The sequence below is a fragment of the Trichosurus vulpecula genome, chromosome 8 (genome assembly GCF_011100635.1).
Source record: "Trichosurus vulpecula isolate mTriVul1 chromosome 8, mTriVul1.pri, whole genome shotgun sequence".
NCBI classification, from domain to species: Eukaryota; Metazoa; Chordata; class Mammalia; order Diprotodontia; family Phalangeridae; genus Trichosurus; species Trichosurus vulpecula.
Window position 1 is genome coordinate 77,861,594 of NC_050580.1, and position 70,980 is coordinate 77,932,573.

The window sequence follows — 70,980 nt, forward strand, 5'->3', positions numbered from 1 at the left end:
ACAAACCAGTAAGGAGAGTTGTTAGAAGACATCAAAGTTAGCTTTAGCAAATGTATATATAATCCATGAGTGAATAAACAGTGCTTTGGGGTCACAGAGAGCTAAGAGGGAGATTAGGATCTTAATGAGAAATCAGGCAAATCATGATGTCAATTACTGTCAGAAATTTTCACATGTCATCCCCTAGACTAGATGAGAACCTGGGCTTTGGGTTCTCATTTAAAAGGAGGTGGGATACATGCCTTGGTGAGCAGGCTGAAGCAACTGCTTTCTAGAATACCACTTGGGGTTTGTTTTTGGTCCCCTCCCCCTGAGGAAATTGGGGTTTAGTAAGTTGCGCAAGATCACACAGCTAGTGTCAAGTGTCTGAGGTCAAATTTGAACTCAGGTCCTCCTGGCTCTATTCATTGAGCTACTTGGCTGCTTTAACTACTTGGTGTTCTAAGCAGCTATATAGCACCTGGGCCAGTGCTGTTAATCAATGAAACACTGGTCTTACCTTTGACATGAGGATGGGGTATATTTATGAGTGTTACACAATTTTTGCATGATTCTAAGGTCACCGAGCCATTTATCTTCACTTACTGCAATATTTTTTTTCTATCCTCGTTAACTAGAAACTGTTCTAGTTGAGATTAGCACCTAATTTTGAAGTAGATCTAGTTAGCATGGTTTTGTGATTTCTCTTCTTGTCAGCAACCTTCCTTTTGGGTTGCAGTTCTCTATAGCAACCCCTTCTCAACTTGCTGTTTTGCAGGTTCAGTGCCTACTCTCACAGGTTCTAGGGTACCCTGTGGATCAGCACTCCTAAAACTGTGGTAAGGGCTCACCAGAGTCTTCCTTAAACAGTCAGACAGTAGACAACACTTAGCTCAAAACAATCGCATTTAATAAGATGGTGTAGCAAGAACAGTTACTAAAAAGCATCCTCTCCCCTCATAAACCTGCTTCAAACTCTCTCTCAGATTTACTCAGTGTATCCTCTCCTCTCAGCTGCCTGACACCCTGAGCCGGCTCTACCCTGAGGCTGAGCTCCTAGTAATGTTAATATCTTGCCTGAACCCATTCATTAATAATTTAAAAACTCCCCCCCAACATAGCCCCCCCCCATCTCAGTGATTCTGAACCTCCTGCTCTCATCATTCATCCCTCACTATCCACTCTCTTATTCCCATTCCCCTCAATCCAAATGCCCTACCAAGGTCCCACTCTAAAGCTACCTACTCTTTCCACTGCACTCTTTACAATGCTATATCATTAAGGCAGAATTCATGACTTCAAAGATAACCATGATTATGCCTGAATGGTCCAGAATTGCAGGATATAAGTAATTCTCTAAGTAGAAGGCAGAGGAGTTAAAGTATTTATTGAAACTCAAAAGTAACAGACCCACGGACCAGTGTCCCCAATTCGACATCCTGGCAAGAACCTTCCAAAAGTATGCCCATCTCACAATAGTGACCAGGAGGCCACAGAAAAACATTATGGCAGCAAGCCAAGCCATACTGGTGCTTCCCCCCCCACCCCCAATGACAGGGCCCTCCAGTAAGAAGACTACCCACTGGCCTCAAACCCCTGCTCAGCACTCTCCGGTCTCCAAAAGGGTCAGTCCTGCTTTTTTGTAGCGCCTGCTGCCATCGCCTCTGCTTCCGCCGCAATCTCTAAGCTGTGTTCCAGTTAGCTGATTGCTTCCTCTGTCCTTCAGCTCTTAACTGCTCTCACCAACTGCCTCACCAACTGCCTTACCAACTGCCTCTTAGCGCTGCTTCAATGGTTTCAGCAAGCTCCTCCCACCACAGGCTTCATGTCATCACGTGGACCAGAACTCAGGCACCTACTCAGGCACCAGTCCTAGCCACACCCCCCAGGACCCTGAGAGCCCCGCCCCCAAAGCCAACTCAAATGGGTGGGGAAGATCTTCCCATTCTCTGATTGCCTTTACAAATGCTTGCTCCATAAGTAATAAACTTGCTTTCATGGTAAATCTTTCTATTTACTACTCCTTGCATCTTTTGGTTCTCACTGAGACCTTTTCCCCTGATGACACATCATCCCTGGCCACCCTTTCTAGTGCTGGTTGTGCTTACACTGATTTCTCCAAGGTGAGGAAGTTGGGATTTTCCCTGTTTCTCATTGCTACTTTCCAGTTTGCCTTCTACCACCCTCATTGTACTGGCTATGTTCTTCTCCCTTCCCCTTTTTCACCCCTTGGTGAGCCACTTCAACTCTACACTGCCCTCTTCTCTTGAGTCCCTTGCCCCCTTGTCCTATATCGCTGATCTCACCCTGCCAAGTCTCAGTTCTAGATTACACTGACCATCCACTGCCTACATTTCCACTCATTTGCTGCTAAATGAAGATCGAGAAAAATCATTAAACCATGCTGACTGGTTCTACTTCAAAATTAGGCGCATAATCTCAAGTGGGTCCCCAGTGCAGCAAGGCCATTTTTTTACACCTCCCTAACTGATCCATCATCTCACTCACCACAGTGGCTTTTCCAAGCCTTTTCATCCCTCCTTGAATCTCTAATAGCTCCCTCTGCCCCTACCCTCTCAGCTGAGAATGCTGCCTTCTATTTCATCGAAAAAATTGAAGCCATTCACAAAGAGGTCTCTCTTCTCCTTTCTTCCTTGTCTCACATCACCCAGATGCCTCTTGCTACTGTCTCCTCCTTTACTCCTGTGTCACATAATGAGGTTTTACCCAAGGGAAACTCTTCTATATGCACAAGTGATTCTATTCCATCCCATCTTCTCAAGCAGATTGTCCCCTCTATCATTTCTGCACTTGCTAATCTTCAATCTGTCTGCTTCCCTACTGCCTACAGATATGCCCACATCTCCCTTGATCTCAAAAAACCCTCACTTGATCTACCCATCACCCTATTGCCTCATTAATCTTTTCCCTTTTGTGACTAAACTCCTTGAGAAGGTCATATACAGTTGATTTCTCCACTTCTTTTCCTCTCATCCATAGTCTGGCTTCCGACCTCATCGTTCAACGGAAAGTGCTTTCTCCAATGTAACCAATAATCTCTAAATAATCAAATCCAATGGCCTTTTCTCAATCCTCATCCTTCTTGACCTCTCTGCAAATCACCATCTTCTCAATACTCTCTTCTCTAGAAAAACCTAGAGGTTTTCATGATATTGCTCCTTGCTTCCTGACCTCCTCAATTTCCTTTGCCGATCTTTATCCAGGTCATGCTTACTATCTGTGGCTGTCCCCCAGGGCTCTATCCTGGGCCCTCTTCTCTTCTTCCTCTAGACTATTTCACTTCAGGAGAGATCCCATTGCTCCCACTGGGTTTGCTCTCCACTGCTTTTCCCTGATAAGAGTCAGGCTGACAGTTCTTCAGACACATCAGAGGTTATAAACCTGAATTCCTAGCAAAGGGAAATAAAAACACAGCAATTCTCTGAATTAGAGTTACAAAGTTTTTGTAAATCCTGTTTAATTCCCTTATGGAGTCCTGCTCTATGAAACCAATTCCAGGAGGCTGAACCAAAGAAACCTCACAGAGCTGTATGTGCCTGAGATGGCCTGAGTTATGGTTGTTGTGGTGGGGGCAGTATGCATGTATGTATTTTGAGGGGGAGCCCCAAATCCCTTACCCCATAAATGCTTCTTAGCTATGAGGCAAAAACATTGTCTTCCTCTTGACTTATGTATATGGCTGTCAACGAATCCTCCTACCTTTATGAACAAAGGAGGGTTTCTCTGATGTCTCAAACATGAGATACTTAAAGCTCTAAACAGTTCCATAAATATGTTGGACAAACTTATTATAGAAACTGCACACTGGGTCATAAGATCATAAGTTATAATTAGAAGTACTTAGTCCAGCCAAATGAAGGAGTTTAAGTGACTTGCTCACAGTCATGCAGGTACCACCTGTGTGTAGCAGAGCAGGCTCCATTTTCTGAAATTTATCCTTTGCCCATTTGGGTTGCCTATTTACGGATCCACTGAAAACAGAAGCTTTGTATTCCAGTTCAAGGAAAGTAAAAACAGTAAACTCTGGGATTCTATTACTACTGAAGGGTGAAAGTCCTAAAGTTCCTTATGCTCAACAGAGATTATCTGGTTCCTGTCACCAAGGCACTGTAGCTGTAGAACTGGAGAAGACCAAATGGCTTCTCACAAGTTTTTGCCCTTCTCAGATTCCTGAGAACAAACACCATCCATCAAGTCGGCAGAACCCTGGCATTACAGTGCTGTTTGTCCTTTGTTCTGGAAGAAGACCATGACATTGGGGAGGTGATGCTATGACTTGCAAGTGAATTGGATTTGAATGAGGGAGGGCTGTGCAAAGTTGCCAGCCTCAGTTTCTCCTCAGGAGCCATCTGGGTCCAGTGGCCAGATATAGATCTGGATGACTGGAGATGGCCCAGGAAGCAGTGGGAGACCTTGGCCTTTTTAAGTTAAGGTCTTTCCCAGGTTTCAGTTTGACTGAGAGAATGCCCATTCAGTGACTAAGGCTAGGTAAGAAATGAGGCAAAGAATGGCCTCTTTTACCTAGTCAAAAAAAAATCAATCAGGGAGAGAAAGACCCTCAGGGTTACAAAGACCCTCAGGGTTACTGGCCCAAAAAGAAATAATTGCTGTTTATATTCACTCTGAGCAGCTGGGACCCATAGTGGGCCAATCAATGAGAACCAGGGTGATTTGGTTTAAGGCCTGGTCCTTAAGAAAGAAATCTAGCTGGTAACCCCAAGATATCTTTCTAGGTTTCAGTGATGAAAATTTACATTCCTTTGGGCAGAGCCCATATAGGTAAGGGTATGATACTCTATGTGGACAGAATGAGAGGAAAGGAGGGGAGGAGAGAAGGTTTTCTTCTCTCAGATCCTAGTAGCAATGTTGAAGGCTGGGGCCCAGTATCCCACCCCCCTGGAGCCCTAAACAAACCTACTGCACTACAGCTGATTGTTCTTCTTGCTCAGTCACCTTTCTGACATTTTTCAGCACACATTCATACTGTTATTTTCCATCTGGTAGATCATTTGGGCCCAAAAAGCGACCAGGAAGAGGAGGGTGCGGTGGGTGGTATCATGTTTTCTATCACTTGAAGGTAGAATGATGTTTCCACTTTATCTGGAAAAGTTTACTGTCTTGGCTGCCCTTTCCTATCTTTTCTAGCACTTATCCCTCTCTTTATAACTTTCTCTCTGCCATAGCTTGTCCTTTCTATTTTAACCTTAATCAATGGGAATAAGCTTGAGGACCCCCACCAATGACCCTGCCCTTTCCTCAAGGTTTGCCATGGGGTATCACTAGTCTGTAAAATTGGGGGGGTTATACTAGATTAGTCAAGAGGCATTTATTAAGTACTTGCTATGTGCCAAACACTTGGGATACAAAGAAAAGCAAAAACAAGGTCAGTATTTTCCAAATCAAAAAACACTTTGTTGGGAAAAAGATCTATCTCTTGACTGGGCTCCCTTCAGCCTTCCAAAGCCTCAAACCAGGAAGGACACGAGCATTAATTAAGCATCTACTGTGTGCTTGGTGCACAAGGATCATTTGATCCTTGCAACATCCCTGCCAGGTTGTTGTTGTTCAGTCATTATCATCCCTATTTTACAGCTGAGTACACTGAGGCAGACAATGGTTAAGTGACTTGCTCAGTACTGCACAGATGAGTCTCTGAGGCTGGATTTGAACTTGGGTCTTCTTGACGTCTGCTCCAGCACTCTATTGACTGTACCATCTCGCTACCTCAAGGGGAAGGTACTAGGAGCTTAGAGAAAAAGGAGCAAGGGTTAGGAAGAGCAGAATGCAGAGAGAAGGAGGATAAGCAGAAATCACTTTTAAAATGGGTAAATTTTAAGAAGTTTCCTGGAAAAAGGATTTTTGATAGTAAAAGTTTTGTGGATTGGTACTGTTGGTCCATGGAATGACAGGGTTCTTCAGGTATTTCAAAGGGCATTGTGCCAGGCTGCCTCACAGCAAAGGAGGTTCTGGTGGGGTTTGGGAAATGCGGAAACTACGGTGCAATGAGTCGTTCAAAGAACCCTGAGCACCATGTTATTAGTGAGGCAGTAGTTGTCAAACCTGCCATTATACTGTGAGTAAAATGTAATGAAATTCACGAGTTTTTCTTCAATTTCTCCTTTCCCAACCCTTTACAAGTTTTCCTAAAATCGGAGGTCTTAGGACTGAATGGCCACCTGGAGCAGACAACCATTAAGCAGCAATAATCATTGCAATTTCCCCTTTTCTGCTTTGTGGCCTCCTGGTCTCCTTCCCTTTATTTGTTCTAGCCCAGGTTATAAATATTTCATTGTTGCTTAAGTGCAGGGAGACCAACAGATAAACCAGATTTAAAGAAATTGAGCCAAACAGACGTTAAGTGACTTGCCCAAGGTCACACAATCAGTAAATGTCTGAGGTGACATTTGAACTCAGATCTTTCTTTCTCCATGTCCAGCACTCTATCCACTGTGCCACTAGCCACCTCTATGTATATTAAAGTATCCTAAGGGTTCACAACACATTTTTGTGGTTGTTGAAAGGGGTTCAAGATACACAAAAAAGCAAGGAACCATTACTATAGGAGAAGTTCCGTAAGTGCCGAGAGTAGGGACAGCGGGCAGGACAATATTCCACCCCCTCCTCTCCCTCTGTGCTCTTTGGGGCTTCAAGGTCTCATGGGCTGTGCTGCCACACAAAACCTGTAGGTACACATTAATCCTGTTGGATGAATGGCCTAATGTGTCAATTGTTGTATCATCGTGCAAGCAATAACCCATTCAGTAAACACATTTAGCAGGGTCATTTAAAAGCACCCAGAGCTATCACTAGAAACAATTTCTTGTTTTATTTTCCAGATGTCTAATAAGGCTACAATATGGTTTAAGGAAACAGGCTTTTAATATCTCTGACTACTCTCTCTCTCTCTCACGTCCTGAACCTCTTTCCCCATCTGTAAAGTGGTAATAAACACTTGCATTCCACACCTCACAGTTTGGCCTGAAGAAAGCGATTTGTGAACTGCAGGGTTTCAAAGCTATAACAAGCTGGGGTCTCAGTCAGTTACAAAACTGGCCGACTGGTGATTTCTTCATTCAACTAGACCAGTTACTCATTGATGCTCTGTTATCCCTATAATTAAGAACAAACCTTCCTGACTTGCCCAGAGTGTTACAATGAAAGGCATCATTCTGAACAATCCTGATTCGCTACATGAAAACATAGAGGTAAATTCAACAGTATTCACTTTACGAAAAGATTCACCTAGAATGCCTTTAAATAGGAATCACATTGGTACATTTTAAATGATTCAATTTACAAAAGAACATTTTTAAAGGAATATGTATCCATCTGTCACATAAAGCAAGGTACTCCTTTATTGTATCCCGACCAAAAACTATCTCGTGGTATCTCACAGTTTGTTTGATATATAATAAAAGGTAGCATCAAGTATGTTTTAACAAAATTTACCCAAGCTATCATAATTTTGCACTGAATAAATTATAAATTGAAAATTGGACTCCCCTACTCTTTCAAAGGGTTGTCTTTAAAAGATGAGCGACTGTGATTAAGAGGCTGAGATAAGGTTCCTTTCACATCCAGATGAAACTAGCTGTAAATTAAACTACTTTTTAAAAAAGCATTTTGAAACAGGAGATGTTCGAAATAGTTTTACAGATGAAGTAACTGAAACCTACAGCTAAGTGACTTGTCCAAGGTTCTAAAACTAACGGTTAATGGCGGAAACAAAATAAGAACCCAGGCTTCTGTTTACTAGTGCAGGGCTCTTTGTGCTGTATCACAGCACTTATCCATCTGGTGCTTTGCTCTGAGATTACAACAACTCACCCCACTAACAAATGTCCCCTAAATCAGGGATGCTCCTAGGATGTGGGATCCAAATAAGGTGAAAATAATAGCTCTCATTTATATAGTGCTTTAAGGGTTGCAAAGCAACATGAACATATTTCTTCCTTAAAACAACCTTGTGAGGTAAGTGACCCCCCTACCACTCATGTAAGTTGGGGGCAGTGAGTCAGAAAATCTAGTGGATTTTTCCTACCAGTGGGAAGGAAGAAAGAATTGGGAGAAAGGGCAGATGTTTGTTAACTGAAAAAAAATTTGATTAAAAAAAAAGAAAGAAAACTTGATTCACTCCTTGACTTGGGGCAAATGAGCTTTGCCTTAATTTCCCCTTCTATAAATAGGTTTGTGGTGAAGAAAAACTTATTGTAAAGTGCTGTAGAAGTAGACATTACTATTCCCAGTCCCAGATCTGCTACAGAGCAGCTATTTAAGCTGGGGGGGGGGGGGCGGGGGGGAGGTGTCAGTCATTTCTCTTCTCTGGGCCTCAGCTTCTCATTTGTAAAATGTGGCCTCAGAGACCCTTTCAGGTCTGACGTACAATGGGCTCCTGCCATAGCTAGCAGTTACTAATACAGAAGAAATGGAAGATTCTATCAGAGAACACTGCAATGGAGGTTAGCCAGAATCAGCAGTTCTCAAAGTGTGATCCCTGGGGAGTACCAAACACCATTTTCATGGGATCACTAAGGTAAAAATTATTTTCATAATAATACTAAGATGTTGTTCATCTATTAAAATATTCCTCCCCTTTCCAAGTACCTATCTGTTTAAGGCTGATTTTTCTTCACATACTTCAACCAAAACTTATGAAAGCAGATTGAAGGCAGAGGCAGATATGAGAATCCAGCAGACATTAAAGAGATTTGCAAAAATATGTAAAAAAAGAAGCCACTCTTCTCACTAAGCCTTTTCTTCCCCATTAAAAATATTCATTATTGTATAATCTATAGATAATTGTTTACCTTCTCAAGAAGGGGTGAAGGGAGGGAGAAAGGGAAAGAATTTGGAACCCCAAAATTAAAAAGAATGTTAAAATTGTTTTTAAGTGTAATTAAGAGAAAAAAATAATTTAAAAATATGTTATGCCTTCACATGTATAATCCATCTCATATTGCTTGCCTTCTCAATGAGTTCGGGAATTTGGGAGGGAGGGAGAGAATTTGGAACTCAAAAATTTTAAAAATGATTGTTAAAAATGCTTTTTACATGTAGTTGGGAAATATTTAAAGAAATAAATAAAATATATATTAAAACAAAAAAAAAGTTATCTAGCTAGGTGGTGCAGTGGGTGAGCCTGGAGTCAGGAAGACTCATCTTCCTGAGTACAAATCTGGCCTCAGACACTTACTAACTGTGTGACCCTGGGCAAGTCATTAACCCAGTTTGCCTCAGTTTCCTCATCTGTAAAATGAGCTGGAGAAGAAAATGGCAAACCCCTCCAGTATCTTTGCCAAGAAAACCCCAAACGGGATCACAAACAGTACGACGGGACTGAACAATCATTTTTCATTTCTAATACGGTATCAATAGATATAACCCACATAAATACAAGCTGTTTGGAGTCCTCGATAATTCTGAAGAGTGCAAACGGGTCTTGAGACCCAAAAGTTTGAGCATTTCAGGTCTAAACCGTTCTCTAAGGCCTCTGACCTCCTGCTCTGCCCTGACTCAGAGAAACCGGATGTTGACGACTTCCTCCATGGTAACCAGGGACGAGCCGGAAGTGGCTCGTCGGAAGCGGAAGTGAGGCGTTTGGAGGCGCACGTGGGTTCTGCGTGTGTTGGAGGGATAACTGAGCACTGAGGGTTTTAAGAGTAGAGCCAGGGGTCGTAGCCGCCGCCAGCCCGCAGCCATGGGGCGGCCTGGGAAGTTGTCGTCTGGCGCCTCTACCAAGCTGAAGCGCTGGAAGAAGGGCCACAGCAGTGATTCCAATCCCGAAGGCCGGCGTCACCGGCAGGCCGCGCGCAGCCGCTTCTTTAGCCGGCCCTCAGGTAGCGACCCGGCCGGGCCGGGGCTGGGGGAGAAGGGGGATGGTTCTCCAGATTTGCACGGGGGTGGGCGGGGGCCTAGAGACTGGGAGCCTCAGTTAGGGCGGGGCTTGATGGGGTTCCGGGACCAGGGTCCTTAACACCTCACCCCGTGGGGGCCACGGGGTCCAAGAATAGAATTCGGGGAGTCTATGAACTTTTTTCCCCGATTATATTTTTCCCCAAATATATCTATATGTATATAAACACTTATGTATATTTATATACCTATACTGCTATATAGCTGGTTTCCGTAGTAATTGTATTTTTTATTTTGCACACTAAAAAGCTCTCCCGAGAAGCGGGCTGTGGGCTTTAGCACGCTCCAGAGGGGTCTGTGACACAAGAAGGGGAACGGAGCCCAGCTCTAAGAGACGGGCCTGAGAGTCTCTGGCCTTCGGTGCCCAAGATTAGGTGTTCTGGGAGAATGTTTGGACAAAGTGAGATTCCTGTCCTCATGAGGCTGAGAGTGGACTGTGAGATCCAGGGAGGAAGAAGAGTAGGAAAAGCAGGATGCAAAGGGGAGGAACTATAAGCAATAGTCACTTTTAAACATAAGAGATTTAAGAAGGACCTTTAAAAAAAAGTCAAGATTTTTTTTTTGGCAATTGAAGTCTTATGGTTTGGTGCTGGTGGATAGGGTTGTCACTGACTGGGGGATCCCAGGAGTCTCTGTCCCTGGGGGATTTTGGAGTCTCACTTCCAAATGAATTCAACAAGGAAAGATGGGGAGGGAGAGAGGGTATTTTCAGCTTTGGAAATAAGCAAAGGCACGACAGCAGGAAAGTGTTTGGCCAACACAGAAGTATAATGTGATACAGAGAACATGCATGAGAGGAGGCTAGAGGAGGAATGTGGCATTTGCGTAGTGTCCAGGGAGATGGTGGCATTTGGGCCAGATAGAAATGAGGAAAGTGCCTCCATTCCTGTGGGAAAATATGGAAGTTTTGGAGTCATCAGTTTGAATGAAACGTAGGGTAGGGACATGTTTAATTGACTAGTGGGGACAGAAAATGTAGACATGAAATTGACAGCATTCTGGTGCAACTGGTCAGGGCCATGGCTCTGAACTTCGTGTGTGCGCGCGCGCGTGCGGCGCGCGCTTATTGTCAGTCTGGGGAAGCCTAGTAACATTTTTAAATGAATAAAAATACAAAGGATTTAAAAGGAAATCAGTTACCTTAAACTACAGTTATCACAATAGTTTTTAAGAATGCACAAATCAATGGACTTCAGCTTAAGAGCTCCTGAATTAGGGATAGGAGAGAGAAAAGAGTCAAAAATACCTTGGAGGTAAATTTTTATCCTGGGTGATTGAAGAAATAAGTGTACCAGTCATTCATTTAGCCAGGATTAGGTGCTAGGCTTTCAACAAACAACAAAAACGGAGTAATCTCTGCCCTCAAAGAATTTACTTTCTGAGACATAGATTGATGCATAAATAAGGAGTATACAAAGTAATTTCAGGGGGGAAGAAGGGCACTAACAGCTTTAGAGGATGTTGGGCCTTCTAAGAGGTGCAAGTGAGGAAGTAATACATTCCAAGCAAGGGGGGGAAGCCTGTGAAAAGGTATGAAATGAAGTGCTGGAGATACAAAAACAAAAAGCAAGACAGTTCCTGTTCTCAAGGGGCTTAAGTTCTAATAGGGGAAGATATCATTTATAGGGAAGTGGGCCAAGGAGGGATGTTTTGATCAGGGAAGTCAACAGGGATGGTGAGTGGAGCCATAGAATAATTGTTTGAAGCATCTTTTCTATGGATCATAGAGTTGATTTCATTCCTGTTCCCAGAACAAAAGAAAGAAGTGACAGGGTAAGAGGGGATGCTGTAGAGGTAGCCTAGCCAAGGCTTGGTGACTTGGTTGCATATAGGTGGGGGAGAGAGGGGAAAAAATTGAAGGGTAATCCCTAGGTTTGGGTGACTTTAAGGATAGTGATGCCTTTTTTAACAGGGATTGTAGCAGCTGGTTTGGGGAGAAGATGAAGCTTTTAATTTTAGGTGTGTTGACTATGTAGGACATCCAGGTGGAGACTTATTAAAAGGCTGTTATACAAGCAGGATCCAGGGGAGGATGGGGATGGAAATACAGCTGGACAGAAGTGGTTATTGAAGCCGTCAGAGTTGATTGGATTACTGAAGGAAGGAGTGTAAAAAGAAATGGGGAGCATAGGCACAACTTGGGGGACTGCCTGCATTTAGTATATTTGGGAGGAAAGAAGAGCCAGTTGGGAGAGGAACAATCAAATCAAATGTCAGGAAGGATTGTTGAGCAGAGTAAGATGCTACTGAGACCTTAAGAAAGGTGAAGATTGAAGTAAGACTAGTTGGTTTTGTCAGGACAAGAGTGACTTTAGTGCTGTCTCATTAGTGGCTTGAGAGCTGTTTCAGTAGGATAATGGTGATAGAAGTCAGGTTGCAGGGGTGAAGAAGTAAGTAATAAGGAAATAGAGATAGCAAATGGAGGCGTACTTGGACAGAGTTGGGTGAAGAGGAGAAACTCAGTGACTTAGGGGGATAATAGCATGGTTGAAGGAAAAAATAATTTATTTTTAGGATAAGAGACCTGAATGACCTCTGTCCTATGAGGATTAACCCTTTGTCTCTTTTACTCAGAAAAAAGCGATCTAACTGTTGATGCCCTCAAATTGCATAATGAGCTGCAAACTGGGCCTCTGCCCTTGGCCAGGGGGGAGAAAGCTCGGTCCCTCATGGAGAATGAAGCGGGCTCAGCGCTCTCTGAGAAATCTTCAGGCACCTTCCTGAGTGGCCTTTCTGACTGCACCAACGTCACCTTCAGCAAGGTGCAGCGCTTTTGGGAGTCCAACTCGGCTGCTCACAAGGAGGTATGAGTTACGGGCCCTCTTAGGATCTTTGTTTCAGGATGGTGTGTGGACCTAGCTTGTTTGATTTCTAAAACTCAATCTCATGCCTTGATATCAACTGATTTTGTTAGGCTTTGGTTACAAATTAATTTTTCTAGCACTAATGCAGTCTTGGAGTTGCGAGCTTATCCAACCATTCTGGAGAGCAGTTTGGAGCTATGCTTAAAGGGCAACCAAACTGCATACCCTTTGATCCAGCAATACCACTTCTAGGTCTATATCCCAAGGAGATCATAAAAAAGGGAAAAGAACCGACATGTGCAAAAATATTTATAGCAGCCCTTTTTGTGGCGGCAAAATATTGGAAATTGAGGAGATGCCCATCAGTTGGGGAATGGCTGAACAAGCTGTGGTATATGAATGTAATGGAATACTATTGTGCAGTAAGAATTGATGAATAGGCAGATTTCAGAAAAACCTGGAAGGACTTGTACAAACTGATACACAGTGAAATGAGCAGAACCAAGAAAACAGTGTACATAGTATCAGCAACATTATAACATTAACTATGAATGACAGCTCTTCTCAACAACACAATGATCCAAGACAAGTACAAAGGACTTACAAAGGAAAATGCTACCCTCATCCAGATAAAGAATTGATGAACCCTGAATGCTGGTCAAAGTGTATTTTTTTTTGCTTGCTTTATTCTTTTTTGTGTTTTTTTTTCCTTTTGATATGTTTCTTCTTTCACAACTGTGACTAATATGGAAGATTATTTTACATGATAGCACATATATAACTATATCAGATTGCCTTCCATTTTTGTAAGGGGGCAGGGAGGGAAAAAAAAATTGGAACTCAAAATCTTATAAAAATGAATGCTAAAAATGTCTTGACATGTAATTGGGGAAAAAAAATAAAATATTATTAGAAAGGAAAAAGAATTGCTTTGTCTAGGAGAGAAGAGAGAAGTGTTTTTGGTGGGATGATGGTTTCTAATTCACAGATCCCTTCTCCTAGATTTGCGCAGTCTTGGCTGCTGTCACGGAAGTGATCCGTTCCCAGGGAGGGAAGGAGACCGAAACGGAGTACTTTGCTGCACTGGTGAGTTGGGGGTGAGGAACTAGAAGCTCTGTCTGTAGTTTCAACTCTAGCTGAATCCCACATACTCTGTAACAGAACAGGTCTGAAAGGTGTAGCCTAATGTAGATCTTGAGATAGAAGAACAAAGAAGGGCAGCGTTGTCCAGTGGATTTGATGGTATTTGCCAGATTATGTAAAAATTGCCATATTCTCTCCTCCCCAAACTATGGGTACCACTAGGCCCCAGAACTCTCTGCTAAATGCTACCCATGGGGCATGTGATGGCCTTCTCTTCTCCATATAAATCTACCTCACTTCATATACACACACACGTCAAAATAACCTATTCTTCCAGTCAGCCAGGCTTCTGTTCACTGTGTTCTTGATCTGTTCCTCAGATGACCACAATGGAAGCCGTGGAGTCAACAGAATCTCTTGCTGCTGTGGTTTATTTGCTGAATCTGGTTTTGAAGCGGTGAGTATAGGCGCCTTTCCTCACCTCCAGATTTCTGGAGGCCAAAGGCAGAGATGGAACGAGGAAGTCTTCTCATATCCCAGTGTTAAATTGTGGAGCCCAGGGGTGACATGAATTCTAAGCTAAGGAACCTTGGATATCAGTAGCTTGGGTGAAGATTGGGTTCCCAAAAATGAGGCTGCTGTGGCATGGGGGGAAGGTTAGTGAAGAGTGAAAAGTTAAGTGAAGAATCGGGCCTGGAGGTGATCATCAAAATTATCTGATTAGACAGTAAAGCAGAAATAATTCTCTGGAATAAAACAGATGCACCAGGCAGCCAATTAAATATATACACAAGATTAGTGGTTTGATAAACATATAGGAAATGACAGAATGAAAATGAAAAGTAGCTAACAAATGTTCTGGGGAAAATAATTGGCATTTAGATGGGAAGTTGATTACTATTTGCCCCAGTGATTTCCAGCTGGAAACAAACAGAAAATGAATTGAAATTGAATACAGTAATTACTTTAGTTGTGGGGGAGGGGATGGATTTTTTGTTATTTCAGCAAATTGAAAGACATAGGAGCCAGACTGATGTATTTGACAACATTAAATTTATGTACAACAAAAAAAAGTTAAAGAAAAATGTTGAGGAAAATATATGCAAGAAAATATGACAGATTTAAAACCTGACACCTAAAATTTAAGGAAGTGGAAAAGGCATTGCAGTAACTCCCAGTACAACTTGATTAAATAGCCAAAGGATATGAATAGACAGTTTTTAAAAGAGGAAATAAATTGTTATTAATGGCTCAAAAGAATGCTCATCTTCACTAGTAATCAAAGAAGATACCAATCCAATCCAAACAACTCTGAGTTACCACCTTGCACCTCACCAGATTGGCAGATATCGTTAAAACTGACAAAGCTCAGTGTTGGTGGCATCGTGGGAAAAAACAAGCCCAGTCATTTACTGTTGGTGGAATTGAAAGTGGAAGTGCCCAGAATCTTTTTGTAGAGAATTATGTTAGTACACAGTGAAAGTTACAAAAGTACCCCATACCCTTTGACTTTTAATAAATCCAGTCTGGGGAACATACATCAAAAGTTATCAGAAGCCAAAAAAAGAAAGAAAGCTTTGTTTAGCAGTATTCCTAGTAGCTTTATATGTAATTACAAAAACTAGAGATCAGTGAAATGGCAAACAATTGGGGAGTGGTTGAATAAATTGGGGTATGCAAATGTAATGAACTGCTATAATGCAATTAAGACCCACATACATGAGGAATACAAAGAAATGGGAGAAAAATTTGAGTGTTGCCAAAACATGCTAAAACATAGTCCACACTGATTCTAAGTGTATAAGAAGAAAAGTTGATGAAAATAGATAGGCCAAGATCTAGTGGGCATTTAAGGGAGTGACTGAAAAATTGATATACTTTATTCAGTCAAATTAATTTATATAAATGTAGGTAGTTGCCAATAAAATTTAGTTGATTTTGTTGGTATTAAGTATATTTTTATAAGGATTACAAATAGAATGGACATTGGAGTCATGGAGGGATCAGCTAAGGTTTGTTTGCTGTTCTGTGCTCTCTTCTCCATAGGGTTCCCAGCCCTGTGCTCATTAAGAAGTTTTCCGATACCTCCAAAGCCTTTATGGACGTTCTGTCAGCTCAGGCCCACTCTGGTTCCACAGCAGCGCTCCGATGGGTGATTTTTCCAGCTACCGTTTATTCTCTGGAGGGGCTTTCCTTTTGAGGAGATAGCAGAGGGAGGCTGTACAATGTGGAAGTGGAGGTGGGGTGTGGAGCTTAGAAGAGGGTTTGGATTCTTTGTTTCTCTGAGACTGAAAACTTTGAGATTCTTTTCCTTTTCAGGCCCCATCCAGAGCCCTGGAGCGGGTCTTTCTTTGTGGATTGGGGAGTTCTTCTGTGTGACTCTGGGCAGGTGATGCTTATGTTGTTTGTCTTTACAAGGTCCTCTCCTGCCTGGCCACCCTCCTACGAAAACAAGACCTAACTGCCTGGAGCTACCCTGTCACTCTACAGGTTTTTCATGGGCTGCTGAGCTTTGTCGTTCATGCCAAACCCAAGGTGAGTCTCTGGGCTGGAATGAGGCGATATGGAAATTGTCTCATTGCGCACTGGTCTGAGAAGGATGGGACTGGTGCTTGAGCCTGGGTGTTGGGGAGTGAATCTGGCTGGAATTGGAGCTGGTAGAGGATTCCCCCTGCATCCTGAAAACCTCCCTCAGGGGTCATGTTTAATTGAGCTAGTCTTTTTTCTTTTTTTAAAGTAAGAATGGGAGATAGTTTAATATGTTATGACGTGGAACCCAAATCCATGGCAAACAGGTTCCATTGCATTGCCCAGGCAGTCTCCAGGGATGCACAGAGGACTAGTCCCACTTGAAACCTGAGAAGGTGTTTGGTGGGGACATTGTAGATGTCTGCAGGGTGTTTCCAAGGATTCATGGACAGTGTCTCTGCTGAAAGGATGCCAGATCTCAGAGCACCTTCCCTGGGTCCTTTTTGTACTTAGAGTAACAGCATGCACTGTGAAGATCTTTTTCTAAGTTTGTAAATGATATTTTTGACTCTCCCCATGGGTTGTCAGCTCCTTGAAGACAGGGACCATGCATTCTTTAGCCTTCCCCATAGAGCACAGTGGAGGGCACCTAAAGAAACTTTCAGATCCTCGTTGGCTGAATGCTGCCCCTTTAGGGTGCCAGCTGGACACTAACCTGGCTTCTACCCTGTTCCTGTTTCCCAGGTCCGGAAGGCAGCCCAGCATGGGGTGTGCTCTGTCATCAAGGGCAGCGAGTTCCTCTTTGGAGATAAGCCTCCCACGCATCACCCAGCTGCCCTCTCCACGGCCAAGTTCTGTATCCAGGAGATTGAGAAGTCTGGAGGTAGTGCCGCCAAATCTAGGAAAGCCCATATGACCTCCAGGGGGCCTGAGGCCGGGGGCAACAAAGCAGTGCCCTCCCTTGTAGCTTGACTCATCTGCCTGCTTGGGTTCAGGGAACCAAGGGAGAGTGACCCAAGCAAAGAGGGGGTTGGGGAGAGAGGTCCCTCATGCTCCTATTTCTCTTCCAGGCTCCAAGGAGGCCACCACAACCCTGCATGTGCTCACTCTGCTCACTGAGCTGCTGCCATGTTTCCCGGTGGGCATGGTGAAGAGTTGCAGTGAGACATTGCTGAGGGTCATGACTCTCAGCCATGTGGTAAGACGAGAACTGTCAGCCAGGGTGGGCCAGGTCAGGGGCAGAAGAACCGGGAAGGTGGAGTTTGCTCAGGAGCCTCTGGTTCTGATCTTTGGCTTCTTGTCCAAAATCTCTTCACCATGAACAGTGAAGGGCCTTGAAAGTTGTGCTAGTGAAGGTTTAACTGAAGGAATTCTATAGCAGTGGGATGGGATGGCCATATTCAAGTGTTTGAATTGTGGAAAGGAATTAGACTTCCTTTTGGCCCCAGAGACAGGGGCTCAGAGTAATGGGTGCAGGTAGCAGGGGGCCAAAGTTAGGCTTCATGTAACAGGTCATTCAGAGGTAGAATGAACCACCTTCTTGGAGGTGGCCAGCCAAAGGCTCCATGGCCACTGCGGGATGCAGAGGGTTGGTTCTTGTCCAGCATCTCTGGGGTCCGTTCAGGTCTGAGATTTGGGGATTCTGCTTCACAGTCAGAATTGAGGAAACACTGCTGTTCACAGTGGTGTGCAAACTCAACGACCCTGAGGCCTCCCCTCACTTCTGATTATAGAATTCAAGCTGATTTCTCTCATCTCTTAATCTGAGACCCGAGATTATTGGAAGTCAGGCATGTGATGGCAAAATTCCATAAATGTCCCTGTAACCCAACTGCCTGATTTTATAGTGATTTCCTATATCTCTGAAGAAAACATCCCGGAGTGGGGCATTGGTCCCATTGATGTGCCCAGATTCTGTGTTCTTGGCCTGAACGTGAAGGCCTGCTACTTGGGGATGAGGTCCCAGATCAGTGCCTGGCCTCTGCTTGCCTGTCTACCCCTCACTTTTCCTGTATTGCCTGTTTCTCAATAGTCCCTGACTATTGGAGACTGAGTCCGTATGTCCTCCCCAGTTGGTGACTGCCTGTGCCATGCAAGCTTTTCATGGTCTCTTCCATGCCAAACCCAGTCCTGGCACCCTTTCAGCGGAACTCAATGCCCAGATTATCACGGTGAGGCTTGGAGAAGGTGGTTTTGGTCTTGAGGAGTGGGCTGGGTGAGGAGGGTGAAGGGAGCGCTGTCACTCCAAAAGGATTATGCAAAGAAAGAGGGCTTGCAGTTAGCATCATTGAGAGGAATGGCCTGCTCTAGGGGCTGGAGGGGCTGCCAGCCCTGAAGAATGAAAGGCACACTTGGCTGGCCTGACACCCAGGCAAAGGCTGGCAGACAAGGCTGCATGGACCATCCCCTGCCCTCTTTGAGGAGGGGAAGGGGGCATGGCCTCCTAGACCAAGAAGGTACAGGGTATTCTTGAAACAGTCAGGGCCAGCCTTGTGATATAAGGGAAGCTCTGGTGTTGTCAGAAGACCAGAGAGAGCCTTTTGGGGAGAAGCGTGGGCAGCATGTTTTACTAAGGGAACAGAGTATCCAGCCTCCACATGAAATGAGAAAATGCCTGTGATCCTCCTGAATGTGAATCTGCGGTCACTGCCTCATAGAATTTATTATGGCTTATTAAGTAGGAGGTGGCATAAATTTCATTCAAGAACAGAATAATAGCCAGAAGAACCCAAAAGAACTTCTAAGAGGTTATGGCAGTCTGAAATTCTGACCATACCAAGAGTTAAGAGCCAAAGAGTTCCTACTTAGAGGAGTTCCCTCAGGATATCTGGTCACATATGCATAAAAACTTTCTTTAAATAAAGTTTCTTTTTGCCACCCTAAACAGGCCCTAAACAAACCCAGACGTAAAATTTAAAGTTACGCTTTTTAATGGAAAAACTTTTTAGTGGATAACATAAATAAATGCGATCTATTATTCAGACCTGTGTTTGGTTTCCTGAGACTAACATTTGTGCAACCTAATTATGAAACCCTCTGTGCCCACTGGACAGTTAGTACTTGACCAGACCTAGAAGTACAGGTCTAGAATAGGCCCAGGTTGTCTTCAGCAGGCCCTTGGGTCTGCTTTGGTTCACACCCACACTTGAGGGTGGCTTGAGGGAGGAGGATTAGTTTGGTGTGGCCGTTCACCTACTGGTATTGAATTTGGGTTCATAGGCTTATTGCCCTGGTTTTACCCTCATCTTGCTGTCTCTAGGCCCTGTATGACTACATTCCCAGCGAGAATGACCTACAGCCCCTGCTTGTCTGGCTTATGGTCATGGAGAAGGCCCATGCTAACCTGGTCAGGTAGGTATGGGGGCCTCTATCCAGGTGTGCTTCCTCTGGAGGAGCTTGGGGGTGGGGATACAGAAAAGATGGGTGAACTAAGCCTTTTCCTGAAATGAAAACTAAGTCACAGCAGTTGAAGAACAAGAGGTGCCTTCCCCACTCAATCTCTCGAGGAGATGGAGAGTCAGCTTAGGGTAGGGCAGTGGGAAAAGCACCAGACAGTGTTGTGCACCTGCCACCCCAGAAGCGTGGGCTCTTTGACAAAGAAGTCACGCGTTCTCCCTGGACATCACTCTTTCCTCATCTTTGTGAAAGGAAAGGTCCTTTCCAGGTATCAAGTGCCGTGATTCTGCCTTTAATTCTCCATGACTACGCTTAAGGAACAGTGCTGGAAATGGAGAATTTTTTAAAAGTGTCCACAGAAAGGGGAGAAGAAGGAAAGGGGATTAGATTAGAAAGCTTCTTGAGGTTTTCCCAGCACTCTGATTCTTTTTTTGCTTGCTGAGGAACTGCTGGCCTCAGTCTCATAGCCCTTGGGGCCCAGAAACACTGAAACTTTGTGTCTTTTCAGGATGCAGCGGGACCTTGGTATGGGGCATTTACCTCGATTTTTTGGGGCTGCGATGAACTGTCTTCTTTCACCCCATGGACAGGTAGCAGCAGCTGCCACCCAGAGCCTCAAGGTACTCTTACTTGGGGCTGCTGACCAGGGAGGGGGTCTGTAGAGCTCTCTCCTCACATTGGTGCAGTTCATGGCTGTATGTGGGTGATGACAGCTGGTTGGTGAGGGGCATTGGATACCGTCTTGTCACTCACCCAGGAATCATACCTGACCTTTCTGCCTAAGTTGGGCTCCTTGGAAACATCAGCATGGGTGGTTTGCCCCTCAGAAAAGGTGGGCATGTTGCAGGGGTGGGGAGTGTTGGTGACCGATGCCTGCTGATTGACTCCTTGACCCCCCCTCCTCTAGCTGCTGCTCACAGAGTGTATTGCTCCCCATATGGCTGATGTTGGCTCAGTGTCCTCTTCTGCCTCTGGGCCTCCACTGTATATTGCCAGGATGTTCAGGTAAGAACACAGGATAGAATGGAGTCATCTGAGGGTGTGGGGGGTGCTAGAAAGAAGCTTGGCTATGAACCTTCAGGGCTACTGTGTTTAGGAGACCCGGGAAGGTGTTTGCGCCCCATCTAGCCGTAGATCTGTCCCTTTACCACATCTCCCTCCCTTTCCCCAGCATTAGAGAAAATATACGTAGGATTGCACATGTGGCCGCGCCAGCCATCCTTCCTCTTTCTTCGCTGGCCCGGCCAGAAATCGGCAGAAGAGAGGGAGGAAACGTTGGGAAACTTGGTGTGTTTCATTTCAAGGCCTAGGATCCTCAGAATCTCTTCTGCCTGTCGTCCGTTCATTTAGTTGGCTTATCCAAGATTGATTTACATTAAGGGTTTTCCTGAATGTTCTCCTTTCTTTTGACTTGCTCTGTCAGATGGTCTGACCTAAGTCTGGTTTCTCTAGGAAGGATGCCACACTTGCTAAGACAGTCTGTCAGGAAAGCCATTGATCCTGAGATCTTCTAGAAATCAGAACATAGCCTCTTATATTTTTTAAATTCTGAACTTAACCTTAAGTAAAGTGGGCATTTCCATATACAGAGTAGAACACCAGGTGGTGGGCCAGGATGGAGGCTGCGGCTTTCCTCTCATATGGTGTCTCCTGCTCCATTTCTTGGGCACTGTGACCCCAGCCAGACCAGCAGCGTCCATGGTACCTACTGATCATTTGCCTGATGTATTTGGATCTTACCTCACAAGTTGCTTACTCCTTGGCAGAGCTGTGGAAGAAGGCCTGACGTACAAGTTTCATGCGGTGTGGGACTTGGTGTTGCAACTGCTACGAGGCTTCTTTGAGGCCTGTGGAAAACAGGCTCACCTCATAATGAGGAAAGTGAGTAGGCCGGATGCATGCTAGGAGGGCTGTCTTGGGCGTGCTGTGTTTTAGTTTTGTGTAGAGTTGGGCAGCTTGGCTCATCTGTCTTTATGATGAGGACAAACTGGGAGAAGAGACATAAAGGAGGTCTGCTTGGTTGTTTCCGCTTTGGGTTCTTGACGTGATGGCTTTGTTGTGTGGCAGAAAACAGAAGAGATCCCAAGGAAGTCCCTTGGGTAATGGAGATTCCCTAGCAAGCTTGGCTGGGGACTTTGACTGCCACCAGGCTACCTGATAGGGATCAGAGTTTAGGGAAACTGTAGAAAAACCATGTAAGAGTGATAGGAACCGGGCCCCTGAGGGCTGTTTACAGGGGGCAGCTTCTCTGGGGAATTGGGGTAGGTTTTTTTAGGTGTGTAGTATTGTTCTAGGCCAGGGGTGGGGAACCTGTAGCCTCAAGGTGCCACATGTGGCCCTCTGGGTCCTCAAGTGCAGTCCTTTGACTGTATCCAAACTTCACAGAGCAAATACCCTTAATAAAAGTAAAAGTTGGATTCAGTGAAAAGCCACACCCAAGGATCTAGAAGGCCATATGTGGCCTTGAGGTTGCAGGTTCCCCACCCCTGGTCTAGGCCATTCCAGTTACCAGGGGGCAACCTCCCTGTGAAACACCATTTGGCAGCTGGTGGGCAGCAGAGTCCCTGGCAGAAGCCTGTTACGTAGGCGGCCAGCATCTGGCCGAGAGCAGGAGCCTCATGGTATTGTCCCTCTTGTTGGCTGCTGGAGCAGGCTTCTCTTGGTAAGGGAAGACTAATCTCTTCCCTGTATTCTACCTCTTTCTCAAGTGCCTTCAGTCCCTGTGCGACTTGCGCCTGTCTCCACACTTCCCTCACAAGCTGGCTCTGGACCAGGCTGTGGGGGCCGCAGTGACCAGCATGGGCCCCGAGGTTGTCCTTCAAGCTGTGCCTTTGGAGATTGATGGCTTTGAGTAAGTGTGGCCTTGGCAGTGAGGGAGGTTAACAAAGTAGGGCCCCCAGCCAGGGAAGATTCTCGTCTCTGCCTGAAGGAGTCCCATGGTCCTTTCCCTTTGTTCCCCCACTCATTTCAGAGAGGTGTTAACTAACCCTGACGTTGGCCATGACAGTCTCATGTCGAGGCCTGTGTACCTGTTCCATTTTCTGCCAGCTGTCTGCCAGTCTTGGTTTCATATCGTTGGGGAATGGTGTCTTTCTCTCCAGGGAGAGTCTGGATTTTCCTCGGAGCTGGCTGCTGCCTGTCATTCGTGATCATGTCCGTAATACACGGCTGGGTTTCTTCACAAGCTATTTCTTGCCCCTGGCCGCTACACTGAAGAACAGAGGTAATGGACCTCTCCCTGAGAGGCAGGTTTGGTTATCTGGTGGGGTTGGAAGGGTCAGCAAGGATCACACAGTCTTGTTCTCCTGCTCTAGCTACAGAACTGGCCCAGGAGGGCAGGACCATGGAGTCCAAAATCTATGACACTCTTCAGTGGCAGGTGAGGTGCACATGGTCCTCCATGGCTGGGGCTGTGGGCCTGGGAAGCAAGAGGAGCCACTCCTGAGAGCAACACTGTTTCCCTTCCTGCCCTCCCCAGGTATGGACCCTGCTGCCTGGATTCTGTACCAAGCCCACTGACGTGGCTGCCTCCTTCAAAGGGATCGCGAGGACTCTGGGCACAGCCATCAGCGAGCGTCCAGATCTGCGGCTCACAGTGTGCCAGGCACTGCGCACACTCATCACCAAGGGTTGTGAGGCAGGTATGGTTTCTGCCTCTCCAAAGCCAGCGAGTCAAGCTGATCCATCCTCTCCAGAAAGCCTTTCTTCCCAGTGACTCCCTTCTGCCCTTCTCCCCCAAAGAAAGGGTGCTTGCTCTTCTTTTCAGGAAGAGGTAAAGGGACTGGCCATTAGGCTGAGCATGGCTTGCTGGCCATGTGTGTGTTTTCAATTAGTCGGTTAGTTGGCATTTGAGAAATCAGTGAAATGCTGAGAAGTGCCACATGCCATCCCTGCTTTCCAGGAGCATTTCCAGGGGCTCCTGGCCTTCCAGCCCGCCTGGGGTGTTTGCTCTGTTTCTGCAGTGTCACCATCTGAAGGAGAGGACTCGGGGTTACTTGGGAGGGACCTTAGGCCTCCAATCCAACAGGCCTCTGAGGTTCATGATGCCCCATGTATTTCCTCTTTGTGCTTGGGGGTTTCTCTGGAGCAGAAGCGGACCGTGCTGAAGTGAGACGCTTTGCCAAGAACTTTCTGCCGATACTATTTAATGTGTATGGACAGCCCCTGGCGGATGGGGAAAGCACCGCTCCCCGGCGAGCTGTGCTGGACACCATTAAAACTTACCTCGCTGTCACAGAGCCAGAGGTGAGTGTGGGCTGAAGGACCTTGGAGGCCTCAGTGGGCAAACTGGAGGAAAGAAAAGGGGGAAGTGCTTGAGGGTGGGGGCTCACAGTGGGGAGTGAAGGCAGTTCAGAAATTAGGAGCTGTACTCACCCCTTTGGGCCCCTGCTAGGGCTTGAGGTTCCACGTGGGCAGAGAAGGCTAGTGGCCTTGCTGGGCTAGGCTCTGAGTGGTTTTGGGATGTAGGTTGCAGGTAGATTATTTCAGGGCTCAAAGCTAGGCTGGGGGCTGTGAGATGGGGCATGGGGACCCTGGCTTCTTGGTAGTTCATTTCTCCATGGATCTGCAGCTGGTGAACGGGTTCCTGGAGAAAGCCAGTGAGAAAGTGCTTGATCCTGCCAGCTTGGACTTTACCAGGTAAATGGGCGTCCTCTTATAGGTAGGTACCTCCTTCCTCAGGACCTCCAGGAGATGGAAGCCAGAGGAGGCTCACTTCTGTGGAGCCATCCTAAGGCCGTGAAGCAGGGGCCACTTGGGTGGGGAGCCATGGTGTATCAACACTGCGAAGTGACCACAGGTCGTGTTCCTTCCCTCCCTCTGCCATCATACCAGCTAGCCCCAAATTCAACTCTGCACCCTGATTCTGTCTTTCCCTGCCTGAACAGACACTCTATCCTGGACTTGATTGTGGCCATGGCGCCCCATGCTGATGAAGCCTCTATCAGCAAGCTGTACCGTACGATCTGCCCCTATCTGGAGGTGAGCTTTTTCAGGGTCCTGTTTTATGGAAGACGTCAGGGCCAGGAGCCCCCCCAGACCATGCTTGAGTCTTGGGACATAAGGGGTTCCGTGGGAAGGAAGGGAGCACCAAAATTAGATTGTGTCGTGGAGACCACATGAAGACTGACCTTTTCATTAAATTTTAATTACTATATTTTGACACAATAGACACGCGCAACACCTGAATTCCCCTCAAAAGTCTATTTCTTGAGAGCAGTAGTGATAAACTGCCAAGTACTACGATTGTACCTGATAGTACCGTGTCACTTAACAGTCACCGATTGTAGGACTTGAGTGGTACAGTGCTGATGTTCTCCACTCAATGTGACCTACATTTTTTTGTCTTGTGTTATCTTTTTCCCCTGATATTGCAGTCATTTCTCATGTTTTTTTGGTTCTGCTTCCTTTATTCTGCATTACTCCATACTGATCTTCTGTTGTCTCTGAATTTATTGTGTCTGACATTCCTTATGACCTAGTGATTTATAGTTCAGCAATTGGGGAGTATCTGAACAAACTGGTAAATGTTCCCTATTCCTGACCTGCTCATCTGTTCTGCTTAGAGTAAGGAGCATACCATGCAGAAAAAGGCCTACAGGGTGCTGGAGGAAGTGTGTGCTAGCCCGGAGGGTCCTGGAGAATGCTTTGTTCAGAACCACCTGGGAGACCTGAAGAAAACCCTCCTGGATTCCCTTCGGAGCACTGCCTCCCCAGCCAAGAGGGTGAGAAGCCTTAGGGACCTTGGCAGAGATGGGAAGGGACAGGGCTCCATTAGGGATAGGGCAGAGGGCCACTCCTTACAAGGAATCCAGCTTGGGGGTGGTTCCTGGTGAGACTCCCAGCCATTGTATGGGAACTGGGGGCAAAGTAAGATGCCCTCCTCAATTGCCTTCCTCTCCTCCAGCCCCGTTTGAAGTGCCTGATTCATATCATAAAGAAGCTGACAGCAGAACATGAGGAGTTTATCACCGCCTTGGTTCCCGAGGTAGGGCAGTTAAGAATTGTGAGGAGGGGTGACCCTGGAGCATGGACCAGCAGGAGGCCAGGCCCACTCTGGTGGCTCCCATAGGGCCCAACTGCCTGGTCATTTCAAGCAGGGAAGCCCAAAGACCTGTGGTGGCTGTGGGCTGACCTGGTGGGGTCTGCTGCAGGTGATTCTGTGCACCAAGGAGGTGTCAGTGGGAGCTCGGAAGAATGCCTTTGTGCTGCTGGTGGAGATGGGACGTGCTTTCCTTCGATTTGACTCTAACCAAGAAGGTGAGCAAGGCCCTGTTCAGTCTAGATAGGGTCTGGGCTTATTGGCTCAGCTGGGAGCGGGTCTTAAAAGCATCTTTGTTTTCCCTTGGATGTCATTTTGGAAATTCACCTGAGCTCTTGGTGTTCCTGGAAGACAAAGGATGGGAGGCTTCCTCTTCACTCTGGTCTCACAGAGTCTAGGGGCCAGAACCAGTTGCCTTCTGGCCTGAGGCCACTTTCTTGGCCAGAATTCTTTCACACATTGCCTTTTGCTCTATGGTGAGACATGGGCAGGAAGGAGGAAGGTCTGTGGCCTCACATGGCAGGTGATTGCACTCTGGTTTCTGTTGTTGTAGCTGCTTTGCAGAGGTACATGGTCCTGATCTATCCTGGCCTCACGGGATCTGTCACCATGATCAGCTGCAGTGTCCTGGCCCTCACCCACCTCCTCTTTGAGTTTAAAGGTAAGGGCTATTCTTTCTGCAGAGTGCTGCTGAAGGATAGAGCATGTAGAAGCAAGGAAAGGGGAGGGGTGGGTAGAATGTGATTTACTTCTCAATGACCTCTTGAGCGTAACAATACCAACTTCTCTCCCCTCCACCTAATTCAGAATGAGTTGGGCTTCGGACTCTTGTGTCTCCCAAGTGGTTCACATCTTCACCTCTCCATTCTCCCCATGGCAGAGGAAGGGGTGGGTGGGGTGGGGATTAGAGCCCCTGGAGAGGGGGAAGGATCACTGACGTGATGGGGGCCTTTGCTGCAGGTCTGATGGGAACAGACACCATAGAGCAGTTACTGAAAAATGTGTGCCTGCTGCTGGCCTCCCGTACCCGCGATGTGGTCAAGTCTGCCCTGGGCTTCATAAAGGTGGTGCTGCTGGTTATGGACATGACCCATCTGGCCAGGCACCTGCAGCTCATGGTAAGTGCCAGCCCAGGCATCATGGTGGTCCAGCTTGGGCGAGCCATAAACCAAGCCTTGGAGTCCTGGCCTCCTTGTAAGCTCCCAAGGGACCGCTCAGGCCCGTCTCCTGTTCTCCCTGGCACCAGGAAGTTGCTCTGGGTGTCTGTCACCTACTGGTGCTGGAGAAGGTTCTGAAGAATCACCCTCTGTTTGGTCCCCGGACAGCCCTGCCTTCCTCAGGCATCTTGTGCCCCCTTCCACCACTGCCTGCCTTCGTCATAGGATGGAGAATGCTGGGTTCAGAACAGATTGAGCCTTTCATCTTATAGATGGGCGTGGCTGGCCCACAGGGCTAGTTAAGTGACTTATGATCGCAGGGTCTAGAACTAGTTCTCCCCATCCTTGGCTCAGCACTCTTTCTGTACAGTCTTTCATTTATCTACTTCTCCACCAGACCGTTGTCAAGTCAGTTCACCACGGCCCTACTAGGTGGACACCGTGTGCCCAGAATTGTGCGAGGTGCCATCCACAAGGGCTGCTGAAGCATAAAATGGGCCCTGCCCCCAGACGGGGTGATCTGTACAGCAGTGTGATACAGAACATAAAACACGGTGGGCACTCCAAGGAGGACTAGATGGCTGTGGGCTAGAGCAGTCAGGGCAGGCTTCATGGAGGAGGTGGGCCTTGTGCTTGGCTAGAGAGAATGGATAGAGAACTTGGAGGTGTCTTGGGGTCCCGTACAAGCCCACTGAGGCAGCAGGTTGTCCTCGGTAGTGCCTGTTAATGGTGGGCTTTTAACAGCTGGTTAAAGAGCACCTTTAGTAGGGCCGCTGGGTGAGGGTTCGAGAATCGGGAACGTGGGTGGCTCAGAACCGTCCGTTTGTGGGCTTGGCTGCTTTGGTCAGAGGCAGCCTCTTGGCTTGCTGCCTGCCCTGAGTGTAACCTTATGTTCCCACTGTAACAGATGGAAGCTATCGGGAACCTGACCGATGACATGCGCCGCCATTTCCGAATGAAGCTCAGGAACCTGTTTACTAAATTTATCCGCAAGTTTGGGTCAGTAAGGATGGATGGGTTGGAAGAAGGGACCAAAGAGGGGCTTTTGGGGAAGTAAGATGAACATGGAAGCCCTTTGTCACTTTGGAGCTGAGCCTTGCTGCCCACGTCTCATGAGGCGAGGGAGCAGATGTGGTTCTGTGTCCAGGCTGTTAACCTCGTGGGCTCCTGGTGCGGATGCTGACTGGCATGCCTTCCTTTGTACCCTTAGATTTGAGCTGGTGAAGGGGTTGCTCCCTGAGGACTACCACAAAGTCTTGGTGAACATCCGCAAAGCGGAGGCCCGGTCCAAGAAGCAGCGGGCCTTGCAGCAGGCATCTGTGGAAGAGGAAGACGACTCTCCTCAGGTCAGAGGAGATAGGTAAGCCATCACCCAGACCCAGCCCTCCTGCCTAGGACAGTGTCTCCAGCTCTAGGTAGGGGATGGGGCACATCCTTCCTTCCCTCTCTGTCTAGCATTGAAGAGATCCTGGCTGACTCGGAGGACGAGGAGGAGGATGAGAAGCCAGCCAAGGGCAAGGATCAGAAGCTGGCACGGCAGAGGAGCAGGGCGTGGTTGAAAGAGGGAGGTGGGGATGAACCCCTCAACTTCCTGGATCCCAACGTGTCCAAGCGAGTCCTAGGTAAGGAGAAGAGGGTCTGCCTGCCTGCCATGGGGGTCAGAGGGTGGCCCCGTCGCTTCCCGGGTCTGGGCAGATGCTGCCAGGGGGACCAGGGCCTCTCCTTCCTGATAGCTAACCTGGTAGAGCCCCCTCTGTGGAGGTGGAGCACCTGGGGGGCAGATGAAGGTGTGAGTGGGTTAGTGATGTCAGGGAAGAGACTCATGTCTGCAGTTTGTGCTCCTCACGCTTCCCCTCCCATACATGCTCTTTTAGCCACACAGCCTGGTGTGAACCCGAAGAAGAAGGATCATAACTTCAAACTCAGTGCAGATGGGCGCCTGATCATCCTTGAGGAGGAAGAGCAGGAGGAGGAAGACATTATGAAAGGTGTGTGGAGGTTCGATCAGAATGCCCGAAGGTGGCTGCAGAGCCTGTCCCCCTAAGCAGGGTCCCTGCTCTCTCTCTCCCTTCTCCTTGCCTTGGAGTAGGAGGGAGAAGAGAGGGGAGGAAGAAGAGCCGGGGGGTTGTGCAGCCCCCAGGCACTGAGACACTACTTGTTCTTTGGCCCCAGGTGCAGATGAGGAGCCGACTGACCTTGGGCAAGAAGTGCGCATCCTGAACGTAAGTGTAACTCTCATTGCAATGGAGGCACCTCAGGTTTCTTGCCTAAGCTCGGGCACAGGGTCTGGTCTGAAGCCTGGACTTGATGCAGTGAGAAGTTGTCTGTAGCAGGGTCAGCCAGCACCACCTGGAAGCTTCTTCAGCCCCAAATGTTGGGGGTGGGGAGGCGCACTTAGCATTTTATGACTGTCAGGTCTTTGAAGGCTGCTATGCCAGGAGGGTGGAGTTGTGCCAGGATTTAGAGCCCAGGCCCCCTGACTCCCAATCCAGTGCACATTCCACTGAACCCTCTGCTGCTTCCATTTCCTAGCATTGGGATCGGGCAACTTGGTGGGAGGAGGAATGGGTGAACTATGGCCTGGTGTGTTTTCAGAGAGGGTAGAGCTTGGCCCTCTGACCCTTCTGGAACAAGAGGCAGAGAGCACAGCTCTCTTCAAGAAGCCCCCCCCACCTCCCCACCCCGCCCCGTGCTCCTCCTCTCTGAGGGGACCTCCTCTTTTCTTGTGTAGATCTTGTATGTTATGGGGTTGTTTATATGCTGTGCCCCCCAGGAGGCTGTGGGTTCCTTGAGGGCAGGATTGTGCTTCTCCTTTCTTGTGTCTCCAGTGCTTAGCGCAGGGCCTGGCACATCAGGAATATGGAGAACTGCTTGTTGATGCAGAGACAGACCCTTGTGGTGGGTGCCTGTTCTATTTGTCTTCCTCTCTCTTCACAGAAAAAAGCCCGGAAACTCAGGCTTCGGCAGGACCGTGATGAGGAAGAATCGGAACCCCCAGCCCAGTACAAAGGTGAGGAAACCTGGGCCCCTCGGGTGAGATAACAGGTCCCTCGACCTTTGTTGGTGGAGTGAGAGAAGTGAGGCAGGGATTTGGGGGATGGAGAAAGGATACAGAGAGTGAGGAAAAGGTGCCTTTCCACACATAAGTCCCACTGAGGCTGACTGCGGCATTCTCAGCCCACCCTTAGGAAGATTTGGACCTGTTTTTCCACTTCCTGTTAATGGCACAGGCTACCTGGAGTGAAAGCTGCCATCCTCGGCACAAACCTTTGGGCAGCTGAGCATCCCCTTCCCATCATGCCCGCTCTAGAGGTGGAGGCCCAGCGTGCGAGATCGCCGTGAGGAGCTCGCAGCCCAGTCCCTGTTGAAGCCCTCGTTCCTTGGGGACCGCTACTGGAATGTTGAGAGTGCCTACTGTTCAGATCTTGCTTCCTCATCACCTTAAGTTAGAATTTCAGGGGTGCTTTATTCTTGTTTCTTAATGACCTCATGATGTAGCAGAAACAGGGCTTGAAAATAGCCATTTGGAAATAATTACTGAGTCAGGAAGCAGGCCTCGGACCCTGTGCCGCCACTGACCCTGCATGAGTCAGCCTTCTCTGGGCCTTGGTTTCCCCGTTTGTAAAGCAAGCAGCTTGGCCTGGTGACCTCTAGGCTCCTGTGTGGCTTGGGAGTTGGGTGATTCTGGGAGCCCACGTAGCTTCTGCCAGCGCCAGAATGAGACCCGAGCCTCTCTAAAGGGAGTGGTAGAAAGTGACTGAGCTGCTGAACCTGTGGTAGGACCTTGGGCAAATCATTGCGAGCAGCTGAGGCCCTAAGAGGGGCTGGGGCTTGTAAGAGTCAGAGCTGGCCCTCAGTCCCAGGCCCTGTGACTGGAGGGAACAAGCGTTTATCAGGCACCTCCTGTGTGACAGGCACTGCGTGGAGCGCTTTATACGTGCTACCTTTATTTGTTCCTCGCAACAGCCTGGGAGGGCAGCGCCGTTGTTATTATCTTACAGATGGGGAGACTGTCAGAAGGGTGAAGTGACTTGCCCGGGCTCACACAGCTGCTGAGTGTCTGAGGCCAGATTTGATCTCGGGTCCTTCTGACCCCAGGCCCAATGCCTTGTCCTTTTGTGCGGCCGCTGCCTCTCATTTTAAGCGCAGGGTTGTTTGCCTCTGACTCACCAGCTGTGTCTGCCCTGCAGGGTAGTTAGGATCAGAGAGCTTTGGATCCCAAGGCTTCGTACAGACGGGAGGTGCTGGAGTTACTCAGAACGTTGAGAGGGCAGAGAATCTGTCTGATGGATGGGCCCTGGCAGCTGTTTGGGTTTGGGGTTTTTGTTGTATTCAGAAGAGCCAGGTTGTGAAAATGGTGGTTCCGGGTCAGCACAGCACGTTGCACCCTGGCAGTCTCGTCGTTTGTCCTTGGCTCTTAGGGGCAGAGTGGCTGCTGCTACCTGTGCTGCGCTCTTAGCAGGCTGCTTCTCCTGAATCCAGCTTCTGGGGAGACTTTGAACTCAGAGATACTCTTGTTCTCTTTTTAGCCGGAGGTTCCGGAATCCACCGGCCACTAGCTAAGAAGCCTGGGGCACATTACAAGGCCAAGGTAAGAGCTGCCGATGCATGATGACCAGGGAAAGTCCACTGGTGTCAGATTCAGGGTGAGGGGGGTGGGAGAAGGGAGGACTGGAATGCTTTTTTTCGAAATGATTTTCATCTTCATGCACCATTGATCTCATCACCTCACCTGGACAGTGGTCACTGCCAAAGTACACGGGTGGAGAAGGGGGATACCCTTCAGGTCTGGGTTCCTGAAGGTGTTTTGCTTACCTGGGGAGTAAGAGGGAAGGGAGGGTGGGAGGCAAAGGGCTCTTGAGTCCTGACACAACAGAAGGGAGAGGACCTGGGTGTCAGGCTCAGAGCTGGAAGCCCTGGGCTTATTTTGGGCAGAAGGGGAAGTGGGCCCTATGCTTTCTAAGTGCTGGAGTGGGGCAGGAGGTCTGGACAAGGCTGACTCTGGCCTCCAATGTCTATTTTTCTTCGGCTGAGCAGAAAGGAAGAGGTGATGTGAAAAAGAAAGGTCGCCTTGACCCCTATGCCTACATCCCCCTGAACAAAGCCAAGCTCAATCACAGGTATGGCCCAGCAGCCAGACTGGCCGGGTAGGTGAGGAGGGTGGGAGCGGAGCATGACTGGAGTCCCTGGGTGGAGTCCCAGCCCTTGCCTCTGAAGACCTTGATAATTGGAGGAAGAAGACAGGGAATAAATAGGTTATTTCAGTAGTGAGTGAGGAACTTATTTATGTGTCCTTGGCTTTGCAGGAAAAAGGCAAAGATGCAAGGACAGTTTAAGGGTCTGGTGAAAGCTGCCCAGCGTGGGGCCCAGGCTGGGCACAAGAATCGAAAGAAGCAGCATCGAGCCTGAAGGCCCTGGGTCCTTGGGGGTCACTGTCCCACCCTTGTTTTCAGTCTCTGCCCGCCGTGGAGTGCCTGTGACTTTGAAAGTGCCCTAGAACCAGGAAAATGATTTGAGAGTGACCTGACAGGAGACTACTGAGGCCTGAGGAAGGCCTGGGACCTGCTAGGGTGCCACCCTTGAAGGAATCCTCCTTGCTGTTGGTAACCAGGAGAGTGGTCTCAGGGTTCTCTAATCAGAGCCCTTCAGTGACTTTCTAGGGCCAAGGGCCCTAGATTCCAGGTGATGATGCCAGGGAATCCATTAGGTGGGTTCCGTGGTGGAAGCTGCCTGAATTCTTGGGGACAGTGTTTTTCTGATCAGACTGCCGCTGTTCAAAGGCCTCAGTGTTGGGGCGGTGTGCGTGTATGTGTGGACGTCTGCTTTGCTGGTCACTCATTGACCAGGAGACTGTACTACCCCGCACTGATGTGCATTAAACTTGGGCTTGCTGAATACCCTCAATAAGAATTGCTTTATTTTTTGTTAGTATTTATTTTGACCCAGCAGATACAGCCCAACAAACAGTGCTTTCATTCTCGAAGGACAATTAAAGCCATCTAAAAGGGATTGCAAGAGGAAGGAAGAAAAATTCCATTTAAGATAAGGTACATGAAGCATGTGGGAGTTAAGCCACCTAGACAAAGACAAATCTTAAATACAACCGCAAAGCAGTTTTGGCCCCCCAAAATGTAGATAACTGGAGAGAGCATGTCAGACTTGCACGTACTGTAGCAGTCTTCCCAGGTGGATTATTTATAGAATTAGATAAAATAATTTTAAAATTCATTTGGAAGATTAAAAGGCCAAGAATACCAAAAGAATAAAAAGGGGAGGGGAGGGGAGGGGGGGGTTGGCCTTAGCAAATCTGATACTCTGCTATAAAGTATTTTCCAGAACAGCCTGGTGCTGGACAAAATAGAGAAAAATGTATCAGCAGAGTAGATGAGCACCTCATAGAAGAAGTCATAGTATCCTTACCAGGGTCTTGAGGACAGTGAACTCTGTAACAGCAGATAACATTCACATAAGGCTTCATAGGTGCTAGGCACTGTGCCAAGCACTTGGCCGATATCTCATCTGGTCCTTGCAACAACCCTGGGAGGTAGGTGTTACTTTCATACCTTTTTACAGATGACAAAACTTAGGCAAACAGAGGCTAGGTGACTTGTCCAGGGTCACACAGGGAGTAAGTGTCTGAGGCCAAATTTGAACTCAATTCTTTCTGACTCCAGGCCTGGGTGCTAGATCTATGGTTCCACCCAGCTCCCCCAACAAGGTCACAACCTGCAGGGGAAGGCCCTCTATTCACCAACATCATCTGGGAAGACTGGAACCATGGAGTCTGGTGGAAAATGGTTTTAGATCAAAATCAGAATGCCACAATGAATTCTAAATGGGTAGATGATGTCATTTTTTTTGAACTGCACTTAAGTAAAATTAGAAAACAAGTTATGTCACAGTTTGAGGTTAAAGAAAAATTCATGACATGACATGAGCTGTATGATCATACAGCACAAAAGGGGTGATCGCAATTCTATGAGATTTTTAAACTTTTGCACAAAAATCAGTGCAATTAGAAATATAGATGTGAATTGGAGGAAAATCTTGGCATTAACTATCTGATAAACATGACTTTCACCGCCTAGTCAGAGAACATATGTGAATCTCTTAAGCGGCATTCCCTGGTAGACAAAGGGCATCAGTAATTAACCAGAAAGTACCTGGAAAAACCCAAGAGAAATGTTCAATAAAACAAGCCAAAGGAGGAGGGAAAACTTGATGGAAGGACTCTGGGGAGGGAGGGGAGGCCTAGTGAATTCATTGCCGGTTCTGGAAGATAGTTTGGAATTCTGGAAGAAAGTTCTAAAATTGTCAGCGGCCTTTGAACAAGATTCCCACAGGGACTGTATCACGATGAAGTATCGACAGCGGTAAAATACTGGCACAAAATTGTTCGTAGTGATATTCATGATTTTTAAAGTAGATTTTTGATAGTGTCTTTGCATTCTTTAGACTTTTGCCCTATGCCCCACCCCCCTTCAAGAGCCATCCTTTATAGCAAAGGACTCTTTGAAAAAGAAGAAAAAATTTATCAAATTGAATTTTTTTGAAAACCCTCATGCTGTGTGTGATGTTTTAAGTTCCTCTACAAAGGAGGGGAGGGGCCAAATTTTTTTTTTATTAAAGTTTTGCTGCATTTGTTTCCAATTTTTGTGATTTATTTCCATTTACATTGTTGTGATCATTGTGTTTATTATTTTCCTGACTTTTTCACTTTTCATCAGTTCACATACATCTTCTATGCTTCTCTTTTCATCATGATATTTGTTATTTTCTTATAGCACAGTAGTATTCTATTCACGTACCACAGTTTGTTTAGCCATCCTACAGCTGATGGGCATCTACTTTGTTTCCAATTCTTTACGACCACAAAAAGGATTACTATAAACAAGTTAGAGGTTATGGGACCTTTTCATCAGTGACATTCTATGTGCTTCATAGGGAATCTCCAGGTCAAAGGATATGGACATTGTAATGACTTAATTTGCAAAATTCTTGCTTTCTAGAATAAGGTTGTCCTAATTTACAGTTCCACCAATAATACATCAGTGTGCTTGTCTTCTCACAACCTCTCTAACACTGACTATCTTTGCCAGCTGGCTGGGTGTGTGAGGTGAAACTTGAAGGTTTTTTCATTTGTTTCCTTATTGGTGATTTGGAGCATTCTTTCCTGTGGCTGTTAATAGTTTGTAATTCTTTGATAACTGCTTGCATCCTTTGACCATTTATCTATGATATTATATATTTCTGTTGTCCGTATGTCTTGAATATCAAATCCTAATCAAAGTTAACACAAATTTTTTTTTTCCATTTGACTGCTTCCTTTTTGACCCTAGCTGCATTAATTTTATTTGTGCAGCTTTTTGCAATAACAAAGAATGGGAAACAAAGTGAGTGCCCGTGGATTGGAGAACGGCTAAACAGTTTGTGGCATATGAATGTAACAGAATCACAATATTGCTGTGCTGTAAGCAGTGATTCGTGTTGAATATAGAGGGTCATGGTAAATGCAAACTGACACAGAGTGCATGAAGTGAGCAGAACCAAAAAAACCAAGTAGATATGACTACAACAAGGTAGATGAAACAAAATCAAAACTGAATGTTGCAAAATTAAAAAGAACGAGCGTGGTTTTAAAGAAGAGCTGTAAGAAGGTAGCCCTGCCCCTTTGCAGAGGCAAGAGAGTTCTACAAGTGTTGGACACGGCAGATATTTTTGACCTTTTTTGATGTATCCATCACTTATGCTGCTTTTTCCTTTTTTTTTTTTGTATTTTAAAAACACTGCTGTGGGAGGGGAGAGGGATCCTGAAGGAAATTATGGTTATTAAAAGTTTTATTTATGCAGAACCTTTTCAGTTTCATGTACTAAATTATCTGTTTTATCTTTTGTAATTGTCTCTGTCCCTTTTTTGGCTAAGAATTCCTCCCCTAGCTGTAGCTGTTAAAGGTAATAGAATCATCGTCTCTTCTAAATTTTTTACGGTATGGTCTTTAATATTCAGGTCATATACATTTTGAATTTGTGAAATATGGTGTAAAATGTTAGTTGAAGCCTGATTTCTGCCAGACTGTTTGCCATTTTTCCCAGTACTTACCACATGGGGAGTTTCCTAAGTAATTTATGCTTTCAGCTTTATTGGACACTGGATTATTGAGGAGGGACATGAAAGAGGCCACAAAACAGACCACATACGATGAATGGTTAATGTTATTACCATGCTTTCTAAGAACACGTCCCTCTTCGTTTTCAATCAGACTTCTTTTCTGGGAATATACTTTACAAGGGAGCTTTATGGGAAGTCTTTGTTGTGCCAAGACAAAAAGGGGGGGAAATGATGGAGGCTGATGGGCCACGTTTCACATTTGTGGTTAACTGTTTGTTAACAGGAAGGAAGGAAGGAAGGATATGTGTTTCAGCTTTTAACAACTCACAGCCAACCTTGTCCTTTGCATTTGACCTGCGTTTTGCTGTTTAAAGTTGTCTCCAGTTACATTATTATAGTTGGCATGTATGTTGGTCATTTGGCCCTGGTCTCTTTACTCTGGCAGCACCTTCTTGTCACATGTGCAGACCCTGTTTAGCAGCCAGGGCAGCTGCAACACAGCCCTTTATTCCTTTTCTATCAAGCATGGTGCTTTTGTTGAGTGCATCTGTGAATGCAAAGCCACCCTCCTCAACTAGGTAGCATGGCTTAACCTTTTGGGAGCTAGCTGAATCTTCCCAGGGCAAAAAAAGGGGCTGGAGCCACAGGTCCCAAACCTGAAACAGCGGCTAAGCAGTATGGCAGTGCGGATAGTACCTAAGATCTTCCTTGACTGTGCCAGGCTGCCCTTTCCTTCCCATAATACAGGTACATTTGTTGACATGGCTCCAGATTTAGTCACCTTCATTTTCCTCTCCTCCAAAATAGCCCTACTCATACACCTGTGGCATTTCATACCCCTTCTCAATAAGCTCCGGTAGCTTGCTCTTACCTCTAGGATAAAATTCAAACTCTGGCTAGATTTACTTTTCCAGACTTATTAGATACTACTGTCCCTTACCCAATCTATACTCTAGCCCAGTGGCCTACTGGTTGTTCCCCATACACAACGCTCCATCTTCTTTACCTCTGCCTTTCCACAGGCTGCCCCATATGCCTGGAATGCAGTCTCTCCTCCCCCTATCTCACCAAATCCCCAAGGTCCATTCACTTGCCATTTTCACTTCTACTCTGTGTATCTTGTATTTACTTTTCTCTTTATATCTTTAATTCCTGGCGCCAGGGGAGGAGCTTAATGTTTATTCAATTAATCAGTACAGAATAAGATCGGGCAGGCGATGAGGGTGGGATGTATAGATTTGAGAATCATCTACTTAGAAATAAGGACAGCTAGGTGGCACTGTGGAGAGAGCACAGGGCTTGGAATCAGATTAGAACTCACGAAAATGAGTTCTAATCTGGCCTCAGATACTTACTACTTACTACCTGTGTGACCCTGGGCAAGTCACTTAACTCTACTTCAGTTTCCTCATCTATAAAATGAGAAGAAGATGGCAAACTACTCTGGTATCTCTGCCAAGAAAACCCCAGATCGGTTGTGAAGAGTTGGACATGACTGAAACAGCTGAACAGCAGCAGCATACATAGAGATAATCAGTTGATTATCTTATCACCAAGGAAAACAACCATACAGATGGTACAGAACACGGATCGTGGAAAGGAGTCGTCGAACAAGAGAACCGTTCAATCAATATTTTTTTAATTTAAATATATTTATTTTTGGTTTTAAGCATTCACTTCCATAACCTTTTGAGTTTTACATTTTCTCTGCCTCCCTCCCCTCTTCCCTCCCCAAGATAGCTTAATTAACATTTATGAAGCACCCACTCTCCACCAGGCGCTGTGCTAAGTGCTGGGCTACAAAAAGAGGCAGAAGACAGTCCCTGCCCTCCATAATTTAATATAGGAGACAACATGCAAACAAATATATACAGAGCAAGCTGTACACAAGATAAATAGGAAATAATTAACAGAGGGAAGGGACTAGAATTAAGAGGGGTTGGGGAAGGCTTCTTATAAAAGATGGGATTTTAGTTGGGACTTGAAGCCAGGGAGGTCAGTCATCAAGAGTTGAAGGAGAGCATTCCAGGCATGGGGGACAGCCAGAGAAAATGCTTGGAACTGAGATACGGAGTATCTTGTCTGTGGAATAGCCAGGAGGCCAGTGTCACTGGATCAAAGAATAGATGTTGGGGAGTAAGGTGTAAGAAGACTGGAAAGGTAGGAGAAGGTTAGGTTATAAAGGGCTTTGAATGCCAAACAGAGCATTTTGTATTTGATCCTGGAGGCAGTAGGGAACTATTAGAGTTTATTGAAGGGGAGAGGTACCATAGTCAGACCTGTGCTTTAGGAAAGTCACTGTAGTAGCTGGATGGACAATGGATTGGAGCAGGGAGAGACTTGATGCAGGCAGACCCACCAGCAGCTATTACAACAGTCTGGGCATGAGGTGATGGAAGTGTCAAGAGGAGAGAAGGGGGTGTATTCAAGAGACGGGAAGGTGAAATTGGCAGGCCTTGGCATCAACTTGGAAATTGGGGAGGGGGGGTCAGTGAGAGAGCCACCGGGAGGAGACGGGGTGGTCCATGGCATCAAAAGCTACAGAGAGGTCAAGAGGGATGAGGATTGAGAAAAGGTCACTAAACTTAGCAATTTAGACATCCATGGTGACCTTGGAGAAACAACCATTTCAAGCTGAATATTGGGGCCAGAAGCTAGAGTCTGAGGGCTGGAGAAAAGAGTAGAAAGTGAGAATATAGTATCAACAAAGGTCTTAGATAACTACCATTTTGACAGTTATCTGGTCATCACTGACACTGGTATCCGTGATAAAGACCATATTGCCAAGACCCTTACAAGGGGGGCTTCTGCAGGTGAGGGTTGAGGGCAGCAGATGCAGCCTAGACTATCCTCGAAAGGTAGGATCACAGACCCTTAGCTAACTAGGTTAGCTAGCTAGGGTTCATCATGGTGTAGCAAGACACTAGATTGGCTCAAAGCATCTGGGTTCAAATCCTGACTGCTACCTCTGAGCACATCACCCTGGGTCTCAGTTTCCTCATATGTAAAATGAGAGAATCGAGCTACATGTTCTCTAAGGTCCTTTCCCAGCTCAAAAATCCTACCATCCAAAACCCAAACCAAGACAAAAAAACAAAAACGGTTAATGTTTATTTGAAGATCCAGCCTAGCATTACACAGTGCCTCAGCTTTACACCTTTGCATGTATTGAGGAGCATAGAATGTGCTACGCCTGCTGAAAAAGCCCAGCACAGCATATGGTGAGTAGTTCTGACTCTAAGTTGGAAGTAAATCTGGCTGCAAAACATTTTCCAAAGGATCCAAACAGGCTTCAGATTCGTCCTCTCCATTCAAATATTGAATTTGCCAAATACCTTGTTTTATGTGATAGTGATGATGTGTGGCAACTTCAATGGCACCGCACCTAACCAGAGGCCCCAAGGTGGCACAGTATGTGGAATGTTGGAGTTGGAGCAGGAAGACGTGATCACGACTGAATTCTGCCTCTGACATTCACAGCGGAGTGACCCACTTAACCTCTCCGCTTCATCTTTATAGACAGGGATAACAACAGTCCCTCACTCAGAGGGTTGCTTGTTGTGTGGACCAGTGAGATAATCGAATGTGAGGTACTTTGCAAACCCTAATGTACTGCATAAATGCTAGCTGGTTTTAACTCAACCAGGGCACTCCCCCATCTCCTCCTGCCCTTCCTGTGTCTGGTATATCTGTGCCTGCTAAAATCTGTTTCCTTTGATGATGGTTCAGGGGCTCTCTCCTCCCTGATGTCTTCCCCACTCCGAGGCTTCGATGATTGTCTTCTACTTTCTCCATCTTCAAAGGTAGGAAGAGGAAAACAATAATCCCAACAGTGGATGCTTTGATAATGCTTTAAGGATTGGGAAGGGATGTCTGTACATTATCCTGTTTGTGGACTGGAGAAGTGCTTACCTGCTCTCAAAACAGCAATGACCACAGAGCTGGAAGGGACTTTAGAGGTCATCACATCCAACCAGATGAGGAAACTGAGGCTCAGAATGATTAAATGACTTGCCCAGGGTCATATAGCTTATCTGAGGCAGGATTTGAACTCAGGTCTTACATATATCCTCTCCTTCATCCAAAAATCAGATTTACTTAGTACTTGTTTTATGTAAATTGTGGGTGATCGTTTAGAAGGCATGGCATTCCCCATGGATGTGTTCCCCAAAGTTAGGGTTTGGTTCCTTGCTGCTTGTCTCAAAAAGCATTTTTTTACTTACACATTTCCTTTAAATTTAATATCTTACTATTTTCTAATTATGTATAAAAACAATTTTAACATTCTTTTTTTCAAATTTTGTGTTCCAAATTCTCTCCCTCCTTCCCCTCCCTGCTCTCCATTGAGAAGGCAAGCAATTTGATCTAGGTTAGACGACACATTTCCCTTACACAGATTGCAAAGGGAAGTCAAACAAAGGCTTCTGAAAAAATCCATGCTTGAAACTCACATTTACTATTGTGAGAGTCCCTAACTGTATGGTTTTGACTGAACTTACCTTGCCCCTTAAACCTGCTCCTCCTCCCAACTTCCCTATTCTGTGGACGATGCGATTGCTCCTAGTCTGGCCCCCACATCCATCACACCTGGAGGAACAATCCCTGAAGGGAAAGGGCCAGCCTTCTACACCAACTCCAACCACTGACCAACTGCCACTAATGGGCAGGAAGCCCAAGAGCCACAAAAATGCTGATGGCCCCCAAATTCTTTCAGCCAGCCCCTTGGTTATCAGCAATTACTGTGGAGAAGAGGCTACTCACCCCCACAACTGCCAACCAACTACCTCCCCCGTCCCCCGCCAGTCAGGCTTAAAAGCAACAGGGTACCCTGAGGAGACAGGCCAAAATCCTTGGCCCTGTCAAATGGCTCAACATCAAACACTGGTATCATTTTATGAGTGGGAATGACATTAAAGAAGAAGCTTCACTACCTGTTTTGTTGTTGTGCCCTAAGGACCATGAAACTTTTCCATCTGACTTGCAACTGAAACCTTCCATATTGAGTTGTTTGCCCCTTTAGAATATAGGCTTCTTGACAGCAGAGAATTTTTCTAATTTTCAATTCTAGTATTTTGTACAGTGCTTTTCACATACTAACTGTTTAGAAAATGCTTTATCTGTTCATGTGCTAGACAATCAAACTATTTTACTGCCTCCACCACTTTCCCTCAGACCCCAGAGGAAGTAGCCTAGGACCCTGAACCCCACCCAGCCCAGCCCTGGCAGCCATTCTTTGTGGAGCTTCTATGGAGATGTGACCTGGTAACCGCTAAAGCCACACCCTCCCCCCTCCCCACTTCTTAACATCCAGAGTTACTGAAGACCCAGAAAAGAAAGTTCTCCGCATCAAAGTCCTTGGCACGGTCAAATGACTCAATATCAGAAACAGATGGGATTTATTTTTCAGTGGAAACGACATTAAAAAAGATGCCTTCCTATCTGTTTTGCTGCTATGCCCTAAGAACCATGGGACTCCCATAGGATACAAGTGAAACCTCCCCTATGGGTTATCACCTCCCTTGGAATGAAGTTAGTTCCTTGAGAGCAGATACCATCCCTTTTTTTCTGTCTGTAGCCTTAGCATTTAGGATAGTGCTTTGCATATATTAAGTGCTTAATTAACACTCATTCATCTATTCAATCCTGGTACTTTCCCCCCAGTTACCCAGATTCAAACCTTAGCTGTCTCTTCCCCACATCTAACTGGTTGCCAAGCGCTGTTTATTCTACCTCTTGCATCCATCCCCTCCTTCCCACCATCAATATACTACTACAGTACAGTTCTTGTCCTTCTCTTCTTACATGGACTACTAAAAAAGCTTCCCCTCACCCAATCAGTAACATTTATTTATCCTAAGTATAAACTCAGAACCATTTCCCAATTTACTATCCTCCTCAGTGAACAAAGAAAAATTGTAACAAAATTTGTACCCCTTTTAACAAAGAAAAACTTGAATAAAACCCAGCTGATACGGTGACCACATCTGACAGTAATGCACCATCCTACACCCAGATCCATCTTACAACATATACTATAAAAATTTCAAATGAACGTGATCTAATAGCCTTTTTAACTGTCTTGCTTCTTTCTGGTCCACTGCATCTCCAATCTGACCTTCACACGGTTACCCAACTAATGTTTTTCATGAACTCCTCTGAAAATGGCAGCTCTATACTCAAAAACCTGTCTTGGTTTTCCATGCAAACTATCTACCTTGGGATTTGAACCCCTCAGCCTGCCTCTAACCAGCATTTCCTGACCTTTACTTTCCAACTCAACCAGGGCCCTCCCCCATTTCATCCTGCCCCTCCTTCATCTAGTACAGGGGTAGGGAACCTCCGGCCTTGAGGCCACTTGTTGCCTTCTAGATCCTTAAGGGCAGTCTTTTGACTGAATCCACATTTTACAGAACAAAAGGCCAGTGAAGGTTCAAGTGAGGTTTTGGAGGCTGCTTTTTGTCATTTTCTTGTTGGTTTTCTTCTGGAGAAGAATACACACACACACACACACATATACGTACATATATTAAAAACCACTGAGTCCTATCTTCTTTTACAGATGAAGAAAATGAGACCCAGATTGGTTAAGATGTTGTCACAGGCTTCCTGGACAGCACCAAGAGTGGGGGTTGTGGAGTGCGGTTGGAGTAATACCTCCTTCCCATAGGCTAGGCTAATTTCTCCCTGAAAAGGCATGAAAGTTGTCCATGAGATTTAATTGGCTCAGAGAAAGAAGGCCTCAACTGTTGACATAGTTTCCTAGGATATAAATGTATTTGTTACCTTAAGTGCTTATATGGGAGTGGAGATCCCTTTTATCCATGTCTGTGAAAACATAGATATTAATTATCTTTGGAGGTTTAAGAGGCAGGGCAGTGTAGTAAATTGAGCATAGGACTCAGAGTCAGAAAAACCTGGATTTGAATCCTATTTGAGATGCTAGGAAAGCCATATAACCCGGGGGAAGGAGAAACAAGGAGGGAAGAAGTATTTATTAAGTGCCTACTATGTGCCAGGCACTGTGCTAAGTGCTTTAGAAATATCTTATTTGATCATTTTACAGTTGAGGAATTTTTTGTTTTTTGTTTTTCAGTTGTTTCCGATTCTTTTGTGACCCCAGTTGGAGTTCTCTTGGAAAAGATACTGGAGGGGTTTGCCATTTCCTTCTGCAGCTCATTTTACAGATGAGGAAACTGTGGCAAATAGGGTGAAGTGACTTGCCCAGGGTCACATGGCTAGTAAGTGTCTGAGGCCAGATTTGAACTCAGGAAGATGAGTCTTCTGACTCTAGGGCAGGTGCGCTATGCACTATGGTGCCACCTAGCTGCCTTCTATACATTTTGGGTGAATCTGTTGCTTCACTGGCCTCATTTGTGCAGGCTGCAGGTATTGACAAGGACCTCAAAAATGGGATCTCTCTGGCCTCTGGTGACCCAGGAAAGCAGCAACAGTAGTACAACAGACACCATCGGGTATTTTCTCACAGGCGTCAAGATTGTCAAATCCCACTGTAATTGTCCATCCTTTGTTTTAGAAGACGACCAATGACATCATGGGGTGATGCCCTAACTTGTATTGGATTTAAATGAGTCAGAGTTGAGCAAAGTCATCAGCCTCGCTCTCTCTTTGAGTCATAGAGGTCCAGTGGCAGGACAAAAGTCAAGATGGCTGGTAATGTACTGGAACACAACAGATGACCTTGGTGTCTTCAATGTCTGCCCAACCTCTCAGCCCTTCACAGTGCCTGCTTCAGCCACCTCCATGACCACTGGAACAATTGTTCTCGTCCTCCGGTCTGCCAGGGAAAATCTTCACATGCTTGGGGTAGACGCCACCCCCAACTCACTGACAGGTTTGAGGCCCGTTGGTTACCCTCAACCTGGTTTAGTCTGTCTGCCAAGATGGTTTTACAGAGGTGTGGCCGTTGAGTGTGCTACACCTTCTTGGAGCCACAGGTGAGAGGTGGGTGAGAGGTGGATACCAAAGGGGGATGAGCAGCCCTGAAAAGGGTTCAGCAATCCCTCCCACCAGAGGTGCTGGTCCTGAACACCGCATACACCCCCGCTGTAAATCAGAACTTTGTCCAATGCATTTGAAGAATCACACATCTGTCCCGGGGAATGAGCATCCTTCCTGAGGTGATTTGTGCCATTTGAGACAACTGTTCATGAAGTCCAATTCATTCTGTTTTAAGAGCTGTTCTTATAATTGACAGCGGGTTATTTGATTTGGTTCAAATGCTTAAACAAGAATTTGTTACACACCTGCTATTTGCTAGATTCCATCTGAGGTGCTGGAGTTGGAAAGACAAAAATGAAACAGTCCCTGCCCTCATGGAGTTTACATTGTATTGAAAGGAAAGCACTTCGTAAACCTTAAGACATTTTATCTACGAGTTACTGTCCTATGGTAGAGAGCATAGGGATATTAGATATTAGAGGGAGAAAAGAGCTTAGAGACCTAGTCCTCCTTTTATTGACAAGTGAAGAGATGATTCCCTAAAAGACCCTTCCCTCATAAGTAAGTGGCTCCTCCCTTGCCCTCAACCCCATTCAGCTGCTGAGAGTTTGGACCCTGATATCAATGGGGATCAGTGCCTGCTCATTGCCTTGTCCCTACCATAGATTCCTGTAGAAGGGAATCTTTATGAGTCTGGGGCGACTGTCTCTTAGCACAGTGTCCTGTACAGTGTTCACACAGGTAACATGGACAAGCTGGCCCTCAGTTCCCCCTTCTGTATAGTGAATGGGCTTCACTAGATGGTCACTGAGATTCCTTCCAGCTCTGGATTTTCAATCTTATGAAACCGAGGTCGAGACAGGCCAAGTGATTTGTCTAAGGTCCCACAGCTAGGAAGGGGCAGAGCTACAATTTGAATCCAGGTCTGACTCTAAGGTATACTTTCTACTACATTCTACTGCCTCTCATTCAAAAACATCCATTTCTTTCCTTTTCAAATATTTTTCTATTGTTTCCTGAGTTACTTATAATTCAGGGTTTTCATCTCTTTGAAGGATAATGCTAAGTCTGCCACAAATATGCAAAATACAAATATGCTTGATTGGTCTCCAATGATAGGAGAATAGCATGTGCAAAATAGCATGATCTAGGGCTAATGTCTTTTTTCTTTTTGTGATTCACCATGAGACTGCTTGTACTCCAGAAAGTGTGGGAGAATGTAAACTGGGTCACCATTTCCTGGAGTGGATTTGGATGCAGCCATCTGATTGATAATCAGAGCATGGCAAAGAGGTCTTGATGCCCCGGCTGGGGAGGGAGTTTCATTAGTCATAGCTAGAATAACCTGTAGTCTTGGTGGTGTGTCAGTGGGTCCTGCCTGATTTTGAATTCCTTTCTGCCAAACAATGTGTTGTTAGAGCTCTTTGGGCTACAACTAAACCTAAGCAAAATGACTTGATACCAAATGATCTTGGTTCTAGACCTCACAAAATTGATGAGGTTCGGAGACATCATAGGTGCATAACAAATGTTTATAGAATTAAATCTAGTTTGCCTCCTCCTTATTTGACACATGAAATGCAACCAATAGCACCAAGTATTTGTAGACTGTTTTGCAAATGGGTTTCCACTATAGCTTCAAAGTACAGAACAGTTAGTTGTATATCAACTTGAGAGTTGATTGATAGAGTTGGTATGTGTCTCCCTCACTTGAGTTCGAAGTGACCTCAGGGGTCATCTGGTTCTGAATAAGAAATCCCTCTACAATATGGGATCATAGATTCAGGGTTGGGAAGGACCTTAGAAGACCAATGATCATCTAGTCTTTGTTTGGGAAGGTATGACCTCCTGAAGCAGCCCATTCCTTCTGGCCATTGCTCTTAATTCCTTACACCTGTTTTTTTCTATTCCTTCTACCCATCGTTCCTAGTTGTGCCCTCTGGAGTGGGGCAGAACCAATCTATTCTCTTTTTTATGTTAACAGCCCTTTAAATCCTTGAAAGTGGCTATCACATCCCTTTGGTAAGGCTTCTTTTCTCTTGGCGCAATACCTTGGCTTTACTCCCAAAGCCCTAGGAGTTGTCAGGCTACTGAACTAGATTCTTTTTCTTTGTAATCTGTGGGTGGAGGATGAAGTTGTCTCTGATTTCACATTTTGGAGAGAGGGAGAAAGGGAATAGAGAAGGCAGGGCTAATTACTAGTTATTACTCGCCACCTTAGAAATTTGTTTTTCACTAACTTTTTTTTAAAATTTAGAGTAACCACTTTTGACCTTTTTTTTTAAGGAAGACTGGCCAATTATGCTGTAGTAGATGAGGTGAAATTAAATGGAACACTACATCTGTATCAGATGTGGTGTTAGGGTTGGGCCTGACAAGGTGGGATGCTGGGATAAAACAAGGCACTTATAAGTTTCTGAACAGTTAACAAAGGGGGTTTACTTTGCTCTAATACAACAAAGATACAGTGGCACTCAGATTCTATACACCTGGCCCCCTTGTCTCCATTTAGTAATGTGTCTAGTCATCTGGGCAGGCTATAGGGATGTAGCATGGTCTTTAGATACATGAAGTCAAGGGGTTTCCACTGCACATGGATAGGACTTTTTATGTCTGTAAGTAACTTTTTACGTCCTTAGGTTACCAAAGCTTTGTAAAGGGAGGCAGTGCTTAATCAGGTGTCAGGAACAAATTTGCTACCTTTTAGGAAAAACTAATAGCTCGCATGGAGAAACTGGGAGACTTGGTCCTATCACATGTGAGGAGCAGTAAGCCCAGTACTGATGTAAGTCATTATAGTTGTTTTTTAAATAATGTTTTATTTTTTCCCAATTACACGTAAAACAATTATTAACATTCATATTAAAAAATTTTATATTCCACATTCTCTCCCTCCTCTCCCTTCTCCCTGAGATGGTAAGCATTTGATATGTTATGGATGAAGTCACTATAATGTTAAAGCTATAGAGTCCAGCCCCTTCATTTACCAAATGACCCATGTTTTAAACAGCTTGAGTTTTCTCTGGTTTGCCTTTTCTTTTCCTTCATTATTCCCATTCTGAATGCCAAAAGTACATGGAGTTCATGGCCTGTGTGGACCCAAGCAATTAACAGAAAAGGAACTGCCAAGAAGTCATTCAAGGTTGAGCTGTGTCTGGACATATGAAAATGATGATTGGTTGCTTTATAAGAAACAGGAAAGAGAATAGTACAAACACACAAGAAGAATGCAGCTGAAGACCTAGTGAAAACAAATCTGAGATACTGGCAGGGTTATTGCATTGTGCTATGATTAAAGACCTGGATCACAAGGGCAGCATAGGGTAATATTGTAGACGTGAGAGAGAACCTCTGATCACCATTAGAATCCAAGGACTTTTTTGAGGATGGGCTAGGTGAAAATTCACGCTTTTCCTATGGGAATCAGGTGATTCATTTGGTGATATGTTTCCTTTCTTCTATTATAACTCCCATATGGGCTAAGTGTGCCAGTTCTCTTTGTGAAAATGAGGCTAAGAGCCAAGATTTTAACAGGAGCAAGCTGTAGTCACTCAGAAATTAAGATTTCAGGCTTTTCTAGGAGCGGCTGAGCTCAGTCACTTGGAAATCTTAATGTTTTAATTTTTATCCCATTTGATAACGATACCCTAAACTGTAATGTGATTGTATAGTCTTTTGGGGGTCAACGAATGTGGGAAAGATCATCTTAATGAGAGAAATTGAGTCAAAATAATTATAAGAATCTCCATTGTCCACATCCCCACCTCAAGTCTAAATAAGATGGGATAGAGCCTGAGCTGATTCCTAAAACACTAAAAGATAGCTGCGAACTGAGAGGAACTCAAACCACTATTTTCCCAATGGCATACAGGTCCTAAAGGCATCTGAAGTGGTTTGGCGTTAGAGTGTCGCCTGATGACTTACACAGTAGAGAACACACTGTGAACAGCTATTCTACCCCTGTCTCTGGGTGGCACACAAGCATTACCTATCTAACTCCTGCCTTTTAATCTCTAGTCTTTAGGTCAGCAGCTCTTGAGGAGGGGAGAAATTCCCACATACCTTACACCTGAAGGAAACTGAGAGCCAAAAATGTGTTGTTCACTTGTTTTTCAGGTGTGTCTGACTCTGTGACCCCACTTGGATTTTTCTTGGCAAAGATACTGGAGTGGTTTTGACACTTCCTTCTCCAGCTCATTTTACAGATGAGAAAAGTGAGGCAAAAAGGATTAAGTGACTAGCCCAGGGTCACACAGCTAGTAAGTGTCTGAAGCTAGATGTCTTCCTAGTCAGGAAGATGAGTCTTCCTGACTCTAGGCCTGGCGTTCTATCCACTATGCCACTTCATTGCCCATTTTTTGTCCATATTCTCCCATAAATCCTCCATCACGAGTTCACCCAGCATGCTGGAATCCTTCCTTTCTTTGTATAGGGACTAGTATAGTACTATGCCACCCACTTCCACTCTCAGTATGTGATAAGGCCACTTCCTTTTCTAATTATCTATTTCCTGGATGATAAATTTTATTTTTCTTGCCAATTGTCCTTGGTAATTGGCTCCAGCTTCCTCATTACCATGCGTTTCTCCATTGCCCCTTGTAACGTTTATTCTTCATATATTGTGAGGTTCCATAAATTGTAGTCATACTTTGTGCTGGAAGTACAATGGTGAGAAAGGATGGGGTTTTGTTTCAGGAGGCAGCTTATGATCATTTAAAGTGATACACAATTTCCTAAATGCAACTCATCTGGCTCTCTTCCCCCCAATTCAATTCTGGGCCCAGCTCAATGTCCTTCTGTGGCACCTCTCTAACTTAAATGAACTCAATGACCAGCTTGATGGGTGGTCCGTGCAACTGCAGTGTTATCCCCTGGCAGGAGATGATGGTGTTGGCTTGTTATGCAGCAGTGGCCTCCCACAGACTCAGATTCACTGGGTCCCAAGCCCAACAAATGAAGGTAATTTTCACCTAAGCAATTCTCTTTGTGAGTAGACCAGTGGAAATAAGAGTTCATTTATACAGTATAGTGCTCCATATTTTATCAAACCATCCTGTTATCAGCACTGGATTTGAAAGACAAGCCTCAGAACCAGTATCAACCGATTGATCAACACTTATTAAAAACCTACTATGTGCCAGGCAGGAGTAGCTAGGTGGCACAGTGGATAGAACACCAGACCCGGAGTCAAGAAGACTCATCTTCCTGAGTTCAAATATGACTTCAGACAGTTACTAGCTGTGTGACCCTGTGCAAGTCACTTAACCTTGTTTGCCTCAGTCTCCTCACCTGTAAAAAATGAGCTGGAGGAGGAAACGGCAAACTGCTCCAGTGTCTTTGCAAAGAAAACCCCAAATGGGATCAGGAAGTCACCCTACTGAAATGACTTAGCAAAAAAAAAAAAAAGTGCCAGGCACTGTGCTAAGTGCTAGAGATACAAAAAGAGGCAAAGGAGAGTCCCTGCCCTCGAGGAGCTTACAGTCTAACGGGGGAGACAACATGCAAACAGAGAAATACAAAACAAGCTATATATAGGAAAAATAGGGAATAATTAACAGAGGGAAGGCACTGGAATTAAAATGGGTTGGGGAAAGCTTCTTGTAAAGGGAGCCAGAGAGGTCAGTAGTTGGAATGGAAAAGGGAAAGCCTTCCAGGCATGGAGGACAGCCAGAGAAAATGCCCAAAGCCAAGAGGTGGAGAGTTTTGTTCATGGACCAGAGAGAGAGTCACTGGATTGAAGAGCCACAGTGTCAAAGAGTAAGGTATAAGAATCCTGGAAAGGTAGTTGGGGGCTGGGTATGAAGGATTTTGAATGCCAAACAGAGCATTTTGTATTTGATGCTGGAGGCGATAGGGGGCGCTGGAGTTCACTGAGTAGGGGGATAACAAACTTTAGGAAAATCACTTTAGTGGCTGAATGGAGGATGGACTGAAGTAGGGAGACACTTGAGGCAGGCTGACTGGCTCCTCCCCAACCACAGCAGGCAACAATCCAGGTGTGAAGTGATGAGGACCTGCATTATAGTTGTGGGTGTCTGAGGACAGGGACTGTATTCAAGAGATGATGCAAAGGTGACATTGACAGCTTTTAGCAACAGATTGGATGGGAGGAGGGCAAGAAATAGCAAGAGGAGTCCAGGATGAGTCCTGGGTTGTGAGGTTGTGAGCCTGAAGGACTGGGAGGATGGATCTGCCTTCTACAGCAATCGGGAAGGAAAGAATGGGGGAAGGTTTAGGGGGATAAAAAACAAGTTTTATTTTGGACATATTGAGTTTAAAATATCTACTGGAGATCTAGTTTGAGATGTCTGAAAGTTTGAGAGATGAGATTAGAGAGTTTGGGGCAGGACAGGTAAGTGTGAGACTCATCAGCATAGAGATGGTCATTAAATCCATGGGCACTGATGAGATCACCACCAGGTGAAGTAATACAGAGGGAGAAGAGGAGAGGGCCTAGGACAGAACCCTGAGGGCACCTATGTTTAGAGGGTGTGACACAGAAGAGGACCTGGTAAAGGAGACAGAGAAGGATCAGTCAGAGAGGTAGGAGGAGAACCAGCAGAGCATGGGGTCCCAAAAGCCTAGAGAAAAAGTATTAAGGAGGAGAGAGTCATCAACAGTGTCAAAGGAGGCAGGGAGGTCAGGGAGAATGAGGACCGAGAAAAAGTTATTAGATTAGGCAACTGAGAGATCATCCCCACTTCCGAAAGGGCATTTTGGGTATAATGATAAGGCCAGAAGTCAGCCTGGAAGGAGTTAAGCAGAAAGTGAGGGGAGAGAGAGTGGAGGCACCTACTGTAGATGGCCTTTTGCAGGCCTTAAGCTACCAGTGAAGATAGCAGGACCCAAGACTAAGCGAGGATTTTTTGAGGATGGACATGCGGGCAGTAGGGAAGGAGCCGGTAGGCAGGGGAAGGCTGAAAACAAGAGAAAGAGGGGGAATGATAGAGAGGGCATCGTGTTGGAGGAGATGGGATGGAATGGGATCACTCGAACAGGTAGACCCTGGCAGCTTAATGGATGTTTCTCAGGTTGAGTGGTCAAGGAAAGGAAGAATTAATAGAGATTTTTCTCATCCGTAAAATGGGGATGATGAATCTGACTTAGTTCCTCAAAGTATTGTTGTGAAGACAAAATGATCGATGCATACTATTTTCTTTCTTTTTTGGGGAGGAGGGGGAAAATTTAGAACTCAAAATCTTATAAGAGTGACTGTTGAAAACTAAAAATAAATAAGTAAATAAAAAGGCAAAAGAAAAATGAAGTAAAAAATTGGAGCAGCAAGGTGGCACTGGGCCTGGAGTCAGAAGGACTAGAGTTCAAATGAGACTTCAGACACTAGCTGTGTGACCCTGGGCAAAAGTCACTTAACCTCTGCCTGCATAAAATTGGAGAAGGAAATGGCAAACTACTCCAATATATTTGCCAAGCAAACCTCTTGCCAAACACTCTTTAGGAAAATCACTTTAGTGGCTGGATGGAGGATGGACTGAAGTGGGGAGACACTTGAGGCAGGCAGACCCACTTCCCCCCACCCTCCCTCCCAGCAGGCACTTGTAATAAACCAGGTGGGAAGTGATGAGGGCCTGCATTATTGTTGGGTCTGAGGAGAGGGGACGTATTCAAGAGATGCTGCAAAGGTGACATGGACAGATTTTAGCAACAGATTGGATGGTGAGAGGGTGAGAGCGGGAGGACAATATAAACTGCTGAAAAGACATGACATTGGAAGGACCTGATGAGCTATGGTCCACTGGGTCACAAAGACTTGGACACAACTGAACAACAAATGCCAGTAATTTGGGCAAATGCCACCAGGTGCATGCTAGGGTGGAGCAGGCCCAACAGTTAGGAATGCATTTCTGTAATTCTACTCAGATGCAAGGCAGAAAGTTGCCTGGGAGAGGCGACCTCAGTCTCTAGGGAGCCTCCCTATAATTGAGAATAGGCTGTGCTGACAGATATACCACAGGCAAAATGATTCATGAGCTCTGAGATGGAACCCATCTATGGGACTGCCTAGGCCAAGTGCCCCCCATCCCCATCCCACTCACTCCATCAAACATGGGGGAAAGCATCTGAGAGAGGTGAAGTGACTCAATTCAATTCAACCTTTCTTAAGTGCCTTCTAGATACAAGGAGCCAGAGGTACAAAGTCAATGAACTTGAACTCAAGGTCTACTGGGAGAATACAATATGTACCCAAGTAAGTAAATAAAAAGTACAGAGAAAATGCTTTATATTTTTCATTTTTTTCAATTAATAAGAATGTATTTTCTCTCTCCCCTCCCTTCCCCCATAAAAAAAGGAAAGAAAAACAAAGCCCTTAAAACAAATATATTTAGTCAAGCAGTGGACAGAACCCCGGGCCTGGAGTCAGGAGGACTCATCTTCCTAAGTTCAAATCTGGCCTCAGACACTTAAAAGCTATGTGACTCTGGGTGAGTCACTCACTTAACCCTGTTTGCCTCAGTTTCCTCATCTGTAAAATGAACTGGAGAAGGAAATGGCAAACCACTCCAGCACCTTAGCCAAGAAAACCCCAAATAAAGTGACAATGAGTTGGACACGACTGACATGACTCAATAACAACATAATAATAAGCAAAATAAATTCTCCACATTGGCCATGTCCAAAAACAAATATCTCATTTTGCATCTTGAATTCATCACCTCTCTGTCAGGAAGTAGGTATCCTGCATCATCATTGGTCCTCTGGGATCCTGGCTGGTCATTACATTGACTAGAGTTCTTAAGTTTTTCGAATCTGTTTGTCTTGACAGTACTGTTTTTATATAAATTGTTCTGGTTTTACAAGAAATGTCATATTATCATGTTCATATGAGTCTTCCCAGGTTTTTCCTAAACTGTCCCTTTTGTCATTCCTTATGGCATGGTAGCATTCCATTATAATCATATGCCATAATTATATAAAATAATTGAGAGAGAGATCATATCTAATGGTGGAAAGAATTAGAAGAGTTGTGTTTCAATCAATATTCACAACCCAGTCACAGTGTCCATTACTTTTATTAATAAGTATTTATTAAGCGCCCACTGTGTGCTAGGGGGTTGGAGATAAAGAAACACAAAAGTCCTTGACCTTGAAGAGCTTACATTTTATCAGGGGAAACACCACATATGCATACATATATAAACACAAAATTTGTACAAGATAAACACAACATAATTTTGGTGGGAGCACTAGCAGCTGGGTGTGGGGAGTGGTGGGGAAGGAGTAGGAAATGCTCCACGTAGAAGGTAGCACTTGACCTGAGCACTGAATGGGAGCTGGGAATTCTACTAATCATAAGTGAGGAGAGAACCCTGCACAAAGACAGGAGATGCAATGTTGTATATGGAGAACTGCAAACAGGCCAGTTTGGCTGGAGCATGGAGGGCATGCAAGGGAGAGATATAACCTCATCAGCTCTCACAGGTTTAATAATCATCTCAACGGAGGTGACTCCCAGATCTATATACTAAGCCCTAGTCTCTTTCCGGAGCTCTAGACCCATATCACTAGCTACTTCTTGGATATTTCAACTGGATGTTCTATAGACATTTCCTAATCAACATGTACAAAACAGAACTAATGATCTCTACCCTCCAACCCATCCCTCTTCCAGACTTCTCTATTACTATCAAGGACGACCTCATCCTTAAAGTCACCCAGGTTCGAAGCCTTGATGTTATCCTTAACTCCTCACCCTTATGTTTCCAATCAGTTACTTAAGTCTTGCTTCAATTTCCCTATCTCTCACAGTGGTCCTCTTCTCTCCATTCACCCAGCCACCATCCTAGATCAGGACTTACAACCTTTTTCCTGGTCTACTGGAATAGCCTCCTAATTGGTCTTCCTGCCCCAAGTCTCTCCTTACTCCTCTGAACAGCTGGCAAAGTGATATTCCTAAAATGCAGGTCTGACCATATCACCCCTTACTGGAAAAATTCCAATGGCTCCCTTGAAAATCAGATACAAGACTTTCTGTCTTTTATAGTTTTAGGTAACTAGGACCCTTTCCTATCTCTTAAACTTTTGACACATTACTCCCCTCCAAGCACTCTATGGTTCCTCCATACTGGTCTCCTGAATTTCTTCCCTCTTTTCTCTCTCAAGGGCTTACACTGGCTGTCTCCTATGCTTGAAATACTCTCCTTCCTCACTCACCTCAGGCTCTTGGAATGCCTGGTCTCATACAAGATTCACCGAAAACACCACCTCATTCAGGAGACCTTCCTTGCTACCCCTCTCTTCCAACTTTATCCTGTATCTGTTTCAAGTGTCCCATATATACCTATGTGTCAATCCATGTGTTGTCTCTCTTAGAATACATACTCCTCAGGGGAAGAACTGATCTCACCTTTATCTTTGTAATCCTAGTTCTTAACACAATTCCTGGCACACAGTAAGCTTAATAGGTGCTTGTGATAGATTGATTAAATACCAAAGAGGAATTTATATTTCATTCCAAAGGCAATAGGAAGCCACTGAAGCTTTTTGAGCAGGAAAAGTGAATGTACAGACTTGTGCTTTAGCGATATGACTTTAGCAAACGTGTTTGGAGGACAGATTGGAGGGAAGAGAGAGTGGAGGCAGTGAAACTGATTTGGAGGCTATTACAATACAGTTGAAGTGATAAGGATCTGAATGAAGAATGGTAGCCATGGGAATAGAGAGGAGAGAACAGATGCTGAGATGAATGGTGAAGGCAGAATCAGGTGACTGATTGGAAATGATGGGTAAGGGCTAGGGTGAGGAAGATGGCAGAGTAAAGCATGACTCTCATGTTACAAATCTCAGTGACTAGATAGATGGTGGTGCTCTCAACAAAATAGGGATGTTAGTTTTTCTTTGTCATAAGGGAAGAGTCAAAGGCACAAAGCGGGAAAAGGGAGAAGGGTATTTAAGGGGTAAACAATTGATGTGAAAACAAAAGACAACAACTCAATTTTTAAAAAAGATATGTTTTACACTTTTTTTTCACACAAATAAAGTCGGATCCAAATAACCGGAAAAATATAAGTTGCTCATGGGTAGGCCAAGCTAATATAATGAAAATGACAATTTTACCTAAATTAAATTACTTATTCAGTGCCATTCCAATCAAACTACCAAAAAATCATTTTATAGAGCTAGAAAAAATAATAAAAAAATTCATCTGGAAGAACAAAAGGTCCAGAATATCAAAGGAATTAATGAAAAGAAATGCAAGGGAAGGTGGCCTTGCTATACCAGATCTTAAATTGTATTATAAAGGAGCAATCATCAAAACTACTTGGTGCTGGCTAAGAAATAGAGAGTGGTGGATCAGTGGAATAGGTTAGGTACGTGAGACACAATAGTCAATGACTATAGTAATCTACTATTTGATATATCTAAAGATTCTAGCTTCTGGGATAAGAACTCAGTATTTAACAAAAACTGCTAGGAAAACAGGAAAATAGTATGGCAGAAACTAGGCATAGACCAACATCTTGCATCCTATACCAAGATAAAGTCAAAATGGGTACATGATTTAGACATAAAGGCTGATACTATAAGCAAACTAGGAAAGCAAGGAATAGTTTACCTGAAATATACAGAAAAATAAATCAAATTTAGAAGAATACAAGTCATTCTTCAATTTGATAAATGGTCAAAGGATATGAACAGGCAGTTTTCGGAGGAAGAATTTAAAGCTATCTATAGTCATATGAAAAAAAGCTCTAAATTACTATTGATTGGAGAAATGCAAATCAAAACAACTCTGAGGTACCACATCATACCCACCAGACTGGCTATCATGACAAGACAGGAAAATGATAAATGTTGGAGAAGATGTGGGGAAATTGGAACACTAATGAATTGTTGGTGGAGTTGTGAACTGACCCAACCATTCTGGAAAGCAATTTGGAACTATGCCCAAAGGGCTATAAAATTGTGAATACCCTTTGATCCAGCAATACCACTTCTAGGTCTGTATCCCAAAGAGATCACACAAATGAGAAAAGGACCCACATGTACAAAAATATTTATAGCAAAAATATTTTTATAGTGACAAAGAATTGGAAATTGAGGGGATGTCCATCAATTGGGGAATGGCTGAACAAGATATGGTACGTGAATGTAATGGAATACTATTGTGCTACAGGAAATGATGAGCAGGCGGACTTCAGAAAAACCTGGAAAGACTTATATGAACTGATGATTAGTGAAATGAGTAGAACCAGAAGAACACTGTACACTGTAACAGCCACACTGTGCAACAGCTGACTTCGATAGACTTAGTCTTCTCAGCAATGCAAGGACCTAAGACAATTCCAAGAGACTCATGATGGAAAATGCTGTCCACATCCAGGCAAAGAACTTTGGAGTCTAAATGCAGATGGAAGTATATTATTTGTCCTCCTTTCCTTTTGTCATTTTGTTTTGTTCTTCTTTCTTGTGGTTCCTCCCATTAGTTCTAATTCTTCTTTACGTCATGACTAATGTGAAAATATTTTTAATATGAATGTATAAGTAGAGTCTATATCAGACTGCATGCTGTCTTGGGAAGGGGGGACGAGGTGGAGAAAATTTAAAACTCAAAATCTTATGGCAGTGAATGTTGAAAACTAAAAATAAATAAATAAATGCTTTTAAAAAAGATATGTTTTAATTTCTGGCACTGACGGTCAGTTAATCAATCAACTCACATTTATTAAGCACCTACTATGGGCCGGGTGCTGCCGGGGATACAAAGAAAGGCAAAAACCAAATAATCCCTGATCTCATCGGGCTAACAGTCTAGACGGAGAGACAACATGCAAACAACTCTGTACAAACAAGATAGGACAGGATAAACTAGAGGTCATCTCAAAGGGAAGGGGCTAAGATTAAGGAGGACTGGGAAAGGTCTGTTGTAGAAGGAGGGACTTTAGATGACAGTGGAAGGAACCAAGGGAAGCTAGGTGGCAGAGATGATGAAGGAGAGTCCCAGGCATGGGGGACAGCCAGTGAAAAACATATGCAGTTAAGAAATGAGTGTTAAAGGGCAAAGGACCTTCTTGTACACCAATATTTACAGCGGCTCTTTTTTGGTGACAATGAATGGAAATTGAGGGGATGCCCATCAATCAGGGAATGGCTGAATAAGTTGGATATACGAATGTAATGGAAAGTTATTATGCTATAAGAAATGATGAGCAGGACAATTTCAGGAAAAACATTGAAAGACTTATATGAACTGATGCTGAGTGAAGTGAGCAGAACCAAGAGAACACTGTACACAGTAACAACAACATTGTATGATGATCAACTATGAATGACTTAGCTATACTCAGTGATACAATAATCCAAGATAATTCCAAAGGATTCATGAGGGAAAATCTATTTACATTGGGAGAAAGAACTGATGGAGCCTGAATACAGATCGAAGCATACTACTTTCACTTTATTTTTTCTTTTGGTCTGTTTCTTCTTTTCCAACATGACTAATATGGAAATATGTTTCACATGATTGTACATATATAACCCAATCAAATTGCTTACTGTCTTAGGGAGGGGAGAGGTGAGGGAGGAAGAAAATTTAGCACTCAACATTTTTTAAAAAATGTTATAAATTGTCTTTACATGTAATTGGAAAAAATAAAATGTTATTTACAAAAAAAAAAAAAAGAGACGAAGTGTTGTGTAGGGGAACCAGCAGGACGCCAGTGTCGCTACATCACAGAGTATGTAGAGGACAGTAACGTATAAGAAGAGCGGAAAGGCAGGAAGGTGCCAGGTCATGAACAGCTTGAAAAGGCAGAGGATTTCATATTTGATCCTGGAGGTAATAGCAAACCAATGGAGTTTATTGGTGGGGAAAGGAGGGTGAGGTCATATGGTTAGCCTGTGCTTTAGGAATATCAATTCGACAGGTGAGTGAAGGATAGACTGAATTGGGAAGAGGCAGGAGACAACAGCAACAACCAGCAGGTTGTTTCAATAGTCCAGGCATGAGGTGATAAGGATCTGCACCATGGTGGTTGCAGTGTCAGAGGAAGGAGGGGGGAATAAACTAAAGATATATGAAGATGCAAATGATAGGAATTAACCACTGGTACAATATGGTGGATGAGAGAGAGGAGTTGAGGATGACAGTTTGTTAGCCTTGGTGACTGGGAGTACTGGGGATATCCTCAATAGTATAATGAAAGTTAGGAAGAGACAAAGGTGTAGGGGAATAGAAAATGAATTCGGTTTGGAACATGTTGAGTTTAAATTGTCTATGGGAATCCAGTTCAAGATCTCAAAAAGGCAGCTGGAGAGGTGAGCCTGGAGGTTGGGAGAGTGGTCAGAGCTGGACAAATAGATATGAGAGTCATCTGGATAGAGATGATCATTGAAACCATGAGGGCTAATGAGATTAGTAATGAGATTAGTATGGAGGAAAAAAGGAAATGGGCCGACTGTGATCCTTCTACCCGGGGTGGGGAACCTTTGGCCTTGAGGCCACATATGGCCCTCTAGATCCTCAAGTTCTGCCCTTTGATTGAGTCCAAACTCAGTCCAAACAAAAGGATTTATTCTGTGAAGTTTGGACTTACTCAAAGGGCCACACTTGAGGATTTAGACGGCCACAAGTGGCCTCGAGGCACTATAATGTACTGGGAGATTTATAGCAAACCTATCATTAGTGTAGGAGAAGGTTCCCCATCCCTGTGTCCATGCCCTTTCTCCCCACTATAGAATCTATTCCATCTGTGTCACTCCGTGCCCCTGGGCAAGTCTATTCATCTGAACCTCAGTTTCTTCATCGGTAAAATGGAGAGAATATTTGCACTACAAAATAACCACAGGGTTGTGAAGAGTTTTGTAAACCATAATACATTGTACAGAAATAAGCTATTACAATTAGGGTGTTGGACTAGAGGGCCTCTGAGGTCTCTTCTATGAAACTGGGTGTGTTAGCGGATAGAGCGCCAGACCTGGTGTCAGGCAGTCCTGATTTCAAATCCAGTTGCAGACACCAGCTGTGTGGCTCTGGGCAAGTCATTTAACCCTGTTTACCTCAGTTTCCTCATCTGTCAAATGAGCTGGAGAAAGAAATGGCAGTATCTCTGCCAAGAAAACCCCAAATGGGGTCACAAGAGTCAGACAGGATTGAAAAGACTGAACAACGATTGGAGGTCCCTTCCAATTCTAGAGCTATGACTCTTTGACCCTATTGTTTATTACTAAGACCAAACTTCACAAGGTTAAAATGTATCATACTTACACAGTAACAGCCACATTGTGTGATGACTGACTTTGGTAGACTTGGCTCTTCTCAGCAATGCAAGGACCTAAAACAACTCCAACAGCCTCATGATGGAAAATGCCATCCACATCCAGAGAAAGAAATATGGAGTCTGAATGCAGATCGAAGAATACTATTTGCTCTCTTTTTTTGTTTTGTTTTGTTTTTCCTTTCTCGTGGTTCCTCCCATTCGTTCTAATTCTTCTATACAACATGACTAATGTGAAAATATGTTTAATAAGAATGTATATGTAGAGCCTATATCAGATCGCATGCCATCTTGGGGAGCGGGGAGAGGAGGGAGGTGGAGAAAATTAAAAACTTATGACAGTGAATGGTGAAAACTAAAAATAAATTAATTTATATTTAAAAGAGAAAAAAATGGTGTCATACTGAAAAGACCAGTCTTAAAGAGAGAGTGAACAAGAGAAACCTATGTTTACAATGGGTCTGTGACCTCACTTTGTTTAGTGCTTGAAGCTGAGCAATGAAACTGATGGATGATAATGGGACAGTAATGACAAAAGTAGCCATTTGGCCAGACCTGCTTTATTGATGGAATCGTTCGCTTTATGTATTTACCACAACCTACCTTTCCTGACATGATACATTATTCCTCTCTGTGCATACCATGGTCCAGCCAAAATGACTTCCTTATTGTTCATACACAACATTTTCATTGCCCATCCATTGCCTATCTACATAGCTTTGCCCTGGATGGGATCCATCCCTAGAATAGCCTCTGCCTCTTCACTTCTGGCTCTCAATCTCCAGTTTTCTTTGAACCTCAGCGTGAGTACCACCACAGGAAGCCTTTGAAAACTTTTAACCCCACCCTACTCCCAAATCACCTTGTATCTATTTTGGGGGAGTGTGTATACACACACAAATGTTATGTTCACAGTCCATTATAAGATGCCTGTGCACAAGACCATTTCACTTCTGTCTTGGGATCCCCATGGATTAGCATAGTGCCTGATCTTAATAAGCACTTAATAGATAATATCAGTACAGCCTTAGCACTGTGATTGTCACATAGTAGGTACTTAACAAATCCTTATCCCCACCTCCTCCCTTAGTTACTGTTTGATTGTTTAATCAACCATCACTTGCTTGAGTGATTTGACTTACCTAAGAATTTCAACCCAAGTGCCTTTGAAAGGGTTTTAAAAGAATGACACCTTAAAAGGCTATATTCTTCTGGTACCAAGACTATGATCAGGATCACGGTGACAGAAAGTCAAAAACAACCTATAGGGATGCAGCCTTTAGAGATAATAGCTATACCATCAACATTAATGTTCAAAGTCAATGAAGCATAAAACTACTTTTCCCTACTTATAGTCTGGAATCATCCAGAATGGGGGAAAAATTCTACAGTTTTCACTCTGCCAGAATCTCTAAGACTTCCCTTAATTTCCATTCTCTTTGAAATCCTCTAATAAATTCAACCAGAACAAAAAAAGCAGAATTACCCATTTAGTGGAATGGCTTCTAAGTCTTTATGGGAAATGGGGCACTATAATGCACTGCGAGATTTATAGCCAACTTGTCATTGGAATAGGAGAATCAGTCACTCAAACCAGAAGTACCAGTAATGAATGATGACACACCTCGGAGTTTGGGAACCTCTGTTGGAGTGCCCTAAGCAAGGTTTTCCAGCTGCCATCCTAAACACAGAAAACCAAAATAATGCCTTTCCATGGGCAAAACATGAGAGGACACAGTCATAACACGTTGAATAACTATTTCCTCAGGTGAGTCACTGCAAGCAAACCTGGGCTATGCATAAACCTTTGGAAGGGCCATACATTCCCTGACGTCAATGTAATATCTTGGGACCATCATGGAACTTTAGTGACCTAGTTAAATCTAGTTTTTTTACAGATGAGGAAACCAAGGCTCAAAGAGCATAGATGACTTGCTCAGGATCACATAGGTAACCCGCAGTAACGAGCTGGCACGTAGTAAACATTTAATAAAGGCTTATTGGCTGACTGACTGACTGGTTTACAATCCAGCGACCTGGTCCCTGCCCAATTCTTCCACTTCCACTTCCACCCGTAGCCCAGCCCCAGCTACTGTCGCTCTCCCTGTTCCCCAAGTCCAACTTGTCTCCCACCATTTGTACCCCCAATGCCCTATTCAGGAAACCTCACCCTTTCTTGATCTGGGATTGCGTTAGCTCTGCGGGGCTCATTTTCCTCAGCTGTAAAATAATTGGGCTAGATGACCTCTAGGTCTTTCCCCCTCTGAATCTCCGATACTGTAACAGTCAGAGGGAATGTTTCTAATAATCACCAGATTCCGTTTTCTTTACTTTCACCTTCCCCTAACCAATCAATCAGCAAATATTTATTAACGGCATATTAGGTGGCAAAGTGAAGGACATAGTCAGGAGAGAGCTGACGACCTTGACATGTACTGGCTCCGTGCCCCTGCCCAAATGCACCTCCGCATTCCAGAAAATTCTCATTGCTCTGTAGGGGCCAACCTACCTCGGTAAAGGCAGTTTCTTCACTGAGATATTTCTTATACCAATGAAATCACAGGTCCAAACTCCATTCCCGCGAGCTAGCAGTTAGGGATATACCAAGTCAAAAGTGAAGGTGGCTGTCCTTAAGCAGCTTACACTCTATAGTAGGAGACAACATGTGCACATGTAAGTATATAAAAAAAGATGTAAACACCCACTTGTCTTAAAGCCACACTCTCTTCTCCTTCTCTCTCTGCTCTGTTGGCCTGCTTTTTCTCCTGCCCAGTCTCTTCCAGGCTGAATATTAGGTATTTCCACCCTTCTCCATTAGTAAACCCATTCACCCCAAACCCAGGGAGAGCACGACCCACCCCATGTCTAGGGCTCCTGGGGGAGGGGCAGGGAGAGTCCAATAAGAGCAAACACGTGGGGGTGGAATGAAAGTGGCGGGTCTGGAGCTGCTCAGGCTGGCGCACGCGAAGTCTCCATGGCTCAGGGCCAGGCAGTTGGAATAAACGGGCAGCGCCGCATCCGCGCCCTGCGGAGCTCCCGCAGGGTGCCCTCCCGGGATCCTTCCAGGCCGCCGAACTCGACCATCCCCGCGCCCCCCGCTCCGCGGCAGTGGTAGCGCCCGAACGCCCCGCGTCACCCATTGTTTACAAATCGAACTGAACCGGCTGAGCTCCAGTTCCCGGAGCTGCGGTGGCGGCGGCGGCTTTAGCGCGCTCGGTGGCCCCGCACGCAGCCGGCTCGGTCCGAGACCGCAGCGCCTGCTCTTCGGGAGCTGTCTCCGGGGCCCGGCCGGGAGCGAGGAGCGGCCCCGGCGGCAGCGGAGTTCCGGAGTCCGGGCTGCGGACCGAGGCCATGCCGTGCCGGAGGGAGGAGGACGAGGACGACGAGGCGGCGGCGGCTGGAGAGGAGGAGGAGGAGGACGCGGAGGGGGAGGGGGAGGAAGAAGAGAGCTTCCTCCTGCTGCAGCAGTCGGTGACTGTCGGGGGCTCGGGGGACGTGGACCACCTGGTGGCCCAGATCGGAGAGGCGCTGCAGCTGGACGCGGCGCACGGGAGCCGGCCCGCCCCCCGGGGGCCCCTGGCGCGCAAGCAGCCGCCGCCGGCGCTGCGGCCCCCGGTCCTGCCGCTGCTGCTGCCGCCGGCACCCCTGCAGCCCTCGGGACCGCTGCAGTGCACGGGGAGTGGAGCCCGCGCTGCCCTGTCCTGGGCGAGCGACGTGGGCGCCTCCTCGCAGCCTCTGCCGCGGGCGCCGTCGGGTCCCTGCGTGCCAGGAGGGGCCCCGGCCCGGAGCAGCGCCTGTGCCCCGCACGTCTGCAAGCGGAGCTTCCCGCAGCCGCTGCCCGGCCCATGCCGGCGCGCCTGGCTTCGGGGCGCCGCCGCCTCCCGGCGCCTGCAGCAGCAGCAGCACCAGCACCACCAGTACCGGTACCGAGGACAGCCGGGACTCCGTGCTGGAGACGACGACCCCCACCAGCTTCTGCAGCAGCTTGTCCTCTCGGGGAACCTCATCAAAGAGGCCGTGCGACGACTTCGGAGAGCTGTGGCGGTGGTTGCTGGCGCCGTGGCCCCGACTGCCCCCGGTGCGGGCCCCTCCTTCGTCTTTGCCTCCGGGGGTGGGAGCGACTGGGGCGGGAGGGACTCTATCTCCCTGCAGCCCTCGACGACCAGCCTACTCTAACCCGGAGGAGACTTGGGACACAGACCCACTGACGGCATCCCGGTCTCCAGCAGTTATTGAGCCCGCAGGCCAAGGGGCAAGAAGAGGGGCGGCCGAGACCCTGGGACCTGCCGCCCAAGAGACTGACATGAACGAACTTGGGGGTCTCGGGTAATGGGGTGGGAAGGCAGAGAAAAGGAGCCGCCTCCTGCTTAATTGGAGGCAAACAAGGAACCCACAGCTTTAGAGACTGGGGAGGGGAAAGAAAAGGGTTTTAGAAAGCAAAGTTGATAGGGTGGGTCTGGGTAGTTTACCTTGGATATTACTTTCGGCCTTAGGGGCCTGAGGACAAATACCCCAATCATTTCGGGATAAACTAATATGGCAGCTACTACTTTCATTGACTGGGCCTAATTTTTCCCTCTGAGGTCCAGTAGTTGGACTGAAAGTATGGGGATCCGATGGGTTCAAAAGAGGGGTTTTTTATATAACACTTGAAAACTGTTATGTGCGTACATTTCTTTTTTATTTTGGGAAATGCTTAAGGAAAATGGTGCTACAATTGCATTGGGAAGAAATATTGGGTGGAGAATAAATTCAGGGCTGGATGGGTTGAGTGGGAGCCATCCCATTCTCTGTTGTGAATGGGCAGTTGTCTTTTCCTGGGGAGGGAATGAGAGAGGAGACGAAAGGGTGGAATTTACTAGGTGGGGTGGGAAATATTTGACGTTAAATGCTCCTTGCAGTCTGAAGAGGCTTTTGAGAATCTGTCCTTCCAGTCTGTTTCCTTCAAGGTCACTGTTTCCCACAAGCTATGTTGTGACTCCAGGAGAGTAACTGTATCCTGGCTCGTTCTGCTTGTACTCCAAGCGGAGCCCTGTGTTTTGCAACTGCTGGGTGTCTCCTGAGGACATGCACGCTGTGCCTACTAGTGGGGAGGGGATGGTGGATTCGTGCTCTCAGCGCATACTCCTTTTTAGAGCTCCTCCTGCCGTTAGCTACAGCTCTTGGCCAGGGATCAAAATTTCCTAGAAACTGTTAGGAAAAAAGCGCTCACTTATGTTTCCTTTTCTTCCACTCTGACCCTCCTAGTATCTCTGTCTAGTTTTTCTAGCTCTCCTTTGAGCTTCCTCTGTCTGGATGTTTGTATGTGACAGAAAATGAGGGCGGGAGGATTTAGAGGAAGGACACGCAGACTTCTAATGGCCCTCTGGAGCCTCTTGCAATTATAGCAGCGATTCCCTTGATAGAGGTGGCTTATTTCCTTTTCTCTCTCCATAGCTGCTTTTCTTTGTGAGTGAATGAAACCAGTCAAAAAATGTGACCCTCTGAATGGAGGAGCTACAGGGTTCACCATTGTGAAACATAATGAGGTGTTAGAAACACACCGTCCCTGTGATTTAAGGTAGCCCAAGAACAGTTTTAAGACATTGATTGCTTGACTCATTCAGATATGTTGTTGAAATACTGGTGGTCCTGATTTATAGGATTTATCTTTTATTGACATGACTGAATAAACCTGTTTTTTTTGTTTGTTTTTATATTGTATTGTTTCTGGGTGGGGAAGTAAACATCTGATACCCTTAACAATGAAAAGATTTGAAATGCATCCCACAGGGTGCCTGTTTTAAAAGCTCATGGAAGGATGTGCTTACTAAGCAACCGTTGTTTTGGGTTAAAATGGGAAATAACTGTGAGTATACAAGATGAAAAGAAAATGATACAGCATCAAATAAAAGATACAACCTGACCAGTTCTCAGTCAACTAGTATTTATTAGTCACCTACTATGAGCCAGGCACTGTGCTAAGTGCCGGAGATACAAAGGAAGGCCGGGCCTTATATTCACAGTTCAGTCTAATAATGGAGACACTATGCAAACAGCTGCGTACACGTGATATATACAGGATAAGTCGGGGTAATCTCAGGGGAAAGGGAAGCGTTAAGGGAGGGCCAGGAAAGGCTCTATGCAGAATGTGGGACTTTAGCTGAGATCTGAAAGAAACCAGGTGGCAGAGATGAGGGAAAACATTCTGGTGTGGGGGACAGCTGTGCACTGAAGAGAAGTGAGGGAATGAACAAGGATGCCAGTGTCACTGGATGACAGGGTATGAGGAGGCTAGGAAGGTATAAGAAGACTGGAAAGGTAGGAAGGTACCAAGTTAGGAAGAGCTTTAAAAGTCAGAGGATTTTATATTTGATCCTTTAGGTAATAGGGAACCACTGGAATTTATTGATTGGTGGGGGCTGAGGTAATATGGCCAGATCTGTGCTTTAGGAATATTTTGTCAGCTGAGTGGAGGATGGATTGGAATGGGGAGATTATTGAAGCAGGGAGACCAAGCAACAGGCTGTTGCAGTAGTCTAAGAATGAAGTAATGAGGGCCTGCCTCAGAGTGGGTTACAGTGTCAGGAGAGAAAGGCGGGGTGGGGGAAGGAAGGTTATATGTTAGTAAGGAGGAGGGAAGAGTGGGGGGAAAAGATACTGACTTTAGTTTTGGACATGTTGAATGTAAGCTGGCTGTGGTACATCTAGACTGAGATGTTGGGTGGGGGACCTCTGGCCCTTTGAATCCAGGCTTCACAGAACAAATGCCCTTAATTAAAGGGCTGCACTTGAGGACCTAGAGGGCCACATGTGCCCTCAAGGCTGCAGGTTAGATAGTTAACTGGAGAATGAAGGTTGGGAGAATAGATCTGAAAGTCATCGGCAGAGAGATAATTGAAACCATGGGAGTTGATGAGTTCATCAAGTGAAATAACATAGAAGAAGGCTCAGGACAGAGCCGTGGGGGACACCCCCACTTAGCAGGCATGACCAAGACCAAGATCTAGCAAAGGAAACACATGGAGCAGCAGACAGGAGGAAAACCAGAAGAGAGCAGAGTCCCAAAAACCTGTATCCAGAAGAGGGTGATTGATAGTGTCAGAGGCTATAAAGAGGTCAAGGTTTGTTGTTTGTCCTTCATTTTCAAAGAGGATCATAACATCAGGAACGTGATGCCATGACTTGCAAATGAATTGGATTTAAGTGAGGGAGGGCTGTGCAAAGTCTTCAGTCTCACTCTCTCCTCCCGAGCCATCTGGGTCCAATGGCCAGATATAGATCAGGACAGCTGGAGAAGGGTAAGGATTGAGAAAAAGGCCATTAGGTTTTGCAACTAAGAGATCATGACTAACTTTGGAGGGAGCAATTTCAATTGAATGGTAGGTCCAAAGCCAGACTGCAAAGATTAAAGAAGAGAGTAGGAGGAAGACATTATTGATGGCCTTCTCAAGTTAAGCCACAAAAGGGAAGAATGATATGGGATGATAGTAGGGGTAGACAGAATGAGTTTTTTGAGAGTGGGGGGGATGGAGGCATCTTTGTAGGCAGTAGGGAAGTGCAGTCATTAGACAGAATGAAGAATTAGACAGTAGGTTTGATAGAGGTGGAAATCTAACAAATTAGGGTGATGTGCATGTAGAGGGGTTTGAAAAGATGGACCACCTCTCCACGTGAGACAGCAGTGCAGGTAGAAATACTGGCAGAAGGCATTTCGTTATGAGGAGGGGAAAAGAAGTGCTTAGTGAGTGAGTGGCCTTGATTTTTTTCAGTGAAATAGGCAAGCTTCTTAGTGGGTAGTGGGTGTTGCAGGGAGCCGTGGGAAATTTTAGGAGAGATGAAAAGGTCTGGAAAAGCCATGGTTGTGAGTGATGTGAATCAGTTAAGGATTGGTGCAAAAGGATCATTTTGCCACAGTGAGGGCCCAGTTGAGATTCTTTAACATGTAGATCTGGTCAACACTGTTTCATGATTTTCTCTAGCTTTTCAGCAGTTCCTAAGTAGGAGCAATGGCTGTAGATAGTGGCAGCAATCCAAGGCGGGGGTGTGGGGGGGGTGGGGGTGGGAGGGGTTGGGGGGAAGGGTGGTTCAGCAGGGGCAAGGTCTTCTATAAAAAGGCAAGGGATTTGGGGACAGTGTAGAGTTGAACTAGTTCACAGGGGCGGGGGGGGGGGGGTCAGGAGGGGGAAGCAAAGTGAGTATAGCAGGTGCAGGGACCATGGCCTGGGAAAGAACTGAGGTGTGGAGGCATCAAGGTTGTGGTGTGGACAAAGAACAGGATTTGGACTTGCAAGGCAGAAGGAGAAGTGGAATGACCAAAGATTCTAATCAGATAAAGGAATTTCAGAGTTCATGAGCATAGCTACGAAACACTGGTTGATGGCAAGATCAAGGATGTGACCATCTCTGTGTGTAGTTGTGGTGGGTTGGAGGAATAGGTCATGGGAAGAGAGTAAGTTAAACTGGAAGGTTAGGGATTTGAGGGAATGTCAATATGTATCTCCAAGTTCCTTTGTGTGAATCTGTACTCACTGAGGAAGGTAGGAGAGTGTCCTGGAGATCTTTAGACAACAGCTACCAAAGTCTTGGTTGGGTGATAAATATAGATTGAATGAACCTCAAAGGAGGAGTTTCTGGGTGGTGGTGACAGAGAATCAATCTGTAAATGTCAGTGGAGAACAAAGAGTGATCCACTCCCCCACCTCCACCAACAAGTCAGGAGCGAGTGAAAGTGCAGCCTGTGCTGGAAAGGCTGTGTGTGTGTGTGTGTGTGTGTGTGTGTGTGTGTGTGTGTGTGTAATCAGTAAGGAACTAGGTTTCAGTGAGTTCAAGTAGGTGAAGGGAGCAAGAAAGGAAAAGATTCAAGAAGAAATTGCTACCTGTAGAGGAGGTGTTCCAGACAGCACATTGGAAGGGTTGGGTAGCTTTAGAGTGAGAGGTTGGAAGGGACTGGGTTGAGAAGAGACAGGAATAAGGGACCAGACAGCGGGAGGATGGAGACCGGGGTTTGAATAATTGCAGCCATAGATTCAGAAATCATTGGGATGGGTTGGTTATGATGGGGTGGGATTATGTCAGTTATTCAGGAAGGTTCAGGTAGGTTATCATTGTCCACAGGCGTGCATCCTCAGGTGGAGTAGTTCCTGGGTGTCAGATAGCTGCATGTGGCTGGATAAAGGGGGGTGACTTCTGGTGTCTGGATAGTGTCCTGGTAAGGGCAAGGCAAGAGCTGTGGAGCTGTAGATGGCTGGAGAGGATGCCTAAAGCTTCTCTTTGGAATGTCAAGATGAAGCAAGCCCAATTCTGTCTGAACAAGGACAGTGAGTGGAAAGACCACTGAGGTGAGATTCATGTAACCTGGTTTGAAGTGCAAATTCTGACAGGAGCTAAATGTGGGTTAGGGTTAGCAGAGTTACTATGTGGATAAATGACCTTGAGGAGAAGAGGGGGCCAAGGCCCCCTCTCAATGTTGTCTCCCTTGGGGAACCTGAACGACTCCCACGGTTTCAATGATCACTTTAATGTAGTTGCCTCCCAAATCTCTTATCTCCAGCCTGGATAGGTTTACAACTGCATGCTGGGTGGTGACATCTGGGTGTCCTGACATGAGCTCAAAGGCAGCATGTTCCAACTGAACTCATTTTCTCTAAAACCTGCCCTTCTTTCTGCCATCCCTAATTTTTTTTCAGATGTTGCCAAATCTTTGCAGATTCCCAGGTACAATAATAATAGCTAGTGTTTATTTAGCCCTTGAAGGTTGGCCATCCTCACAACAATCCTGGGATGTAGGTGCTATTACTATCACCATCTTACGGATGAGGAAATAGAGGTTAAGTGACTTGCCTAGGGTTACACAGGTGGTATTAAGGGTTTGTTTCAAATCCAGGTCTTCTTACTCCACTGTCCACTGCTTCATTCTAACTTTGTTCATCATATCTCCCCAGCCCTTGGGACTCCTACTCTCCCCAGCCTTACCTGGACATTTGTGTTAGGCTTCAAGCTGATCCACTGTGTTGGTAAGCAAAATGCCTTTGTTTTCTTTGAGTAATTCAGTGTATTTCATTGAGCCTTACTAGGTGCTAAGCCCCAGGCCCAAACCCCTATTAGGTGTGGAACCTATGTGGGTGTGGATTGGTGTCTGGGGTGGGGCCCAAAGTGGGGCTGGCCAAGGGGAGGTGCTGACTCCAGAGCCATGCTCATCTTGAGTCTTACTAAGTGCTAAGCCCCAGGCTCTAACCCCTATTAGGTGTTAACCTAACCTATGTGGATGTGAACCTCCCAGGGTCCTAAGGGGAGGGGCTAACTCAAGAGCCAATCACCAGAGCCTAAGTTCTGGTCATTCAGATGACGTTTGATGATGTCTGAAGCCCTATAAGAAGAGAGGACAGAGCCATTTGCTAGAGCTCTTACTCGTGATGATGCTGATGCAGAGACCCCGGGCAGCTGTTGCTAAAGAGCCCTCCAGCTTGTAAACCCGGATGCTGAGACTTTGTTAAACTCTGGTAACTATGTATTGGGATTTGAATCAGACAAGGTCTGTCTGTTGATGTTTGTACTTTGTATTTGTTCTGAAGTTCAGTGTGCTGGCTTTTTTCCCTGAACTAAGTGAATGATATTTGTATGCTGAATTAAAGTAAGCTTGTCAAACCCCTTCCTGTAGCTTTCCTTAGTTAAGCAGATCAAAAGAACCTGTGCTTTTGCAGTGTGCTTGTTGTTGGGGTTGTGTTGGTCTTACACCCCCACAACAGCTGCTAGCTGGATTGTTGAAACATCCACTTGCCTCTAGTCTCTTCCCTCTCCATTCCTTTTATTCACATGATGGCAAAATAATCTTAAATCATAATTGGAGTTTGGTTAAATTTGATCTGGCATTCAAGGCCCTATGCAGGCTTATTCCAATCTTCCTTTCCAGCTTTAACCCATGTCATACCTGTTAATGTACTAAATTCTAGCCATTCCTAAATCTCATTCTGTTCTTCCTGGCCTCAGTGGATGTGTACAAGCTGTCCAGGGTTCCTAAAATGGTTTCCTTCACATGCCTGCCCAGTGAAATCTCCCTCCCTTCAAGTAACTGCCCTGTCTCCCCTCCCACCCCCACTCTATGCTATAAATGATTTCTCATATCTCTCTGGACCTCTCCTCTAGATATATTCTAATATATTATAGTTATTTGGAGGACGGGGCAGCTACGTAATGAAGTGGATAGGGCACTGGACCTGTATTCAAGAAGACTCATCTTACTGAGTTCAAATCTAGCCTCACACTTTCTAGCTGTGTGACCCTGGGCAAGTCACTTAACTCTGTTTGCCTCAGTTTCCTCATTTGTAAAGTGAGCTGGAGAAAGGAAACGGCAAACCACCCCAGCCAGCATCTTTGCCAAGAAAACTCCAGACAGGATCATGTAGAATCATATAACACGGAAATGACAGCAGTTATAGTTATTTGCCTTAGCAGCTCCTTCCTCCCAGACCCCAACCGAAAAGAACACTGGGAACACCCTTTCTAATAATCATCCAAAGGAATCTTCAGCCAAGTAAACTCCTTGAACCATCAAACAAAATTACTGAATAGAGTGACTGTGACTGATAGTGCTTGTCACCTACCACTTTTGTAGTTAACTAGGAATTAATGGAAAGGAAGTGCCCATGCTTGGCTGATTGAATACCCACATTATGGTATCCATCCTGAGTTTTATTGTCTTTTAGTATTGTCTATGGGGCAGCTAGATGGCTCAGCTCTATCCTGTGTTTGCCTGGAGTCAGGAAGTAATTTTGTTTCACCAGTTCAGGGAGCGTATTTTGTTGAGGGCTCCTTTGGATGACTATTGGAAAGTGTGTTC

At 45.5% G+C, this 70,980-nt stretch overlaps 2 protein-coding genes across 2 annotated transcripts; both read left to right on the forward strand.

Annotated features, from left to right (window-relative positions):
• The first annotated feature begins 9,596 nt into the window (after positions 1-9,596).
• RRP12 (ribosomal RNA processing 12 homolog) lies at positions 9,597-32,765 on the forward strand. Its single transcript, XM_036735913.1, has 34 exons — positions 9,597-9,836; positions 12,487-12,716; positions 13,719-13,802; positions 14,180-14,256; positions 15,846-15,951; positions 16,218-16,334; positions 17,013-17,151; positions 17,339-17,466; positions 18,341-18,439; positions 19,528-19,619; positions 20,173-20,284; positions 20,572-20,669; positions 21,431-21,545; positions 22,373-22,515; positions 22,766-22,887; positions 22,979-23,043; positions 23,143-23,305; positions 23,755-23,909; positions 24,235-24,302; positions 24,551-24,644; positions 25,229-25,387; positions 25,570-25,650; positions 25,817-25,922; positions 26,258-26,365; positions 26,665-26,822; positions 27,769-27,860; positions 28,072-28,221; positions 28,317-28,483; positions 28,736-28,849; positions 29,034-29,083; positions 29,799-29,871; positions 31,391-31,452; positions 31,899-31,981; positions 32,168-32,765. The coding sequence occupies exons 1-34, from the start codon at positions 9,698-9,700 to the stop codon at positions 32,268-32,270; spliced, it is 3,852 nt and encodes a 1,283-aa protein (XP_036591808.1). The 5' UTR covers positions 9,597-9,697; the 3' UTR covers positions 32,271-32,765.
• Positions 32,766-62,362: 29,597 nt separating this feature from the next.
• Positions 62,363-65,067, forward strand: FRAT2 (FRAT regulator of WNT signaling pathway 2). Its single transcript, XM_036734183.1, has one exon. The coding sequence runs from the start codon at positions 62,514-62,516 to the stop codon at positions 63,336-63,338; it is 825 nt and encodes a 274-aa protein (XP_036590078.1). The 5' UTR covers positions 62,363-62,513; the 3' UTR covers positions 63,339-65,067.
• The last annotated feature ends 5,913 nt before the right edge of the window (positions 65,068-70,980 follow it).

What these genes read in the sequence shown, in the direction of transcription:
- FRAT2 (XM_036734183.1), top strand. Translation starts at nt 62,514, where the DNA reads ATGCCGTGCCGGAGGGAGGAGGACGAGGACGACGAGGCGGCGGCGGCT.
- RRP12 (XM_036735913.1), top strand. Translation starts at nt 9,698, where the DNA reads ATGGGGCGGCCTGGGAAGTTGTCGTCTGGCGCCTCTACCAAGCTGAAG. An exon ending in TCATGACTCTCAGCCATGTG is followed by an intron (nt 17,467 to 18,340) that starts GTAAGACGAGAA and finishes TGTCCTCCCCAG; the next exon opens with TTGGTGACTGCCTGTGCCAT. An exon ending in AAAGCCAAGCTCAATCACAG is followed by an intron (nt 31,982 to 32,167) that starts GTATGGCCCAGC and finishes TTGGCTTTGCAG; the next exon opens with GAAAAAGGCAAAGATGCAAG.